Below are 72,089 nucleotides of genomic sequence, written 5' to 3'. Positions count from 1 at the left end.
GGACTTAACATCTGTGGTCATCAGTCCCCTAGAACATAGAACTAGTTAAAACTAACTAACCTAAGGACAACACAATCCATGCCCAAGGCAGGATTCGAACCTGCGACCGAAGCGCCTAGAACCGCACCGGCCGGCACTCTGGCTGGTCGTTGTGAGCGTCACTAAGTACTGAGTGAGAGTCAAAACTGGAGATATCTAAAATTTAATCCAAAACATTGGCGGGCAATCCAAGGGTAACGAGAACCACATTCCATCTATACTAGCTTACCCACAAATTCCGTTTGCAAAAACCCTGTCACTGTCTTTATGAATTTGTACGACACGTAAGGTTTAATTATTTGATGCACGGCGCGACACTCATGCGTCTGCTCCAGTGAATCAAGTTCCTATGTATTCAGGAGTAGAGGACAGTGCACCACGTACAATTGCCCAAAAATGGTGTATCTAATGATTTGAAGATGACAGTTTAAGTTTGCCGAAACTAGTCGCCCATATTTGTAATTCATGCGATCTCGGCAAATAAAACTTCTTCAATCAGAAGATTACATTTTTGAAAATAAGAGATCGCGATGTTAAGTAACCACAAATACAAATGACCAACCAGTTCTTCGGGATTTCCGATATTTTCTTTGTGCAGATTATCTTGGCCTCGACGTACAATTTCAAATATTTATACGTGTTGCAGATAAACCCACAAAAGCCGTGGCCTTAATGTCAACATATTACAAGGATGACGCAACGAAATTAAATCTTCAAAGAGTGAAATATATTCCTAGCACCTGCACTCAGTGTTGACACGACAAGAAGTTAACGTGAAATGGGAAAGCCACCTGTTAGATAAAGCTTGGGCATCGAGTTCTTTTGACCTCATACGTGTCTGTTATCTGAGTGTAACGCTTCATCATTTATATTCCACGCGGAAGGACTGCGTGTGCAGTGTTGATGTTGCTGTGTTTGTTTGCACGCTTGGCGTACGTTTATTATCTCGAGATGAGAGCTATGTTATTCTCGTCTGTTATTATTACGCCGTGAGCGTGAGCGGACTTGTATATGCTATCGTACAGAAAATCGTAATTCCTGATTTGAGTAGGCAGTATTTTAGTTGGTTGGTAGCAGTTTTTCTAACAGTGAGCAGCAGGTGAAAAATGTGGTTAGTAGATCGCATATTTCCTTTAAGTACAAACAAATGAAGGCCCAATTAAATCGGAGGCTGCTCTTCTGGTTTACTGTTTCTGTTAAGTGGTTTTCTTTGGAAGCTGTTTCTATTTTGTGACTATTGCATTTTTCAGCCAAGAGGTCGAACATTGTGAACTGGTTGTATTCTTGCTGTTACCCCCCTCCCCACTTTTCTGCTACTGTAGCGGTCTTTACTACTAGTTGTTTTATCATTGTACTAGAGAAATTTTAATTCATTTATTGTGTTGTTCTAATGCCCATGCTTCAGGAACTACAACTGGGCCACTTATTAAATTCAGTTTGTCGAACTGCTACTGATAATTGTCAAGGAAGATATTTTAACTTAAATAATCTCTGATCAGCATTAACAACACGCTTTCGAGAAGCGGAGCACGGCATCATAAGCCCTTCAGGAAATTTAAAAATACTACGTAAAAGGGGAAAAGCCATATTATGATATATATCGAGGAAAAAATGCGCAGTTCACGATGACTAATCTACAAGATTTAAAGCACCATAGAGTTCTGGACAATTCTGATTGTTTATACGATTTAGTATTACTAATAAATTCAGTATTAAACTCGCTTGCAAACGGAACGACACAGAGCTCCTAGTCGTGAGTGCATGACGTCACATCCTCCAGAAGATAGTTTTCGTTCCACCGGCCTATCAGTCAGGCTTAGTTGCTTGTTCTGGCCGCTTCTATCCTTTCCAACACCGGGGTTGCCGTGCCACCTTATACAATTCCACGCAGTAACTTCCATTGTACCCAGACCAATTAAGTCAGTAGTAATTACTTTATAGCCAATCCAGCTTTTTTACAAAATTCTTTAGAGTTCTCTCATTATAAAATTTTTATTCTCCTTTTAAAATCAGGAAAATCTTAAAACAAAGATCTATAACTACATGATCCATTCATCAACAATTTTAACGAAATTAATGGATCATGATTTGTCAACCTTCGTTCGGCAATGTAGTGTAGGTAAAATTCGTTGAATAGAGTATATCTCGACTAGGAGCTATGAGTGCATCTGTGACCTTTTAGCATTGTGACTATATTTTAAAAACTTTATTAATTTTAATCCACAAAGTTGAGACACTGTATATTATACAGTTTAATTCTTGCAGAGAAGATAACAGCAACCAGACACTTTTTATAATGCCATTAACAAACAACACCGTTACCGGTTGCGACCGACAGGTTCATCATCAGACAGCTTGTTCACTTTAAGATACTTTTTATTTATTTATTTTTCCACTACACATTAGTTTTCACTTTTTCCTCCCGTATGATGAAATTTCCTTGGGGTAGTTGCGCAATACAACCAAAATGTGATGTGAGAAAATGTCTATTTGACTGTAATTGTGTCTCACAACGATTTTAAACGATGTAAACAAATTATCAAAGTGAAAATGTTTTGGTTACTTGCGTCGGAAATTGCGCGTCATTGAGTTCCAGTGCTGACTGCTTGTGTTCATGCAGCAGCGAAGACTGTATGAAGCACTTTCTTTACACACATATATACACATAATCTAAAACATCACACACACTCCAAGAAGTTTTCGCCACATAAAAGGATGTATACAAATATGGCGATATCACAAACCTTATCAATGACAAAGACATTCTCTCTGAGAAATATTTCCATACATACATTGATGTGACAGTAGAAATTTACAAACTACAAACTTTACATATCTTACAATTTGTCTTAAATGATAGCTGATTAATATTAAGATAGCAAATAAAGCAGCCAATTTGTTATAAAGTATTACTGCAATGATATTACGTAAATATTATGGTATGCACTGGCAGCAAAGCAAATGATGAGGGATAGATGTAAATAAATATGGATTACAACAGTGGAAATACTATTAGAATTTTATGATAGCGCGTTGAAGGTATTGTGTGACTCAGTAACCTTAATATTTTATGCACAATTTCACGTGAGATTGGTGTCGACATGTTCTTATTGTTAAAGGGTTAATGTTTTTCCTTTTTTTTTTTTTTTTAACTGGAAAGCAGGTGAATTAAGTTTTGAAGAAAGGTTACGTTGGCTAAGTTACATTGGCTAACTCTGTCTGTTTATTGAGGAGATTTTGTGGTGATTTGCTTTTATGTACATATATTTCAATGTCTCCAAGCAAATTCACAAAGCTGCATTTCTCAGCATGATACAATACCTGGATGTAGCCCTCAACGTGTATATTCCATGAATGTTAATAGTTGTGTGCAAATGTGAGTTTCGATGAGTTGTTCAAACGTACGGTATTCATATGCCGTTTGAACCAAGTCTCAAATTTCCTCCCAGTTTGTCCTATATAATAGGAGCAGCAGTTTTAGCAGCTGAGTTTGTATAAGCCTGATTTTCTTGTATGGGGTGTTATTGTTCTTGAAGTTTTGAGTTGCTATCTGCTACAGTTTGTTGTTTCCGAGGAAACTTATCTTAATGTTCGTGTCTTTAAGTAGACTGCTTGTCTTGTAGAATAAACTTCCTAAGAATTTGTTTCCTGATAATTTGTAAAACTGATGTTAGTTGAGTTAATAACTGTTTCATGAAACTGATGTGGACTATCATGTGAGTTTTTGAGAGAGAGGCTACCTTTTCTCATTTTCAGAGCATCAAGTTTTTTCTTCCGCCTAAACAGTATTTTCTGATGTTCTTTTTCAATTATGCCTTCAACTTATTGTAAGAAGTAGGAGAGCTGTAGGTTGGAGAGGCAGTTTCCAAGTTGCAAGCATAGACTGTACAGTAGCTTATTGAGAGGTTCTCTTTTTCTTTACTGCACTTTTATCTCTGTCTTGAGCCACATGATTTCACACTTGTTTGACTTATTTTGGTGGTATTTTTTTAATTTTAGAATTAATCTTCACTTTTCTGGAGTCTTGTTTTATCTTTGCTGATAGGCACCGCTTGTTATATTTGATATTGAGATTGATCTTTGTTAGGTGTCTTTTGTATCTTTTGGAAGCGTGAACGTTTCTCAGTACCTGGAGAGGTAAGCTTAATGATATTTTGTGAAAAACTGACATTTTGATCCCGTGGCTATGAACAAAATGCAGGTTGATACTTGCAGAGAAGGTAACAGCAACCACCCACCTTTCATAATGCTGTTTATTTATATAAATAGAGCCTTTACCGGTTTCTAACTGACAGGTTCATCATCAAACGTCTTGTTCATTTTAAGATACATTTTTTTCCTTTTTTGTTTCCATCACAACTTTCTCAAGAGAGTTATCGAAGTCTAAGTGTTAAAACTAACTGCTATGTTATATATTACGGTACCTGCTACCAAATCTGACGCAGTGGACAACGCTAATTGTAATTTCATTTTGTCTTGGAGACTACTGGAAATGAATAATAACTTTAAGATAGATCCTGTACAAGTCATATCGTCTTGTCCCCTGATACAATTGCTCATCGGCTCTTGTCTAACTAATGGTTGACGGTCACATAAGTAGGACAAAACCAGAAGGACAAATATACATGAAGACTAGTCACCTAACTCTTTACATCGCCGTGGAATAACATGAAAAAGTTGGCAACGGTAAAGTAACGAATTTAAATCAAATGTGGTCTGTGAAATAAATTAAACATTTCGACATCAAACCTAAATCATCTCTTCCGTAAGCATTCCGGTTTTGAAAACGCCCTTCCACAGCTACAAAACGCCAAATACGTGTCATCGAAAATATCTACGAATCACTTTAGACATTTTCTTTGATATCTCTTGGTCGGGGGAGTGTCCGCACCCAGTACTATCGCCATCGGGAAACGTCCATCGTCTTAGTACTAACGAAATAGTTCAGGTAAGGTTCATTAGTCTCACTTACACCCGCGATGTGAGGATAAACAGTCATTGGTTGTATAGAACCGTCTCTCTGTAGCAGTCAGAGGAGCCTCACGTCGACCAAGGCATTGCCACGTTGGTAATACCGGTTGTTCCCCCGATCACTGAAGTTCAGTGACGTTGGGCTCGACTGGTTCTTGTATGGGTGACCACTGACTTGCACCAGGCTGTGGTATCTTTTTTTAAGTTTCGCATGGGTTCCAAATTCGTACTGGTGAACTGGAAACATGCATCTCTTCCCGTCTTCCCACATAAAGCTGAATTAGCAGCCTGCAGTTTCGTAGGAAAGCGCGGCTCACAAAGAGAACTCGCCATAGGTCGCTCACTGACAAAGTCGAAATTTCACAGGGTGAGAGAAGGGTGAAAATAAAAGGTTGACTGTTTTGTCTTAGATGGCAACAGTCAACAATTTCCGAGAAAATTATAGTTACATTTTTTATGTAACTTCGTCAGTTTGCTCGTGCGGCGTTAAACCAAGCGTGGCGGTGGCGTAGTGCCTAAGAGCACTGTTCCGAGGGTTTGCGCTCCGTGTTCACGTCAAATAGTATGTAACATCGAAAAATACAATGGGATTATAAGTAAAAGAAATAAGCACATCAGATCTTATGAAAATAGATTTTATCATCATTAAGTTTGTATAAATTTACATAAATAACATGAGTTGAAAATGAAAAAAACATAAAATCTAGTATTTCATTATTCACTTGCATCTTTTTTACTTACTTCAAGAAAACCAGTTCATTCCGCGGGGTGATATATACTATAAAAGATTCAAAGCATAAAAATTCAGAGAGCAATTAACCACGTGTGAAGGTGTATACGCCATAGTCACATTTTTTAGTGTAATTGTCATTAGGAAAAGCAACCTCAAATATTGCTAAATACCTTGCGCTCTGTCGCTAATATCGCGGCAAATCGAGCATATCAAAGCGTATACTGGAAAACTGGCGCCTCCAATCGATTACGAAGCCAGGTGGGTATTCTCTGGATTGTGTCGCTTGTGCTTTTGAATTCGTCTGCTGCGCAATGAGAATAGGGCACATTTGTAGTGTGCAAATGCAATTCTTCGGCTGTCGACGAAAGTATACGTCCTAAGGATGACAGAAAGGCACACACTTTGGCGCATTACTTTCAATGAACACTTCGATATTTCGATTTTATCGACAACTAGGGCATCGTATTAAGAGGAGCAGTTTCATCTGTAACGAACAGAAAGTGCTCTATTTTTTACGTAAAATCGCAAAAATATGTCGAAAACTGATGATAGATATATTTGTTTTAATTGGCCAACAGTTATTTCTACAAGTTTCTCACCTCAATATGACAATGTTCTCTTAGTAAAGATGTGCTACAAGAATGTATTACAGTTAATTTTCAAATAATAAACAGTTTACTTTCTTCCATCTGCCTCATTTTCATTTGACTGTCTCTTATACTTGTAACGATGCAGGACCTTAAAAATAGATATTGTAAATTTCAAAAAAGTTGCAGTAGAATCAATAAACTGAGAGGTAATATCCTGAAACAGGAAGATGAGAAGCCCATCTGTTATGCGAGCAAAACAAATTGTTCGTATAATTGAAATACCTAGACGAGACTTAATTGCATAGGCTTCCGCGGCCAATTAGTAAACACGAAAGTTTTCTGGGAATGTTAGACCGTCATAGTAATAGTTTTTGCAGTATAACTTGGTACTATATCCGGCAAATGTCCATGTTAAACTTTACGAGACATTTAAAGGGATTATAGGACGTAACAACATCGTTAACTATTGGGCCTCTAAAGAACCCAAATCCTTGTGTGGCGAAGGTTTCGATGAGACTGGAGTTTGGCCGAGGTTTGTGCAATCGTGGACTCTTTAACTACTTGTTATTTAATTTTACTAACGGTAATGAATTGACTATTACCAGAGTGCAGGCGTAAGACAAAACGGACCGGGAGTTCACGTTCGATTTTCCAAATGAGTTAACACTTTATATATTAACATAAAATCAGGCAACTAAGCTTTCGGCCGACAACACTAAATAAACCTTCAGGGGAAACCAACGAACACCCATCAGAAAATCATAATCTAATATACATATATACATGCACTATAAATACTGGGTCCCAATGACATTAACTGAACAAAATTAGCATTCACCATAATCTACAAAAGGCTCTGGTCAACAAGATAGCACAGAAATATGTCACTACAACCAAGACTTTAAGCAAAAATGGACAACATACAACTCCACAGTGACAACAGACAACCGCGCATATCATCAAGTAATATAGAAAGACAGTGTGAATCATTAAAAGCTCATCACTTCCACAGTTAATTGACTTTTTACAATTTTAAGGTCCCACTAAGTATCACCATGTTCCTCCCAAGTTCCATACACTTGTGCAAGGTACAGTTTCTCAAATTACAGGCACAATAGTGACTCAGCAGTGTTTCATAAATTCAGTGTGGCACCACAGACCCAAATGTCAGCACAACAAAATGGCATAAATCAGTCTTACACATAGCCTTCCAACCGTCGTAATGGAAATCTTTTGTGCACAAATGCTTCCTGGCTCCTGGGTACCGTATCTCCTGGACGCACGGAGGCAAACACCGTCTGCTGCTCTCATCTCGCATCAAAGCAAGCCACACCCATTGTTGACGGTCTGCAACCCCAGTGCTTTGCTGTCTACAGCTGGCACTGTTGAGCTGTAATGTATTCATTTTCCGCCAGTGGATTCCAGCACTTCCGACTCCTCTGTCTACATTGAACTGTATAGACCATGGCAATTCCTTGGGTCAGCCATGACGCACTAAAAATTTCGACCAACCATGTCCCCTGTCGCCACACCGAAGCCTTGTCAGCCGCTGCCCACGGCCCGGCGCCGGCTCCTAGTTCAAATTGCCAGTCCAGTTCAGTTCTTCCAAGTCTGGCTGTCCTCTGCATAATGCCCATACCTGTTTGACTACATGCTGCTCCATGACGAACACGACCGCTCGTACTCCACACAGCCATCTCCCAGCCGGGAGCTAAACAAGCTCAGTTTACACGGTACTGGTGGCCCAGAGCTACATTCAAGTACTTGTCCTCCCCTTGTGCAAACATCGTCGGTGCCTGTACCGTGTGGGTGCCCAAAGTTATAGGAATGATGTCCAGAGAACGTAGTTAGTACTATTGAGGTCTAGATTTGCCGTTAGGCGCCATTACTGGTACGGCGACGAAGGACTGAAACATAATCATCTGTGAGAACTATAGTTGCCGACAGTCAACATGGGTCTAGACAAAATAAGCAGGCCGGCCGGTGTGGCCGTGCGGTTAAAGGCGCTTCAGTCTGGAACCGCGTGACCGCTACGGTCGCAGGTTCGAATCCTGCCTCGGGCATGGATGGGTGTGATGTCAGGTTAGTTAGGTTTAAGTAGTTCTAAGTTCTAGGGGACTGATGACCACAGATGTTAAGTCCCATAGTGCTCAGAGCCATTTGAACCATTTGAAAATGAGCAGTGCTCGTAAAGTTTTTTTTTTATTAAAACAAAAGCAATAGTGCGGCTGCTCTTCGTGAATATTGACGCATTAACGACATACTGAGAGGTCTTCTTCCACACCGGCGTTGAAGAACGTGATTTGGAAGTTAGAATTCATTGGTGGCTTCGAAAGTGAGCCTCTGGTATGTCGACGCCCAATTGCGCCACAAATTGTTGATGAAGTTACCTTTCCCATGGCAGAAAATCCTGTACGCAATGTGCGAACTTCAAGCAGTGTCACGACAGCTGAACATTCCGGGGTAGACCGTTCCAAAAGTACTGCGAACAATTGTGAAATGGTACACGCACCGGACGAGATGTGCATTACGTTGTAGCTAAGTGAATTGTGGTGCTCGTATAGTCGGTACCCCCGTAACCAGAGTTGTCGAAGTGTTTGGTTTTTCAAGAGGCAGCACACTGGACTCTCATTCGGAAGGACGACTGTTCAAACCCGCGTCCTGCCATCTTGATTTACGTTTTCCGCCTATTTCCCTAAATCGATACTGCCAAATGCTGGGATGGTTCCTTTGAAAGGTCACTCTCGATTTCCTTCCCCATCCTTTCCTAATCCGATGGGACCGTTGACCCCGCTATTTGGTTCCCCGCTCCAAACCAATCCAACCCAACCCTGGTATCCGCACAGACTTCCAGACTCCCGTGGATGCAGATGATCGTCACATTGAGCATCGTTTGTAACCTGAGACGTTAACATGGTACACCATTTACAAATGTTACCTTCTCATGTGGAAATTAAAATGCTTTTCTTTCAACATTTTATTCGTTATTTCTCTTCCGAATGTCCTTAAAAATGTTTCCACAAAGTTTCATTGTCTCATTTTCAAACGTTTTTCATGGAGGCTCTCTCAGGTAGCGAAAGTTCAATTACGGCCATCATGTACGTAACCATGAATGACAGCTGCGCAATGTGCTGTATACGCTGGAAGTGACAGTCGTATTCAGCGCAGTGTTCTGTGTAGTTGTGAGTGCATTGTGACGTAGCTAAGTGAATTCAAGCATGGGTAAATTGTTGGTGGTCGTATGGTGGGCATGCCCGCAACCAGAATAGTCTAAGTGTTTGGATTTTCAAGAGGCAGCGTTCCTGATTTATACAGCATCCAGGGACAGCGTGAAAAAAGTATCTGTGATTACTCGTGACAGACGACCATTGAAGAGGATTGTGACGAAAAATAAGACGATACTGTTGCAAAAGTCACTGCAGAATTGAATGTATCGTACGCAAACACTGGCAGCACTAAAACAACACAAAGGGAGCGCCATTAGCTCGAAATTTCAGAACGAGTTGGAATTAAAAAACCACTCATCAGTGATGTGAATGCCTGTAACAGTAAAACTGGTGCTGAAGCCAAAAACCTGGACAATGGAGTGATGGAAGAAATTAATTTGGTCGGACGAGTCTTGTTTCACGCTACTTCCAAACTTCTGACCGAGGTTACGTCCCAAGAGTGTAACATGGCGGGGGTTCAGTGATGATTTGGACAGTCATGTTACAATATTCCATGGGTCCCATAGCTACTTTTCAAGGTCGCGTTACTGTCAAGAGCCAAATGACCATTTTGGCAGATCAGGTTCATCCGATGACACAATATTTGTTTCGTAGAGGTGATGCTGTATCCCAAGACGACAGGGGCCCTGTTGACACAGCTCGCATCGTCCAAGACTGGTTTTGTGAGCACCAGGACGAACTGTCACTTCTCCCCTGGCTTCCACTGTCGCCGTATTTCAATACTGTTGAGCATTTGTGGCCTATTTTAGGGAGAAGAGTGTGCGATCATTATCCACCTCTGTCATCGTTACTTAAACTTGCCACTCTTTTACAGGAAGAATGGTACAAGATTCCTTCAAAATCATACAGAACCTGTATTTATCCGTTCCGAGATTAGTGGAAGCTATTTCGAATGCCAGCGGGTTTGCTGTACTGTATTAGGCATATCAATGTGTAGTGTTTTTGATATTTCCAGAATTTTGTCGGACCCCTGTAATTCTTGAAGAGATTTTTGATAGTGGCTCACCAATTAATGAAAGATAATAAAATAAGATTAATTATTCAGTATCTTCAGGAACAAGTTGGTCCACGCAGGGTAAGGACTAAAACCTAATTTACGAGGCGAACTACCTAATTTTTTCTGTTAAACATGAATGAGTCTTCATCGTATTATAATGGTGGATTTCGTACCATCTAAGAGATAATTTAGGTCCGACACTGTATGAAATTTTGGCCAACCAGTTGCTTCGTAAAATACACATGTCGTTAAAACTTATTCTATTCCACTGCGACAGGGCGCTACAATAACCAATTTCGAATTACTTCAGGCTGAAAACAGTCTTGACTGCGAAATTATTTAATATCAGCGATGCGTTTTAACCTCTTTGGCATCATCAGATTGTGGAAAAGTAGTAGGATATGTAACCCACCCGTCATAAAGCCATACAAAATGGAAAATGGACACAACAGTAGCTATATGTAATGCGTCTGTCATAAGTTGGTTATTGTTGCGCTCATTTTCTGTTTTGTATGGCTTTATGACGGATGGGTTACATATCAAACTACTTTTACACAATGTAATGATGCCCCAAAAGGGCGAAACGCGTCATTGATATTAAATAATTTCGAACCCAAGACTTTTTTTCTGAAACACACGTCGTTCCCTTGACATAGATGTCGGGTTGTGAATATCGCAGTTCACACAGATTCATGAACTTTAGCAGTTAATTTGGCCAGCCTGTGTGGCCGAGCGGTTCTAGGCGCTTCAGTCTAGAACCGCGCGACCGCTACGGTCGCAGGTTCGAATCCTGCCTAGGGCATGGATGTGGGTGATGTCCTTAGGTTAGTTAGGTTTAAGTGATTCTAAGTTCTAGGGGACTGATGACCTCAGATGTTAAGTCCCATAGTGCTCAGAGCCATTTGAACCATTTTTTAAGTTAATTTTGTGTGTTAGGTCGCCGCCCAAGCAGTATCGAGCAGGAAACACTGGCGTTTCCCATCTCTTAGCGGCAAATGAACAGGCTTCACTATGTGACAAATGAGAAGTGTCTTAATACAAAAAAATTGGTGAGTGTTATACAGGGTGATTCAAAAAGAATACCACAACTTCAGGAATTTAAAACTCTGCAACGACAAAAGGCAGAGCTAAGCACTATCTGTCGGCGAATTAAGGGAGCTATAAAGTTTCATTTAGTTGTACATTTGTTCGCTTGAGGCGCTGTTGACTAGGCGTCAGCGTCAGTTGATGCTAAGATGGCGACCGCTCAACAGAAAGCTTTTTGTGTTATTGAGTACGGCAGAAGTGAATCGACGACAGTTGTTCAGTGTGCATTTCGAACGAAGTATGGTGTTAATCCTCCTGATAGGTGGTGTATTAAACGTTGGTATAAACAGTTTACAGAGAATGGGTGTTTGTGCAAAGGGAAAAGTTCTGGACGGCCGAGAACGATTGATGAAAATGTAGCACGCATCCAGCAAGCATTTGTTCGCAGCCCATGAAAATCGACTCGCAGAGCTAGCAGAGAGCTGCAAATTCCACAATCAACTGTATGGAGAGTCCTACGAAAAAGGTTAGTTATGAAACCTGATCGTCTGAAATTGGTTCAAGCACTGTCTACAGCTGATAAGATTAAAAGAATCTATCTCTGTGATTTTATCCTTGCTCAAATGGAAACAGATGAATCTTTCGTTTCAAAGATTGTGTTTAGTGATGAAGCAACTTTCTACACTAACGGGAAAGTCAACCGTCACAATGTCTGTATATGGGGCACTGAGAATCCGCGGGAAACAACTCAGTATGAACGTGACTCGCCTAATGTGAACGTTTTCTGTGCCATTTCAGCCAATAAAGTTTTTGGTCCCTTTTTCTTCGAAGGTGCTACTGTAACTGGACTACAGTATCTGGAGATGTTAGGGAATTGGCTGTTCCCTCAGCTCGAACAAGAAGCACAACAATTCATATTTCAGCAGGATGGAGCGCCACCACATTGGCACTTATCTGTCCGTAACTACCTGAACGTCAACTACCCGAGGCGATGGATCAGCCGCGAGGCAGCCCGTGACAGAGCACTTCATCACTGGCCTCCAAGAAGCCCTGATCTTACCCCCTGCGATTTTTTCTTATGGGGGTATGTTAAGGATATGGTGTTTCGATGATTTGAAACGAGAAATAACAGCAGCTATCCAAACTGTTACGCCTGATATGCTACAGAGAGTGTGGAAAGAGTTGGAGTATCGGGTTGATATTGCTCGAGTGTCTGAAGGGGGCCATATTGAACATCTCTGAACTTGTTTTTGAGTGAAAAAAAACCTTTTTAAATACTCTTTGTAATGATGTATAACAGAAGGTTACATTATGTTTCTTTCATTAAATACACATTTTTAAAGTTGTGGTATTCTTTTTGAATCACCCTGTATAAGAACTTATCCACTAATTGTCTAAATATAAAAGATGGTTCGATGTCACGTAAACCAAATACACTGACATGTTTTCACTGTTTTGATCTATAGGTTTGCTCATATTTCATCTTCCCCTGAATGTCGAATCGTGTACGTGCGAAGTCTGACGGTAGCTAAGGGACTCGATTCAGGGAGAAACGGGGCTCAAAGCGCCTCCTGCGGAATCGGAGTTGTGTTTTCATTTTAATTTTATTTCATCAGGTTCTGTGAACACGTATGAATCAAAGCTACTTGGTCACGCAACGAATCAGTAAATAAGTGACGTTAATTGAACGAGGAAATTTAATAAATAATAAGACTACGATCGTATTGTATTGAAGTGAACTAGGGACCTAGAACCGATGGAGAGGCTTTGTCCCCGCCGTAGCCCTCAGTGGCACCCAACCCCACAAGACGCTACAGCAGTCCACTCACACCGAACCCAGGGTTATTGTACGGTTCGACCCCCATTGCCCCCTACCCCCCCCCCCCCCCCCCCCCCACCGTCTCACACCAGACCAGTGTAACCCCAATATTTGCGTGGTTGCGTTGTAGAGTAATTATGGTGTACGCGTACGTGGAGGAAGTGTTTGCGCAGTAATCGCCGACATAGTGTAACTGAGGCGGAATAGGGGGAACGAGCACACATTGGCCGAGGAAGATGGAAAACCGCCCTAAAAACCATCCACAGACATGCTGGCACGCCGGACCTCGACATTAATCCGCGGGGCGGATTCGTACCGGGCACAAGCACGCCTTCCCGCCCGGGAAAAGACTACGATAAAAAGTAAAACACTCAAAAAATTTACAATAGTGCAACAATTTTTCTGGGCTAATTTTTATTGAAAAAATGCGGAATTTGTTGCGGAACAACGTGGAATATTCCTGCTTCAATCCCTGTAGTTTCAGAAAGTACCAATAGGTGGAAGCGGTACAAGTGGTGTCTGTAACGGAGGTCCTTTCAAAGCAGAGAGTTATCAACGAGTTTCTTCTGGCGGCAAAGCAAGAGCATCGCAGATATTCATATGCGCTTGAGAATGCGTACGGAGACCTGGCAGAGAACAAAAGCACGGTAAGTCGTTGGGCGAGATGTCTGTCACAATCGCAACATAGTTGCGCAAGCCTGACCGATCTCCCGCGAGCCGGCAGGCTATACACAGTTGCGACTCTCGCAATGTTGGAACTTGTGAAGACTCATTTGAGAGAACTGGACGTCCCTGTTGGTAGTTCTGACACAGTTATCCACCAACTGGTGTACTCGTGTACTCGCAAGTATGAACCCGATGGGTTCCTCGCTGAGTAACAGAAAACCATAACGAGCATCGAAGGACCATTTGTGCGGAATTGCTTGCGCGTTACGAGGCTGATCGTGATAACATTTCTCGAACATCGTCACAGGTAATGAAACATGAGTTCACCACCTCGAACAGGAAACAAAACGGCAATCCATTGAGTGGCGCCACACCACCTCTCCTCCGATGAAAAAGTTCGAAATCGCACCCTCAGCTGGTAAAGTCATGGCGACAGTATTTTGGGACTCTGAAGGGGTTAATCTGTTTGATTACAGTCCCTCAAGGTGCAACGATCACCTCTGAAGTTTATCGTGCTATCCTCAGGAAATTGAAGAAACGACTTCAGCGCGTGCGTCGCCACAAAAATGCAAACGAATTTCTCCTTCTCCAAGACAATGCAAGGCCTCACACAAGACTTGTCCGCAGCTCGTGGTCTTGCGGTAGCGTTCTCGCTTCCCACGCACGGGGTCCCGGCTTCGATTCCCGGCGGGGTCAGGGATTTTCCTAGCCTCGAGACGACTGGGTGTTGTTGTGTCGTCTTCATCATCATCATCATCATCATCATCATCATCATCATCATCATCATCATCATCATCATCAAACAAGACTGCACACCCGAGAGGAACCCACATTACTTCACTGTACTGTTGTTTCTCATCTACCCTACAGCGTGGATGTCACACCTTCACTTCCATCTGCTTGGTCCAATGAAGCAGAAAGCTATACGTGGGTAATGGGGACGTTATTCATGCAGCGAGACGTTGGATCCAACCTCGACCAGTAGGGTGGTGCCACGCAGGCATACAGGCCTTCCCAGTAAGGTGGGGTAAGTCCGACGCATTGAATGGAGATTATTTTGAAGAATAGGGTTCAGTAAGTAGCCAAAAGAGGGAAGAATAACGTGGTGTATTGGAATCTTGAATAAAACCAATATGCTTTCAGAAAAAAAATTGTGTTGCATTACTTACTGATGGCCCCCCGTACATACAATAAAAAGTACGTTACAGTGCAAACCTCTGCGCGGAATAAAATAAAGGTGCCTCAGGACAGCCTTTCGCCTGGTATTGGACAACTGGAGTTTAGCATTTAAATTTTACATTTCCTTTGGAGGAGCGCTGAAAATGAAACCCGTTCCAGGATCAAATCAGTTTTCTATGTAGTGTTCAGTAAGGTAGGGCAGCAGTCTCTTTTCAGTGGGTCAATACTGTTAACTCTAAGTGCCGTTAGAGCATATATGTACAAAGATGGTAGAGTTAAAATTCCGAGCCGCTTGAACAACGGTCAGCATGAAGTTCGCGAACTGACACTGCAGATCCTTCTGACTGCCCTTTAGGACATAATAAAGTTCTTTGTAAACACGCAGAGTTGCCTCGAAGTGTGGCATCACAGACTATTGTAAAATACGCACGATTTCTCTTTTCAGTACCAGTAACAATGGAGATTATTCTTGTAATGTAGATAACCAGCATTTAGCCTCAGGGTCCTAAATCTGATACTTCAAAGAGAGCCATCTATTGGAGAGAAATTCAGCCTTATTCAAGACACTATTCGATAAAAAGAAAAAAATATTCAAAAAGTGGCAGGCATAAGAGGGATTTTCCATTCAGTTTTCCTTAGCACACGGAAAGTGAAGAATTCCTAGTGTTTCCAAAAGATTATTGTAGAGTCATCTATCTTCAGTCCTACAAAACTTAAAAATTTCGACTACACTGATTATTTAATCACCCTGTTGCAATAATATTTCGCGTTTGCGAAAGATTCGTATTGTAAACTCTATACTCTGGGTTTCGTTACAGTTAAGTGACGATATGATTTCTGTTAGCCACCAACTAATGAAATCTACTGCGCTACTTGATAAATAATGTACGTTACACGTGTCGTACGTAAAGAAAAAAAATGGAATGGCCCGTCGTGTTTAGTGGCAGACCATGATGCGTATTAAAAATGCAGTGGACACGAACAAAATATTGTCACCCCTATTACTTTACAGCATCCCAGTAAATTTGAATCTGTTTCTAGTCTGGCTGGGAGGGAGGGGGGTGACTCGGGAAGAAAATTTGGTGCTTTCTACTTTCTAGATTTCAAATCAACTACGAAGTTCGCGAACTGACACTGCAGATCCTTCTGACTGCCCTTTAGGACATAATAAAGTTCTTTGTAAACACGCAGAGTTGCCTCGAAGTGTGGCATCACAGACTATTGTAAAATACGCACGATTTCTCTTTTCAGTACCAGTAACAATGGAGATTATTCTTGTAATGTAGATAACCAGCATTTAGCCTCAGGGTCCTAAATCTGATACTTCAAAGAGAGCCATCTATTGGAGAGAAATTCAGCCTTATTCAAGACACTATTCGATAAAAAGAAAAAAATATTCAAAAAGTGGCAGGCATAAGAGGGATTTTCCATTCAGTTTTCCTTAGCACACGGAAAGTGAAGAATTCCTAGTGTTTCCAAAAGATTATTGTAGAGTCATCTATCTTCAGTCCTACAAAACTTAAAAATTTCGACTACACTGATTATTTAATCACCCTGTTGCAATAATATTTCGCGTTTGCGAAAGATTCGTATTGTAAACTCTATACTCTGGGTTTCGTTACAGTTAAGTGACGATATGATTTCTGTTAGCCACCAACTAATGAAATCTACTGCGCTACTTGATAAATAATGTACGTTACACGTGTCGTACGTAAAGAAAAAAAATGGAATGGCCCGTCGTGTTTAGTGGCAGACCATGATGCGTATTAAAAATGCAGTGGACACGAACAAAATATTGTCACCCCTATTACTTTACAGCATCCCAGTAAATTTGAATCTGTTTCTAGTCTGGCTGGGAGGGAGGGGGGTGACTCGGGAAGAAAATTTGGTGCTTTCTACTTTCTAGATTTCAAATCAACTACGATAAATGATAAAGTAAAGTGCAGAGTAAGAGCTTTCGAATTGCGGTGTTGCAGAAGAATGTCGAAAATTGCATGGGTAGGTCGTATAACTAATAGAAAGGTACCGAATCGAATTGAGGAGAAATAACATTTATGGCAAAGCTTGGCTAAGAGAAGGGTTAGATGAACAGGGAACATCCTGATGCTTCAAGGAATAGTTAATTTAGTACTGAAGGGTAGTGTGCGAGAATGGGGGGAGGGAGAGAGAATTGTACAGGGATCAAAGTCAGCAGCTTTTAATGGATATAGGTTGTAGTGGTTATGCAGAGGTGAAATGATGTGCACATACACTCGCTTGAGGAGCTGTATCAAACCAGTCTTTGAACGGACAATAACAGCAGCAGCAGCACCAACAGCAGCAGCAGCAGCAGCAACAACGAATTCAAAATGGTTCGAATGGCTCTGAGCACTATGGAACTTAACTTCTAAGGTCATCAGTCCCCTAGAACTCAGAACTACTTAAATCTAACTAACCTAAGGACATCACACACCTCCATGCCCGAGGCAGGATTCGAACCTGCGACCGTAGCGGTCGTGCGGTTCCAAACTGTAGCGCCTAGAACCGCTCGGCCACCCCGGCCGGCAACAACGAATTGAAATGAATCTTAGTTCAGTTTCTCCCCTAAGGCCATAGTGTCCCATCTTATGAGAAAGAGGAGACTAATGACCATGACGTTAGCGAGCTGTTAAACTAACTTTTGTCCTTTGAAGTACGGAATGGAAGTGAGAACGTTCAAATAACTTTTTTCTGAAAACTAACTAAAGTATATGATCTACGTAGAGTAATCGTGTACAAGCCCTCATATGTATAAAGTCACTGAAACGCACTAGCTAAAAATATAAAGAAAGCACAGACCAAAGCACAGTCTGTACACGAGATTATTGCTTTTAATTCCACTATACTTTCCCAGCTTCACCGAATTGGAGAACGCTTATTTAAACAGTCGGAATATTTCTCCTTTCAGTCGCTGCAGTACGTTCACTGTAGGTTGAGTTTATGAAATCCTGGGAAAGCACTGGGGGAAAGTCGAGCACAGATCTAAATACTGAGATCAAAGTTATAGTTGGAAGAGCTCTGGCACATGTCAGTTCAGATAAAATGGCTATCTTCCAATACACGAGGCAGGGGGAAACCGGGCGCTTAAAAGAGGATGTAAAAAAAGGGAAAGAGCCGTGTACGCTGAACAAATTTTATCCGCTACCTCTTTAGAGAAAGCACGACTGTAGCAAAGCACTGCCCTGGAAATTCAGGCGGAAACCTGGAAATTTTGAGTCAAAGCTGAAAGAATAAATACACGCTACCGACTCCGAGCGCGTATGTCACACACACACACACACACACACACACACACACACGCAAATACGAGAACTTACGGATGGAGTTGCTCACAGTCATAATTCGACACAAAGAACTGAAATGACACGAATCAATTGATTCTGATTTCATAGGCTTGATAAAACAGGTGACGTGGATAAACCTATTCATTCTCCATCTTCAACACTTTTCCGGTTACCCTTTCAATAATTCTTGTTGGATTACGTAGTTACTTGTTTCTAGTAGTAGAATCCATAACAACGAATATACTATTCATACCTTTAGGAAGCTGATAAATATGGTGTGTCCTAGGAGGAATTCGAAGCAAAAAACTTCATATGGGCATCTACTCTATTCCGAATGGTTTCCGAGAACAAAATTTATGTACATTTGTTTTTAGGCTAGTAGCGTGCAAGTACATGCCTTACCCACCTAACCTTTTCGACTTTTTATTCTAGCCCAACCTGCATCGTTGCTTTCAAGCTATTGGCTCGGGACGTCTTTCTGCCATTAAACTAGCCCGCTGAACGCGCTGTTGTCCGTGGTGTGTTGTGAGTGAAATGGTACAACGGACTGAGAGTGTATCAGGGGGAAGCATTGGTGTACCGTATCTGTTGGGGTGGTATGAATAACTGGCGATTATGTCAGAGATTAATATTGTGTTGCAATATATTCCATGGGTATTCGAGGTTCTGTGACTGAACTTTTTTTTTGTTTTCTTCTGTTCTTGGACTCTAAGAAAAAAAAAAGTATCGTCTGAGGTACATCTTGCTGTAACAGTTTATGGTCTATGTAAGATGTAAACGTAACTAAAACATAGTTGTTCATAACTTAAAGTTTGTGTACGTTATTTAATGATTCGTAAAGCTAAACCTTTAGTGTCCCGAGTAGACGTCACCTTAACGGAATATTGACCATTGTTAGGCTCCATACTAGAAAATAATTAGTAATTTTCTTTCAGCTCATCTTCGAAACGTGCCGCCGGTTAGGACACTAAACTTTCTTTCAGATTCCACGAGCTATGCGACCACTACAAATAATTTAATATATTTCACTTTCGGATTTTCTCAAGGTAGCGAGATAACGTCCCAGGCAGAAAGTCCTGGTCACAGGATTTTAGTTCTAGTATAAGATTTCATCTGCAAAAGATTACGCCTGTTATTTGGGTCAATTCTAGTGTCCGATACCACCCGTCGGCTTTGAGCAATGACGTAATGTCTGATGTTATTTTGTTTGTGCCGCAGATTGCTGTCGATGAACGTTAAATGATTTCTCTGCATTTCCCCGTTACGCACGTATATTAACAATTCGATGTAGATTGATTTGTTTTCATCTCGTGATTTGTTTTCGGCATCATTCATTAATGAAAGTCGTGATTAATAAGGTCTTGATTTCTCACGCTGTTCGTTATTGATGAGTTAGTTGTTTTTACTGCGAAAATTCAGCTTGAGAAATGAGTGACCGTAAATCAACTATAACATTTTTGCAATCATTGGGCGTCATCGCTGAATTTTGCAAGTGCAGTGTCTGTGGAAATAATATGGTTTTGACGAAGGTTGCGTTATCACAAACTTCCGACGAATACATATAGAGGTGCAAAAAAATAACATATGGAGAAACATAAGCAGGGGGCCGTGGTTCGAAAGAGGCTGAATTTAGAAGTAATTGTCATAATAACTTTATTTTTTTATTTTTGCTATGAATCTTCTTGCAAATCTGTCACGCACGAATCAGGGGGCAGGGGTTTCATGTGGTACTGTAGTCTACTGGTTCTCGTTTTCTAGAGAAGTCTGCGGGGAATGTATAAAGTATAGGGGATCATTGGGAGGGGGGGGGGGGGGCAGGGGTTATAGTTGAACTAGATGAGTCACATTTTGGAAAGAGAAAATACTAAAGGAGGCACGAGGTTGTTGGGCTTTGGGTTTTTGGAGTAGTAATTTCTAGAAGAGATTGTGTTGATGTTGCATTTAGGGTCGTACCAAATTGGATAAAGGAAGTCTTGACATCTTTAATAGAAGAACATGTGAAAGAAGGTCCCGTAGTCATGTCGGATGGGTTTGCTTCGTACAAGGGCTCGAGTGAACGGCGTTATCATTTGGTCGTGAATTACAATATTCAGTTTAAAAATTATAAGATGGGGGCGTGTACTAATACTATTGAGGGGTGTTGGGGGCTCTAAAATCTGTTGTCGGGCGGGTAAAGAGAAGGATTTCAGTGTTGCAAGGACATTTACATGAATACTGTTGAAGGAAGAGTATTCCTAAAGGTTATTGTTTATTTCTTGCATTTATGAAAGTAGTCAACAAAATTTACAAGCCTCGTTTTGTTAGTTAGGTATTGGTGGGTCTGATACTTTTTTCTTGTTTTACGTTGCGTTTCTTTATGTTACTGTATTGTGCGAGTGCAATTTTTTGTTTTTCTGGGGGGAGGTTTTTCTGCCGTTTTAATATTTTCTGATTACAATGGTGGGCCGAGGGGTATTGCTGTGTCTTTGCCGGAGGGTTTATGTGATTGACTCGTGGTTTCATTTCTTATTATTTTAAAATTTTGCGTCTGGTTGAGGACGAGTGATAGGGAAGAACTGATTTGGGTGGTTCCTCATTCGTGCCTGGTAGTTTGTGTTACTTATTTTTTTCATTAGTTATTGTGGATTTTCCTTCTTTCGTTACAGTTTGACCTAACTTTATTACCTCTTGTTATGTCCTTATTTCGTTCCTGTCAACCTCGATCTTTGATTCCTTTGGAAGCTCATATGCGGCAACTTTCTTTTTATGTAGCCACTTCATGTTTTCCTTTTCAATGTTTCTGCTACACTTCTCTTATTTTTAGTGTCACTCCTGGTGTATCGATTTCACTGAATTTGATTTGGAGCTACTGTATCTGGTGTGACTTTCGTGTAGTCTAGTTATCGGTTGCAAGGTTTGGTCATTTTTACGTTTTATTTCTTTTCGTGTGCAGTAATGTGTGTAAAGATTTTCATTTTTTGAAAGTCTAGTCGTATTCTGTAGTTCACTAACAAGATCATTTTTTAAGCACGTTTCTGATATGTTATAAGATTTTTGCGCAACAAACAGTAATATTGGAATCGGTAACTAGAAATGCCCTCCTACATAGGTTGCTTCCAGTTACCGATTCCAACTATTCGACGGTTCATTATTTATATCGTTTTTGCAGTACGTGTGGAAAATATAATATACTATATCCACTCGTAAATCTTCAACTCGTTTAAATGAAATTCGCTCGTAAATGATAGTCGCGCTTAATGTATTATTTTATAGCATGCTACATTCTTGTTTACGAGTATGATCCGTTCCATTCATGGATTGTCCATTGCAGTATCTTTGCCTTACGCATGACGTCATTGGTCAAAGCCGACGGGTGGTACCGGACACTAGAATTTATCCTGTTATCTTATATTGGTATTCCAGACGAAATCACGATCTGGAGTTACGGGTTTCATTACTTCACATTGAACTGACATACGAAATATTATCTGGTGCTATAAGCACGTGAGTTTTAACTATACTTTTGATATATGTAGAGCATTATCTGTGATGATTCAAGAGAGAGACATTTAATTATTTATAATCGCGTAACCACCATGAGTACTGAGCTAGTTTGCTGATTGCTGACCCACGACGGGCTAAATTAAATTACATTTCACAGTTCTTAGCATTATTGGAGTTATTTCTCTTTTGCGTTGACGTCACCTTATTAAAATCTATGAAAGCCTATAGGAATTAAATTACATTACATCGGTTAACTGTGTTTGCACAATCTGAGCCTAAAATGCCAGAAATCTACATTAACGAACAATATTCAGATATGGCACATCTCTGCGGCATCTGCGATGGCAGTGCTCCTGCAGCCGGCGAAGAATACTGCCGGTGCCTCCCGACACGTCGAAATCCTGTTCACAGAGTTTTCTGCACACTGCGTAAAATGGGTAGTCTTCCAATGTCCATTTACCTTCTGAACGCGTAGTTGGGCAACCTGTGCAGTAACAGAACACATAATTGAAGTGGTGCAGCGTAGTTCCACTACCAGCGCACGGCGTTTTTCTGTGCGTGTCATTGTCTCACGAACACATGTTTGACAAATATTACATGTATAAAACTTGTACCCATATACAGCGTCTCCACAATCACACTGGTTAAATGATAGTCGTCATTTACGACCATTAATGCTATTCACTGATGAAGCTACCGGATGGAATCAAATAATCACCGATGACTCCAGAAAACTTCTCGCGCTCCAGTCTTTTAGAAGTGCGAATAGCGGGACAGAATTATTTGCAATTTTGTTTAATTCGCCTGTTGAACACATTGAGGAGGTTCCTTTGGCCGAGAGGACTTCAAAGTACTTCCAGCATCACGTAAACCCTCCACACTTTTAACAGATGTGTGAGGGAACGCGTCGTCTGCACTAATCCTGATCGATGGATCGATCGTGCTAGTACAATTAACTGGCCACCAAAATCGCCAGACTTTGCGCCATTAGATTTTTGTTTATGGGGTCTGACGTGCACAAGCGAAAGGTGAATATGTGAGATGAACTGCTTGGTTGCATTATGGACTGCCCTTAATAGGGGGCGAGGAGAGGCGCTCCGACAAGCAACTCAATATGTTCTCTCAAGAGTGCACAGAAAGCAATGAAGTTGACGGATGGATATTCGAATATTTATTGTGAACTGTACAACAGACGTGAAGTGACTTGCACGGAAATGTTTAGTCGCGAATATGTTAAAAAAACACATCTTTTTCATTTGATGCATAATAAGCGCATATTGAAATATTACTAACTGTTGTGCATATACACATGTGTAAACTTGACAATGTATTGCGTAACACAGAAAATAAATAAGTAAATTAGAAAATCAGAAAATACGTGGGACGTTCAACAAGAAATGCAACACTTTTTTTATGAAAGCAGGTGTTTTATCCAGAAATCCAGTAGACCGTATTATATTCCGCTCTTTTGATTACAGTACTCTATTTCTCAACATAATCCCCGTTCAGTACTACTCCCTTGCGCCTCCTTACTGAGGGGACCTGTATGCCCGCATGGTACCACTCTACTAATTGCCGTCGGAGCCAACGTCGCGCTGAGTCAATAACTTCCCCATCATCCATGCACTGCTTCCCGCCGAATGCATCCTTTACTGAGCCAAACATCTGAATGTCGGCAGGTACGAGTTTAGGCTAGGGTGGACGCGGAAGAACAGTCCAGTGAAGCTTTGTAAGCTCCTCTCGGGTGCGCATACTAGTGTGAGGCCTTGCGTTGTCCAGTTGAGCAGCGAGGTGTTTGACTGCGATCGTCGATCACCTCCAATGTGAGTGTCCACACGTTCCAACACTGCAGAAGTGGCAGCTGTGTGCGGCCGGCCGGCACGTTGGAGATCGGACAGGTCTGTGCGACCCTGTTGCGATGATGACAGACGCCCCGCCCACCGAATCAACGTGCTTTTGTTCACTGCCAGGCGAACACATTCTGCAAGGGTCTATAAAAATCTACGCTCCTCCAGTTTACCGCCGAAAGAAACTCAATGAGAATTCTATGCTTGGAACGTACCTCTGTTACAGACGCCATTTTGAAGGCTACATATGGCGCCGCAACCTATCATGAAACTATAGGGTTTGAAACGGGCATATTCTAGAACGTCCCACAACATTTTTTTTTTCAACCGCAACTGGCCGAGAAAAAAAGTGTTGCATTGTTGCATTACTTTCTGAACGCACCACGTAAATAACAATGTACATTACATGTGTTCTATCTTGCAAACCATTCGGAATAGGGCATATGTCATTTGCTTGAAATGACCGTTCCTGTAAGATACATGAATATTTACTATCCATCCTGGGACACTCTGTATACTGCTGACCTTTAAAACTGCACCACCATGAAAGCGCCTTGCAATAAGTGTCAAACTGGCATGTAGGATAGTATGCGCTTGGATACGCAATTGTCTGTATGTAGGTAGATGAGAGTAATCACATCCACATGTTCTTTGTAGAGAAAGAATACGCAACAGGTTTCTCATGCAGAAATCCCATTTGAATGTTAGTTACTTGTGATAAATCGTGCAAATCCTCTTATTAGAAAGAGAAGAGTCTACCCTCATGTGTCGGAATTCTATGGGGACAATATTGTAGCCAATAGTAATTATGGTTTGTCGTTCCGCGGTATTGCTGCTCGTCTTAGTCGGGATCCCATGTTGTTGTGTCACTATCAAACATACAGATTCAGGAGGGCCTTACTCACCACCATTGAAGTCTGCCAATGGCCACACACAACTAGCGCCCGAGAGGACAAACATATTGTCCGATTGGGCCTGTAGGATCGTACAGCCAAGTCACGTATCCTGAATCAGGAAAGAAGCTAGTCAGCAAAGAGACAAGTCTCCACGTGGCCTGTGCGATGACGCTTGTAGCACCAAGGACAGTTATTACGGCAATTATTGTTGCGGCTTACCTTGACGCAGTAGCAGAGAGGGTGTGACAACAGTAGTGCACCTAATAAACACATTGGACACGCCAATGGTACCAGTCGACGATCCAGATGAGTTTGGGGTTTCCTAGACGAACGAACATTGCCATATTGCATTCGTCATCGGTTATCTAAAACGGTATACCAAAATACTTAAAGCACGTCATGAATGTCTACAATACTCCCAATAGGCGAAGAATTAACCAAGCTCCAAATCAATGATTAACCTTCCTTGACATTCAACGGACGCAATGAAATCGCGGTCCCATAGGCAAGTGTTAAAAATTGAATCAATAGTTAAGGTACGAAATAAAGGAGCAGCAAGGAAAACGATGAGGAGAGCAGTACAAGTGATATCTGCCACAGCTTCCACGCACAGTTAACTTGGTGCTGAAAGCAAAAGCAGAGGAAACTTTCGGCTGTAGACAAAGACTATAATACATGAAAGGATTCTAGAAGATATTAGGTGATATAGGTGTGCAGAACCGAAAAGATTAGCTCAACGCAGTAAAATATGAATGCACAAAACCTACCGAAAATGATGAATTTATGGGTTAATATCTCGCCATGAACCATGGACCTTGCCGTTGGTGGGGAGGCTTGCGTACCTCAGAGACACCAATAGCCGTACCGTAGATGCAGCCACAACGGAGGGGTATCTGTTGAGAGGCCAGACAAACGTGTGGTTCCTGAAGAGGGGCAGCAGCCTTTCCAATAGTTGCAGGGGCAACAGTCTGGATGATTGACTGATGTGGTCTTGTAACACTAACCAAAACGGCCTTGCTGTGCTGGTACTGCGAACGGCTGAGAGCAAAAGGAAACTACAGCTGTAATTTTTCCCGAGGGCATGCAACTTTACTGTATGGTTAAATGATGATGGCGTCCTCTTGGGTAAAATATTACGGAGGTAAAATGGTCCCCCATTCGGATCTCTGGGCGGGGACTGCTCAGGAGGACGTCGTTATCAGGGGAAAGAAAACTAGCGAACTACGGATCGGGCAGGTCGGTTAGAAAATTTAAAAAGGGAAATGGATTGGTTAAAGTTAGATATAGTGAGAATTAATGAAGTTCGGTGGCAGAAGGAACAAGATTTCTGGTCAGGTGAATACAGGGTTATAAATATCACATCAAATAGCGGTAATGCAGGAGTAGGTTTAATAATGATTAAAAAAAAATAGGAGTGCGCGTAAGCTACTACAAACAGCATAGCGCGCGCAATATTGTGGCCAAGATAGACACAAAGCCCACGCGTACCACAGTAGTACAAGTTTACATGCCAACTAGCTCCGCAGATGACGAAGAGATTGATGAAATATATGAGGAAAAATTAATTATTCAGGTAGTGAAGGGAGATGAAATTTTAATAGTCATGGGCGATAAATTCGATAGTAGGAAAAGGAAGAGAAGGAAACTTAGTAGGCGAATACGGAATGGGGGTAAGAAGTGAAAGAGCAAGCCGCCTGGTAGAATTTTGCACAGAGCATAACTTAATAATAGCTAACGCTTGGTTCAAGAATCTTGAAAGAAGGTTCTATACGTGGAAGAGGCCTGGAGATACTGGAAGGTTTCAGATAGATTACATAATGGTAAGACAGAGATTTAGGAACCAGGTTTTAAATTGTAAGACACTTTCAGGGGCTGACGTGGACTGACCAAAAACTATTGATTATGAACTGTAGATTAAAACTGAAGAAACTGCAAAAAAGGTGGGAATATAAGGAGATGGGACCTGAATAACCTTAAAGAACCAGAGGTTATAGAGAATTTCAGGGAGAGCATTAGTGAACGATTGACAGGAATGGGGGAAGAAATACAGTAGAAGAAGAATGGGTAGCTTTGAGGGACGAAGTACTGAAGGCAGCAGAGGATCAAGTAGGTAAAAAGACGAGGGCTAGTAGATATCCTTGAGTAACAGAAGATGTATTGAATTTAATTGATGAAAGAAGGAGCCGGACGGAGTGGCAGAGCGGTTCTAGGCGCTACAGTCTGGAACAGCGCGACCGCTACGGTCGCCGGTTCGAATCCTGCCTCGGGCATGGATGTGTGTGATGTCCTTAGGTTAGTTAGGTTTAAGTAGTTCTACGTTCTAGGGGACTGATGACCTCAGAAGTTAAGTCCCATAGTACTCAGAGCCATTTTTTTATGAAAGGAGGAAATATAAAAATGGAGTAAATGAAGCAGGCAAAAAGTAATACAAACGTCTCAAAAATGAGATCGACAGGAAGAGCAAAATGGCTAAGCAGAAATGGCTAGAGGACAAATGTAAGGATGTAGAGGCATATCTCACTAGGGATAAGACAGATACTGCCTACAGGAAAATTAAAGAGACTTTTGGTAAAATGAGAACCACTTGTATGAATATCAAGAGCTCCGATGGAAACCCAGTTCTAAGCAAAGAAGGGAAAACAAAAGTGGAAGGGGTACATAGAGGGTCTATACAAGGGCGATGTACTTGAGGACAAGGCCCCGGGAGTAGACATCTCATTAGAACTACTGATAGCCTTGGGAGAGCCAGGCCTGACAGAACTCTACCATCTGGTGAGCAACACGTATGAGACAGGCGAAACACCCTCAGACTTCAAGAAGAATATAATAATTCCAATCCCAAAGAAAGCAGGTGTTGACAGATGTGAAAATTACCGAACTATCAGTTTAATAAGTCACGGCTGCAAAATACTAACAAGAATTCTTTACAGACGAATGGAAAAACTGGTAGAAGCAGACCTCAGGGAAGATCAGTTTGGATTCCGTAGTGATGTTGGAACACGTGAGGCAATACTGACCCTACTAGTTATTTTAGAAGATAGATGAAGGAAAGGCAAACCTACGTTTCTAGCATTTGTAGACTTAGAGAAAGCTTTTGACAATGTTGACTGGAATACTCTCTTTCAAATTATAAAGGTGGCAGGGGTAAAATACAGAGCGAAAGGCTATTTACAATTCGTACAGAAACCAGATGGCAGTTATGAGAATCGAGGGGCATGAAAGGAAAACAGTGGTTGGGAAGGAAGTGAGACAGGGCTGTAGCGTGTCTCCGATGTTATTCAATCTGTATATTGAGCAAGCAGTAAAGGAAACAAAAAAATTCGGACTAGGAATTAAAATCCATGGAGAAGAAAAAAAAACTTTGAGGTCCACCGATGACATTGTAACTCTGTCAGAGGCAGCAAAGGACCTGGAAGAGCTCTTGAAAGGAATGGACAGTGTCTTGAAAGGAGGATATAAGATGAACATCAACAAAAGCAAAACGGGGGTAATGGGGCGTAGTCGAATTCAGTCGGGTGATGTGGAGGGAATTACATTAAGTAATGAGACAAGGTAGTAAATGAGTTTTTCTATTTGGGGAGCAAAATAACTGATGGTCGAAGTAGAGAGGATATAAAATGTAGACTGGCAATAGCAAGGAAAGCGTTTCTGAAGAAGAGAAACTTGTTAACATCGAGTATAAATTTAAATGTCAGGAAATCGTTCCTTAAAGAATTTGTATGGTGTGTAGCCATGTATGGAAGTGAAACATGGACGATAAATGGTTTAGACAAGAAGAGAATAGAAACTTTCTAAATGTGGTGCTACAGGAGAATGCTGAAGATTAGATGGGTAGATCACATAACTAATGAGGAAGTATGGAACAGAATTGGGGAGAAGAGGAGTTTGTGGCACAACTTGACTAGAAGAAGGGATCGGTTGGTAGGACATATTCTGAGGCATCGAGGGATCACCAGTTTAGTACTGGAGGTCAGCGCGGAGGGTAAACATCGTAGAGGAAGACCAAGAGATGAATACAATAATCAGATTCAGAAGGATGTAGGTTGCAGTAGGTACTGGGAGATGAAGAAGCTTGAGAATGATAGAGTAACATGGAGAGCTGCATCAAACCAGTCTCTGGACTGAAGACCACAACAACAACATCTCTCTTGCTTTCTATGGTAAGTTTGTAAGATGTGATTGGCAGTGACGTGGATAAAAGTGATGATCGAAACTTCATGGCAGACTGAAACTGATCACCAGACCGAGATTCGAACCCGGAATCAGTGCCTTCAGCAGGCAAACGCTATACCGACTTAGCTATGCAGGAACGACTCACAACCCGCACTCGCAAAGATTTACTTCCGTCAGTACCTTTTTCCTCGCGTGATAGAAGTCCGCAATATCTTTTCCGCCAGGAGTGCTGATTTCTCAAGGTATGCGGGAGAACGTCTGTTTAATTAGGAAAGTAGGAGGGAGGTACTACTAAAAGTAAACGAGTGAGGGCGGATCGTGAGAGCCGCCTGATAGCTCCGACGGTAGAGCACTTGCCAGCGGAAAGCTAAGGTCCAGCATAGAATGTTAACATTCAGCACACACTTCAATTCAGAGTGAAATTTCATTCTTGAACGCTAATGATTATTTGTGCTCTATATTGTGTTTGGTTATCTATGGTTACGCGAGGTGGCAGTATAGTTATGGACCGGATAAGCTACATAGAGAAGAGGGGTTCAATTCCCCACATAACCTTACGAGTTTAGAGTTCCTGACTTTTAGTGATTTACATGTGACAAAAGCTAGGAGGACTAATTTTAAAAGTTATGTCCGCGTGCAGGCTGAACCTTCTACTAAAATGCCATCGAGCATCGAGCTGTGGTGCAAATTTTCCAACTTTTCTACCGTTACAAATGTCGCCTGCAACGAGGCGATAGTACGCATAATGCCTCCAGTAGTGTTACATGCCGCCGGCCGTTGTGGCCGAGTGGTTCTAGGCGCTTCAGTCCGGAACCGTGCTGCTGCTACGGTCGCAGTTTCGAATCCTACCTCGGGCATGGATGTGTGTGATGTCCTTAGGTTAGTTAGTTGTAAGTAGTTCTAAGTTCTAGGGGACTGATACCCACACATGTTAAGTCCAATAGTGTTTAGAGCCATTTGAACCATTTGTTAAAGCCGGCCGCGGTGGTCTCGCGGTTCTAGGCGCGCAGTCCGGAACCGTGCGACTGCTACGGTCGCAGGTTCGAATCCTGCCTCGGGCATGGCTGTGTGTGATGTCCTTAGGTTAGTTAGGTTTAAGTAGTTCTAAGTTCTAGGGGACTAATGACCACAGCAGTTGAGTCCCATAGTGCTCAGAGCCATTTGAACCATTTGAACAATTTGTTAAATGCCCTCATTGCGCATTAACAGAAGAAGAAAATTTCCTGACGAAGTATGTCATTATTATGGACTTTTGTTGTTAGATCAGTATGTTGCTTAATATATTTCTTTATTTATAACGACGTTTCGGGTACTGCCATCGTCAGATCAAAACTTAGAATTTGTAAACCAAAGATGAGTATTAGTTAGAATGAAACGTGGGCCTAAGCAGGGCCTCAACTGACCGATCAGGCATAAATTTTATTGCAGCTGACATTGACCTTAGTTTCGTAAATTCCAAGTTTTGATCTGACGACGGCAGCAGCTGAAGCTCCGCTCTAAATAAGGAAATACAAGGTGTCCATAGAGTTCTGCTGTCATTCCAAACATCGTAATTTGGAAACTATTAGAGCTAGAGAATACTGGTTTGTTGTAGAACATTTAGCACCTCTCAAACCTTTGTATTTCCCTTTCTCCTTTGTTGCAGATTTGGTTTGTAGTGTATCAAAATGGGGACGGACCACTAGAAGGCACAATTTGCCATCTGGTATGCAGAATACAAAACCATAACGGTTCTGTGAAAGCATCGATGCTAACACAGGACACAACCACCGGCAAAAACGGGCAGTGTCAGAGACCTTCCTCGAAATGGGCGTCTCCCTGTGTCTCAAGCACGTGTAGACGGAATGCAACCTGCATTTCAACGCCGTCTGCAGAAGTTAATTCTTCGTGCATCGTGCGAATTGCAGGAAGAAATATCAATTGTCCGTAATGTGTTTCATAAGCGGTTACACCTTTTTGTGCTCAAAGAGCAAATGGTCCAAGCACTGCCGCCAAACGATATTCGTGTAACGTATTCATTCACATATTCCATGTTGGCCTTCATAGACGCTAATAGAGACTACCTGAAAAATTGTCCGTTTTCTGATGAGGCAACGTTCCACATTTCTGAACGTGTGAACCACCACAACATTAGGATTTGGGGATCCGGTAACTCACACATCCGTCATCAAACTGTTTTACATTCTCGGTATCCTCAATTGTTGAAAAGCACGACGTTAGGAAGAATTCCGCTAACAACTGGTAAAATTGTTGTTTGTTGAAACACAACCGGTTTCGAGCCTAAAGCTCTACCATCAGGTGCAACCGACGTTATAAAAAGCAATTTATAGGGTCACCGCTTTGTGGTTATTACAGTTAGTGAAGGAATGTCTAAAATACAGTCATAACGTTAAAAGCTCATAGTCATACCCGTCACTCCTAGTCAAAATTTACTATTCAGTTAATAGTGTCAATATTATGGCGAACGAAAGGTAATGAAGAGTTACTCAGTTCATTTAGGACACACTGCCGATAGGTGAAACTTGTAGTTACAGGGCCTCGTTTTAGAATTTGCCTGTTTCTAAAAAGAAAAATATTTTATAGTGAGAGGGCGTTAAAGTATTTTTAAAAGGGTCGGATTGAATACAAAATTGTCGCTGCCAACATAATTAGTCACGGCACTATGCAAAGTACTGTGTGGAATGTATCAGGTGGCAATGTCTTACCAGTGTGATGGCAGGGTGACCCGGTGTCGGCCGAAGTAAAAGCGCCCCTCACGAACGACTCAGGGTCAAGCTGGATGGCGGAACGGAAGCTATCCATGTCGACAGTTTACCACTGAGGTTGCACCTGACGATGAGGCTTTGGGCCGCGGAACCCCTTGTTTTTCAATGAACAACAATTTTAACCGCTGTCACCGGAATTCTTCCTAACATCCATGACAATCTCAAGCATAATGTTTGGTGTGACGAGATGCGGGAAAGACTGATACACTCATTTTTCTTCGCAGAGAAAATCATAACGGGAACTGTTTACGTGGACTTGCTCGAACAGTTCTTTTACCACAGATCGAAGAGCTGCAGCCGTCCCTCATCCTCCAGTTAGGAGTTTGAACGTGATGATATGTTTCCTGACACATATTAAATGTATTCGAAATTGCGAATACTGGTAACCATCATTTGTAGAATGGAATGACGACAGTGAAAATTTGTGCCGGCCCGGGACTCTAACACGGATTTCCCGCTTATCGGGAGCGCTCGTCTTACCATTTTTTTTTTATCTCATTTTGCTCTGTAGTGTTTGTTCAAGTCGTTTGGAGTGGACGTCCGATAATACCCGTTCAGGCTCTTCGTTGATCCGTTCACTCAGATTATTATTATTATTATTATTATTATTATTATTATTATTATTTCTTTCTTGTCTCAGACGTTATGTTTGGTTAAAAATGGAAGGTGACGCGGACCTTGATCAAGCGTGACTTCCTTTTAACTGCACGGTATATGTTACATTGCATTTAGGAACTTTCGGGTAGTTGAACAAGTGTCAATAATTACAGATTTCTGTAGTTGTATATATAAGTTTGGATGTAGCTGTATTGCATTGATGTACTGGTGGATATTGTGTGGTATGACTCCTGTAGTTGATAGTATAATTGGTATGATGTCAACTTTATCCTGATGCCACATGTCCTTGACTTCCTCAGCCAGTTGGATGTATTTTTCAATTTTTTCTCCTGTTTTCTTTTGTATATTTGTTGTATCGGGTATGGATATTTCGATTAGTTGTGTTAATTTCTTCTTTTTATTGGTGAGTATGATGTCAGGTTTGTTATGTGGTGTTGTGTTATCTGTTATAATGGTTCTGTTCCAGTGTAATTTGTATTCATCGTCCTCCAGTACATTTTGTGGTGCATACTTGTATGTGGGAACGTGTTGTTTTATAAGTTTATGTTGTAAGGCAAGCTGTTGATGTATTATTTTTGCTACATTGTCATGTCTTCTGGGGTATTCTGTATTTGCTAGTATTGTACATCCACTTGTGATGTGATCTACTGTTTCTATTTGTTGTTTGCAAAGTCTGCATTTATCTGTTGTGGTATTGGGATCTTTAATAATATGCTTGCTGTAATATCTGGTGTTTATTGTTTGATCCTGTATTGCAATCATGAATCCTTCCGTCTCCGTGTATATATTGCCTTTTCTTAGCCATGTGTTGGATGCGTCTTGATCGATGTGTGGCTGTGTTAGATGATACAGGTGCTTGCCATGTAGTGTTTTCTTTTTCCAATTTACTTTCTTCGTATCTGTTGATGTTATGTGACCTAAAGGGTTGTAGAAGTGGTTATGAAATTGCAGTGGTGTAGCCGATGTATTTATATGAGTGATTGCTTTATGTATTTTGCTAGTTTCTGCTCGTTCTATAAAGAATTTTCTTAAATTGTCTACCTGTCCATAATGTAGGTTTTTTATGTCGATAAATCCCCTTCCTCCTTCCTTTCTGCTTAATGTGAATCTTTCAGTTGCTTAATGTATGTGATGTATTCTATATTTGTGGCATTGTGATCGTGTAAGTGTATTGAGTGCCTCTAGGTCTGTGTTACTCCATTTCACTACTCCAAATGAGTAGGTCAATATTGGTATAGCATAAGTATTTATAGCTTTTGTCTTGTTTCTTGCTGTCAATTCTGTTTTCAATATTTTTGTTAGTCTTTGTCTATATTTTTCTTTTAGTTCTTCTTTAATATTTGTATTATCTATTCCTATTTTTTGTCTGTATCCTAGATATTTATAGGCATCTGTTTTTTCTATCGCTTCTATGCAGTCCCTGTGGTTATCCAATATGTAATCTTGTTTAGTGTGTTTTCCCTTGATTATGCTATTTTTCTTACATTTGTCTGTTCCAAAAGCCATATTTATATCATTGCTGAATACTTCTGTTATCTTTAGTAATTGGTTGAGTTGTTGATTTGTTGCTGCCAGTAGTTTATAGATCATCCATGTATAGCAGATGTGTGATTTTGTGTGGGTATGTTCCAGTAATATTGTATCCATAATTTGTATTATTTAGCATGTTGGATAGTGGGTTCAGAGCAAGGCAGAACCAGAAAGGACTTAATGAGTCTCCTTGGTATATTCCACGCTTAATCTGTATTGGCTGTGATGTGATATTATTTGAATTTGTTTGGATATTAAGTGTGGTTTTCCAATTTTTCATTACTATGTTTAGGAACTGTATCAATTTAGGATCTACTTTGTATATTTCCAATATTTGTAGTAACCATGAGTGGGGTACACTATCAAAAGCTTTTTGGTAATCATTGTATGCATAGTGTAGCGACCTTTGTTTAGTTTTAGCTTGATATGTCACCTCTGCATCTATTATCAGTTGCTCTTTACATCCTCGTGCTCCTCTGCAACAGCCTTTTTGTTCTTCATTTATAATTTTGTTCTGTGTTGTATGTGTCATTAATTTCTGTGTAATTGCTGAAGTTAATATTTTGTATATTGTTGGTAGCCATGTTATGGGGCGATATTTAGCTGGGTTTGCTGTATTTGCTTGATCTTTAGGTTTCAGATAAGTTATTCCATGTGTAAGGGTATCAGGGAATGTGTATGGGTCTGCAATGTAACTGTTAAATAATTTAGTTAGATATGCATGTGTTGAGGTGAATTTCTTTAGCCAGAAATTTGCTATTTTATCTTTTCGAGGGGCTTTCCAATTGTGAGTAGAATTAATTGCAAAATTATCACTTCAGGCATTTGTGGTATCATCTTGTACGTATCTGTTTCTGCTGGTATCCACCATGCATGCCTGTTATGTTGTACCGGGTTTGACCATATGTTGCTCCAGAAGTGTTGCATATCTGTTATGTTTGGTGGATTGTCTGTTTTAATGTGTGTGTTATCTATTGTCTGGTAAAATTTCTTTTGGTTTGTGTTGAATGTTTGGTTTTGTTTCCTTCTATTTTCACTTTTTTTGTATCTTCTAAGTCGTTTGGCCAATGCTTGTAATTTCTGCTTCTTTTCATCTAATTGCTCTATCGCTTCTTGTTGTGAGATTTTACCTAACCTTTTTCGTTTCTTTTCTGACATTTCATTTCTTATAAATTGTGTTAGCTGTCCAATGTCTTTTCTCAATTTTTCTATTCTGAGCTGTAGCCTGTGTTGCCATGCTGGTTTTGTGGGTTTCTTCTGTGTGTTGGTTGGTTCTGATCTCTGCCTAGTGTGTATATTTAGTGTAGTGAGTGCTCCTATGTAAACCAGTAAATGTAACTCTTCCATAGTTGTGTTTTCATTTATTTTGTTGTGTATGATTGTGTTGATAGTTTTTATTGTTGTTTCGACTTGTGGGTTATTCGGCGGTCTATGCAAGAATGGTCTAATGTCTGTGTGTCTTTGTATTCTATATATGTCAGCTGCAATTTTTCTTCTATATCTAACATGTGTGTCACTTCGTGTTCTATTTGTGCTTGTTCTGGTGGCTGTCTTAAGATTTAGTTTTTCTCTGACTGTTTAATTGATGCGTGTTGTTCTTTGTTTGTTTGTTCTGGGATGTGAGTCCATTATTGTATTTTCTTCTTCTTCTGATTGCACATTATTTTGTTCCAGTATTTGTTGTACTTGTTGTTTGATGTTTTCTAATTCTGACTGGGGTATCCTGTTATTTTTGATTATTACACGGATCTGATCAGCTAGTCGTTGTCTGTTAAAAATTTTAATTCTGGGAATCTGGTAATAAATGTTGTGTATACTTGAGATCTGTATCCAGTTGTGTTGGTTCCTAGGTTTGTTGCTTGGTAATAACAGAACATGAGGTGTCGATTAACTTCATCTGACCATCTCATCCTCTGTCTTTGTTTTCCTTCTAGGGTGGTTGCAGGAAGCATATCCTGCAAAACACCTCTATTTGGATTTGAATCATTTTCCAGTTGGCTAGCAGTGTCGTTACCATTGTGGGCGGGCATAGGGTTCAAGCTTCGTCCCCGACCATGACGGCGCTTGTCCGAGGATTCTTTAGTTCTGTCCTGAACCAACTAATCACGCTAAAAGGGGGGTTAGCCCTATTAGTTGTTTGTTCTTTTCGTCGCCTTTTACGACTGGCAGAACTTACCTATTCTTTTCCCGGGCCTCCATGGGAATTATTATTATTATTATTATTATTATTATTATTATTATTATTATTACTACTACAGAGGGCAGCTAACCCTCTGACCGAACACGCCTAGCTACCGTGCCGGCTATCCGTTCACGAGTCACGGCCAGAATCAAACTTCCATCTGTCGTCAACCATGCGTCTACAAACTGTACTCGTACATCCGTTATGTATATTCCCGTACAGGTGAGACGATTTACTTGAAATATATATGAAGATAGTAACTGTTCTCGAAAGAACAGATACCATTGATGACTGTGCAGATTCTCTAGAATAAATGATAATTAATTGAAACCCTCAGCTGCCTATCAGTTCCAACCTCTGTCGTTTGCAAGTGAGACAGACGAGAACCTACGTCATAGTGACACCCCTTAGGAGCTGTTTGTGCACAGGGAGGCGTAGCAGTGCTAAATGTAGCGGACCTAAGATCGGACATAAAGCGAAACATTTATGAAAACTATTTAATTCTGTAACAATTCAGGGAATGTAGCTAAAGTAATTGTAATTTGCCATCTTTCTTAAATTTTCATAGTGATCCCAATAAAACTTAGTAACGATCATACCTGTAATAGTTTAGGATTTACTGTTAAAGTGCAATTAACATATTTTGTAACAAAGATCTGAATGCTAAAATTTGAACGCTTTGGTCGATCTTAACGATCGACGTTTCATATAAAAGTTCATCATTGAAATGACAAATGTAAATATCAACTCTAACTATATTTGTTTAAAAGATATAGTAAATTAAAATTATCAGTATTTTCAGTTAAGCATCAGACCATCATTTCGTCCACACGAAACACATTGAACGATGGCCGCATGACACCTTATTGAATAATTAGGTGACAGAATATTTGTTGTAAAGTTTAGTGCATAATAGTTAATTTTGTTCTTTATTTATTTATCAGAAAGCACATTGGTGCAAGGCTACTGGCCGTGACATTCAAAGTTAAGAAGGAAATTGTACTGGTTTTATGTAAAAGAATTTAGCGTTCATAATGTAACGGATATTATTGTTGCTTTGTTTAGAAGTGAAAGTGGTCAAGCTTTGATTATTTAAATATGTTAAAATTTAAAATAATGTAGAATAAGCTGTATCCACTCAGACGGACGACTTCAGGGAAGGGAACTGCCCTAGTAAGTTGAGCGACTATGTTCGGCACGTGGGAGACGCGGCCGGAGACGGGCAGATGGACAGTTCTGGTGGAGACGCGAAAGCGGACTGTCGGTTTTTCGGTAGCTAGGAAGTGAAACAACATAGAAAATTTCGCGCTGTGTAGTATCTCTGAGCGGTGAGCAGCTCCGCGCCTAATGTGAATTCTAACTTTTCGAGTAGATAACGAGGTGGAGTATTGGTCTTTTATTTTGGGTTGAGATTGTGAAGGATCGAATTTTCTTTTTTTTTGTGATTTTAGGGCGCAAAACTTCTATGGTCATTAGCGCCCAGGGATCGAATTGTGTCAAATGGATATGCGCTCGAGTATAACAGTAACTCAAAATAAGACCACGTTCGCTGTCAGTTTACTTTCTGAATAAACATTATTCTGACCAAATCGCAACTGTGTGGCCTACTTCATTTATAGGTCGTTAATTTAGCTCCTGATATTATTATTACTGTTATCATATGTTATATTAACTAAGTATGTTTCATACAATTTCGCAAACTTGCCATCAGCCAGACAATTCAACCAAAGGGTCACAAACGTCTAATTTAGGGCGTGTAATGCGACAGTGTTAGGAAGGCGTTTCTGAAAGTATTTGTATAGAGTGTAGCCATGTATGGAAGTGAAACATGGACGATAAATAGTTTGGAGAAGAAGAGAATAGAAGCTTTCGAAATGTGGTGCTACAGAATAATGCTGAAGATTAGATGGGTAGATCACATAACTAATAAGGAGGTATTGAATAGAACTGGGGAGAAGAGAAGTTTGTGGCATAACTTGACTAGAAGAAGGGATCGGTTGGTAGGACATGTTCTGAGGCATCAAGGGATCACCAATTTAGTGTTGGAGGGCAGCGTGGAGGGTAAAAATCGTAGAGGGAGACCAAGAGATGAATACACTAAGCAGATTCAGAAGGATGTAGGTTGCAGTGGGTACTGGGAGATGAAGAAGCTTGCACAGGATAGAGTAGCATGGAGAGCTGCATCAAACCAGTCTTAGGACTAAAAAAATGGCTCTGAGCGTTATGGGAGTTAACTTCTGAGGTCATCAGTCGCCTAGAACTTAGAACTACTTAAACCTAACTAACCTAAGGACATCACACACATCCATGCCCGAGGTCGGATTCGAACCTGCGACCGTAGCAGTCACGCGGTTCCAGACTGTAGCGCCTAGAACCGCTCGGTCACCCCGGCCGGCCTCAGGACTGAAGACCACAACAACAACAACAACAACAACAACAACGTGACACGTGCGGGTCAATCCCTAGACGAGTTTGAGCCAAGACATTTCGACGAAGAGGAACCGCATGTGAGCCCGAACATCTTTGGGATGTTAGCTCGCGCTGTCTAATCAGCCTTCGCTCCAGTCGCATAAGAGTAGCGCTAGTAGCTCCATTATGGTGATGCAAATCACTCTGTAACGATCGTGAGCGTTAGTCAAGAACGGCTTTTAAGGAGACAAAGATGCCATTATCAACATCTCACTGCGTTTGAACAGGGTCCTATGAAAAGGGCTATGAGGATCCGGATCATCATCCTGTGATATTGCTGTACATGACTGCTGGCAGCGGTGGTCACGAGAATGTACGGTCGCAAGAAGACTGGGCTCCGGACGGCCTCATGGCACTGCCGAGAGGGAAGACCATCGTGTTCGACTTAAGGCTCTGGCGCTTCGTACCACATCTGCAGCAGCAATCTGAGCAGCAGTTGGCACTATAGTGACACAACTAACTGTTAAAAATCAGTGGCTTCAAGGACATACCGAACCAAACGCCCTGTAGGGTGCATTCGGCTGATCCCAAACCACCGTCATTTGCGACTTTAGTGGCGTCAAACTAGAGCCTGTTGAAGGGCAGAGTGGAGGTCCGCTCTGTTTGCTGACGAAATATGGTTGTGCCTCGGTGCCAGTGGTGGCCGTGTATTGGTTAGAAGGAGGCCATTTGAGGTCCTGCAACCAACCTGTCTGCGTGCTGGACCTACTCCTGGGATTATGATCCGGGGTGCGATTTTGTATGGCATAAGCTGCACTCTTCGTGCTTATCCCACTCATCCGGATTGCAAATTTTTACGTCAATCTGGTGATTCGACCTGTTATGTTGCAATGCATGAATAGCGTCCCAGGGGGTATTTCCCAACAGGATAACGCTTGCCCACATACTGCTGTTCTATGTTGCCTTGGCCTGCTCGATAACCGGATCTGTCTCCAATCGAGCACATGTGGGACATCGGACGACAACTCCAGCGTGTTCCATGATCAGCGTTAACTGTCCCTGAAATGGCCGACCAAGTGCAACAGGCATGGAACTCTATCACACAAATTGACATCCGGCTTCTGTACAACAGAATACATGCACATTTGTATGCTCGTATTCAACCTTCTGGCAGTTACATTGGTTATTAATGTACCAGCATTTCATATTTGCAAAGGCTTATATCGTGCTTTACAGGAAAATTAAAGAGACCTTTGGAGAGAAGAGAACCACTTGTATGAATATCAAGAGCTCAGATGGCAACCCAGTTCTAAGCAAAGAAGGGAAGGCAGAAAGGTGGAAGGAGTATATAGAGGGTTTATACAAGAGCAATGTACTTGAGGACAATATTATGGAAATGGAAGAGGATGTAGATGAAGACGAAATGGGAGATAAGATACTGCGTGAAGAGTTTGACAGAGCACTGAAATACCTGAGTCGAAACAATGCCCCGGGAGTAGACAACATTCCATTAGAACTACTGATGGCCTTGGGAGAGCCAGTCATGACAAAACTCTACCATCTGGTGAGCAAGATGTATGAGACAGGCGAAATACCCTCAGACTTCAAGAAGAATATAATAATTCCAATCCCAAAGAAAGCAGGTGTTGACAGATGTGAAAATTACCGAACTATCAGTTTAATAAGTCACAGCTGCAAAATACTAACGCGAATTCTTTACAGACGAGTGGAAAAACTGGTAGAAGCGGACCTCGGGGAAGATCAGTTTGGATTCCGTAGAAATTTTGGAACACGTGAGGCAATACTAACCTTACGACTTATCTTAGAAGAAAGATTAAGAAAAGGCAAACCTACGTTTCTAGCATTTGTAGACTTAGAGAAAGCTTTTGACAATGTTGACTGGAATACTCTCTTTCAAATTCTGAAGGTGGCAGGGGTAAAATACAGGGAGCGAAAGGCTATTTACAATTTGTACAGAAACCAGATGGCAGTTATAAGAGTCGAGGGGCATGAAAGGGAAGCAGTGGTTGGGAAAGGAGTGAGACACGGTTGTAGCCTCTCCCCGATGTTATTCAATCTGTATATAGAGCAGGCAGTAAAGGAAACAAAAGAAAAATTCGGAGTAGGTATTAAAATTCATGGAGAAGAAGTAAAAACTTTGAGGTTCGCCGATGACATTGTAACATTGTAATTCTGACAGAGACAGCAAAGGACTTGGAAGAGCTGTTGAACGGAATGGACAGTGTCTTGAAAGGAGGATGTAAGATGAACATCAACAAAAGCAAAACGAGGATAATGGAATGTAGTCAAATTAAATCGGGTGATGCTGAGGGAATTACATTAGGAAATGAGACACTTAAAGTAGTAAAGGAGTTTTGCTATTTAGGGAGTAAAATAACTGATCATGGTCGAAGTAGAGAGGATATAAAATGTAGACTGGCAATGGCAAGGAAAGCGTTTCTGAAGAAGAGAAATTTGTTAACATCGAGTATAGATTTAAGTGTCAGGAAGTCGTTTCTGAAAGTATTTGTATGGATTGTAGCCATGTATGGAAGTGAAACATGGACGATAAATAGTTTAGACAAGAAGAGAATAGAAGCTTTCGAAATGTTGTGCTACAGAAGAATGCTGAAGATTAGATGGGTAGATCAGGAACTAATGAGGAGGTATTGAATAGGATTGGGGAGAAGAAGTGTTTGTGGCACAACTTGAGTAGAAGTAGGGATCGGTTGGTAGGACATGTTTTGAGGCATCAAGGGATCACAAATTTAGCATTGGAGGGCAGCGTGGAGGGTAAAAATCGTAGAGGGAGACCAAGAGATGAATACACTAAGCAGATTCAGAAGGATGTAGGTTGCAGTGGGTACTGGGAGATGAAGAAGCTTGCACAGGATAGAGTAGCATGGAGAGCTGCATCAAACCAGTCTCAGGACTGAAGACCACAACAACAACAACAACAACAACAACATATCGTGCTTACATTAACCCGCGTTCTTGCACCGTTAATCACCTTACCTAGACAAATGTATTCCTGAAGTTTCATTACTCTACATTAATTACTTTGGTGTTGCAATTTTTTTTCCGTCTGATTGTAAAGAGACCTAGGTAGCTTTATTCTGAAAATGAAGAAAAAAAACACTCACTGCAGCTGCGGACGTTGCAGATGAGTGGGTCCGATTCAGCTGAGTGTGTGGGGCACTGCCTGATCCGAAACTACACTGGCTAAATATTGTTGATGACTCGTTTCCCAACTAGCCACACTGAAGCCTGGTGCTCTCTTTAGTACGTCAGAAAGTGGAACGGGCGGGAACTGGCTTTGGTGGGAACCGAGTACTTATCTCGACAATACTGGTATGATCTCTTGAAGAACAATAGGTAGAAATTCTAACCAAACTTCTTAAAAGATGTTTTACTGTAATGTTGTTGAGGCTCGCACGAATATGATGCATTCATATTCTCAATTTTGATTGCAACGTTTTACTTGTGTCTTTTACATCATTCACATCAGAAGCTGATTCGTAACTATCCCTAATAACAACATGTATCGGAATATTATTCACTTATTTTATCCTCTGCTTTTCTAACATTCCTTTGCTTATGATGGGTAGTACGCTTCAAAACCGCAAATGATTACAGGTCACATTATGGTCCATAACTTAAAATATCGAATTTCACGGTTTTTTGCTTCCTTCTCCACTCGTCTGTAGCAACAACATCCACAGCAGATTTCCAGTAAATGACAGTAACAAACGAATCCAATGTCAATGCCACATAGAACGCACCGAGTCTTTAGCGTTTTGCTCACGTCCTCAGTCGTCATAACGTCAACCTCAGCAATCTTACGGCCACAAACAATGTAAAGGCACCTCTTCTTTTGTTTAAAAAAGCAAATCCGAATATTACTCGTTCTACAGCTAGTGTTAAAGTTTCTCGTGGCACAACCACTGCTAAACGCAAAATCTGTCCACTCTGTTGTGGTAGATGTTACAATATTATTCTCAAGCTATGTTACAATATTATTCTCGAGCTTTACCGAGACTTTTTCTCTACATTATATTTGAAATACATAAATTGTTCTGAACTGTTTAGCAAGGTGTGCTCCTAGGAATCCGGTGTCTGGACATCAGAAGACCAACCACAGGAGGACATCACCATGGTACACCACCAAAATGCCGACTATGCTGCGTAGCAAAACACGGCAAAACACTCGATAAATACACCAGGGGAAAAATGCTCCTATCGGAGCACAAGGAATCTGATCCCGTTTAAAAGACTGACTGAAAAGTGGGGTACCAGCTGCCTCATTCTACCTTCCACAGTATCTTTAAAGAAAATTCCCAATACTTATGGCCCGTACTCTATTTAACACATAACTCACCTCTAACACCCACAATCTTCCCTATCTGCAACTCTCACACACCCACTAGTTCATCGCTGTAAGACGCTCATATCCATCCGCTCCCACTTGCCCATTCTCACTTCTTGGCATTATCTCTTTTTGTCTCCTGTCTCACAGCTAAAGTCTCCTTCGTTCTGTCCTACCACTACTGTCTCCTCTCATTATCATTGTCTCCCTCTTCCTATCTCTTTCTGCTACTACTGTATTCATTCCTTTCCACTTTCCGCTGTCTCTTCGGACTGTCGCTATCTCTCTTTCCTCGTCGTAACTGTCACAGACTGTCTATCATTGTCGCTGACTCTCACCCACTTCCATTTTCTCCTTCCTTTTATTCCTTTCCCAGTGGCATTGTCTCCTTCACTCTTGCACTGTTCTGTTACTGCCAACTACGTTCTGCTGCCACTGTGTTCCTCTCTCAGACACACACGGTCATTGTCTCCTCTGCTTCTACACCACAACCACTGACTACTAGCAAGTACTTATAACTTTTCTGTATATTGCACATTGCCAGTGACTCCTCCTCTCTCAGCATAAAAAAGCGCGAATATGTTCGCAGGCCAAAATTTTTGGGAAAATTTTTGATGGTGCTGAGGAAGATGGAATAAGGCAGCTGGTACCCCACTTTTCAGTCAGTCTCTCCAACAGAAGCATATTCGCCTTTTTTTATGTTCCGATAGGAGAATTCTTCCGCTGATTTCCTTCTTTTTCCAGTTGCAAAATAATGGTTCAAATGGCTCTGAGCACTATGGGACTCAACTTCTGAGGTCATAAGTCCCCTAGAACTTAGAACCACTTAAACCTAACTAACCTAAGGACATCACACACATCCATGCCCGAGGCAGGATTCGAACCTGCGACCGCAGCGGTCGCGCGGTTCCAGACTGAAGCGCCTAGAACCGCTCGGCCACTACCGCCGGCTCCTGTTGCAGAAAGGCATGTCAATCATATGAAAACAGTTTTATGGGTCAGTAAAATTTTGATAGTTTACTTATGTGAAATTGAAAAAACGCAAAACTAATTTTACCTCATGCCCGATTTTACGAGAACAAATATTTTGCATGTGCTTATGTACCACAACATGGCATTCCAAGAATCTTTCTGATGTTAACGGATACAATTTAAAGCATGTTTCTCTGTGCTACGTCGCTTCATAAATTACGTTTTCGCCTCACACTGGATTTTATGTGCGTATTTTACCTGTGCAAGTAGGGCAACTTTCAACCTCTGTATCTCGGAAATGGATAAATATATCAAGAAAATTTTCGGGGTTGTTCGAGATCGGGACCTTAAGCAGTCGGCACACGGACCGTGTATCCGAACGTTGAGCGTCGAGCGTGCCGAGTTTCTGACGTCATAGCGTGGAATAGCACGTTCGGGAGTCTTTCCAAACGTGCAGAGCAATATCATGTCATATATTCTGAGCGTGCGTCTGAGCACAACGCCACCTACGTCACACGCACGCCGTCTCCCTTCAGTGGTAGAGGTGCCATATTGGCATTCATTTCACGCCTATATGTATATATGCCGTTTCTGAGCTCCAGCAAATTGACAATCACTGGAAAACCCGTTGTTAACTGTGTGATTCGGTCCAATAAAATAATGAGAAACATCATATTCGTGGCAAAAGATAATTGCAACTTGCGTATTATGAGAGTAGGCTATTTGAAGGCAGCGACACACTGAAGATCCATCAAAACGCATTGTCCTTGGTACAATTAGTTACATACCTACGATTAAGGTTTCCAGCAAGGCGTAACATAATATGAATAGAGGTAAGGGTTGTGTCGTTGGTTTAGCGTAATGAGTTGCGTCAATGTCTTGTTGAAATGTTCGTCGGGGCAATGGTTCGCGTCTTGACACTACCAAATCTTTTTTTTCTTATAATTCCCGTTTCTATTAGGTTCTGATACTTTATGATTAGTTTAATATAGGTATATACTATAATATTTGATGTTATGTAAACATAAGTTAACCTTTTTTGAGGGGTGACTTTGTTCGATTGGCTTAATCTACAGGACAGCTTGCGCTATTTGTATAAAGATATTTTGCTCCTTTTTCTTTTACACTTCGTAGTTCGCATTTTGCAAAGATTCTGCTACTGGGTAGGAACAGTGATCAAGTAACACTGACCTTGGGGTGTTTCTAAAGTGTGGGAATGATGAAATAATGTTTATCTTAGGCGGAGAAGTATTCCAAATTGGTACCACACTGTTTGTAATGGACATGGTACTTTCCTTTCCGTGGACGATGGAGGAAATGTACGCTTTAATAGAGCTAACATGGGAATTTTACGCGCTCCCGTTGAGTAAACAGTGTGATTTACGAACTAGAAACATCCCTCAACTGCCGCTGTAGTGCGTTGCGATCGCGTATACCACGTTGGGGCCCACGTACCGTACGCACAAGTCGCATCGTTCCTGAGCGTTCAGCAGCACGTTGAACTTGGCACACTCGACGTTAACGTTCGACAGCACGGTCTGTGTGCCGACGCCTTTAGGAATATATCGTAAAAATTTTAGCTATTTGCTGAGCGTAGCTGCCCTGGAATCCACGGCTCGGTTTTGGTAGCCAAGACCCACGTTTCTGGTGTCTTTCTCGATAACGCCTTAAATTTTTGAGATTGGAAAGACGGTGCTTCTAGATAAATGGTAGAGAATATACCGTTAAAATGTGATCAATTTTCTGCGGTTTGTTATTTACATATGCGCTGCCGAAGGCGAATAAGTAGTGAAAAACACTTTTTTCGGGTATTCTCAGGAACCGTCCTTTAACAAAATGGTGCTTCCAGAACCCCTGAAGGCACATTGTAGACTACAACTAACGCAAAAAGAACCGACCGGTTTGAGCCATTTGCCTAAGCTGGGGAAACTTATAATATTCCAGTTCTGATCCTGTGCTATAGAATAGCTAAAGGAAGATCATCCTTCTGTTGGGTATACAAATGGTCCCTAGTCCAAGGGCTATCCAAAACACTTGACCCTACCTTTCTGTCACCAAGGGAGCCGGAAGTATGAGCTACGAAAGAATCCAATTTTCATGCGCGTCGTTTTGGTACATGGTGTTAGCACATGTTGCCGCATGCTTTTACCGATTGGTATCTAAAAGGAGAGGTAAGCTTCTGATTGTGTTGACTGTATTTATTTTAGGTTTTTTCCTATATGTGAGTTAAAAACTTCCACCTTTCACTTGCAGTTTCTTTTATCCTGGGCCATTTTCTCCTTATAAATAATAACTCTGAAGAAATTTTTAGATTATAAGAACGTCTATGAACAGCTCGTGCTTCATTGAGCTACTTTCCGTAGAAGGAGGAGGCTGGGAATGGGGTTCGGGGTGGAAGTGACTTATATGCTACAGTCTGCACTATCACTCTCCGCGCAAAGGAAAACAAGTAAATAAATGTAGAGATTGTTTAGGAATACTGGAGCTCAAATGAATTAGAGAAAGCACCCTGTCGATCGATACAATTTTTCAGTAATGACGCAAACGCTGAGTGGATTACGTGTACAAACACAAATCTCGGAAGTACATCGGTACGCGATGTCGATAGCAATTAGCTAAAAGTCACGCACAAGGCTTTCACGGGACGGTAAATACGCGTTATTGTGGATGAAGCGTTGCCATTATAAACGTTTCAGTGCCAGCATAGCTGCTAATTTCGCTCAGTCCTTTCGAGCTTTCATTGTCACGTTTGAATACCTTCCAATATAACGCACCCTTCATTGTGAAGCAATTTGTCCCTCGCTTCCTCGTACCCTCTTATTCTCTCTCTCTCTCTCTCTCTCTCTCTCTCTCTCTCTCTCTCTCTCTCCCTCTCCCCACCCCCCCCCCCCCCCCATCTCTCTTTCTATCTACCTCTCCGTCACTCGCTTGTCAAACAGTACGCGCCGACAGCAGGTTTGTTCCTCGCTCTTTGCCTTTTGTCGCTCCTTCACTAGTACGCATTATCAAACTGCAATTACTGGTAGCATAACACGAATAAAATAGTCGTACCTGACATGCACTTTCATGTCGCACAAATGAAGGAGTATTTACCTGTGAACTAGTTTCATAAAGGCAGTGAAGCATAGAAGAGATGGCGGTACGTGTAGAATGTGCAATGTAATTGGACTGAAGAGTTTCCAGCAAACAGGACAAGGCATGTCATTCTTAACGGGTAAAAACCTTCAGACGCAACAGTAACGTCAGGCGTGCCGCAAGGGAGTGTTACAGGACCACTACGTTTCATAATATGACCTAGTGGGTAACGTCAGAAGTTCCATAAAGTTTTTCGCTAATGATGCTGTTGTATACAGAGACATCGCAAGGCTAGAAAAGTGTAGCAGAATGCAGGAAGACCTACAGAGTATCGAAGTTTGATGCACGGATTGGTAGTTGATCCTACAAAATAAACAAATGTAACGTATCTACCGGATTGTCATCCTTCCTGTTGCTTTCTACGGCACCGAGTGTTGGCCAACCACAAAAGAGGCAGTACAACGATTGGGGGTCATGGAGATTAAGACGCTTAGATGGACAAGTGGCATCATTCGACTGGTTCATGTTTCGAATAACACTATTATGAAACGTTTCGGTATTGCACCGATCCAAATGGTTTGGACATCAGCTGAGCGCAGAGGACGATACCATTGCAAAGGCTACGAACACAGTAGAAGTCAGAGGAAAGAGACTCAAAGGGCAACCTAGACAGCAAAGAGCCGACGCTCTGCACAACGACCTGAAGGACGTCATTCTTCATCCAGACAGGGTCCACGACAGAACGAAATGGAGACAGCGAATGCATTCAGCCGTCTCTGTCACCAGGCAGGACAAACGCATAAGAAGAAGTAGAAGAATGTATTCACATAAATAGGCTGAAGATCTAATATAGTATGATTATACGATTGCTGAACGGTCATTGTAAACAGCCACAGCCATTAAATATCTACGGATGTGTGTACGGAGCAATTTAAAATGGAACGACTGCATAAAACTTATCGCAGGTAAAGCAGATGCCAGACACAGATTCGTTGGAAGACTCCTCCGGGACTGCAGTCCACTCACAAAGGAGGTAGGCTGCAAAACCTCTTACAACCAATAGTTGAATGTTGCTCGTCAGTGTTCAGTGCGTGCCAGACAGCATTGACAGAGGAAACAAAACCCAAAGGAATGCAGAGCGTTTCGTTACAAGTTAATTCAGTAAGGGCGAAAGCTTCATGGAGGGAATCTGCCTGCTCCTGTCTCAGGTGCTGCAAGAGAGATGTTCTGCATCATTCGGTGGTCTACTGCTAAAATTCCGAGAGCCTGCCGTCTTAGAAGAGTCAACTAGTACGTTGCTTCCTCCAAAGTATATCTCGCGAGAGAAACAATGAACGTAGAATTAGAGTGATTATGGTTCACAAGAAGGATTACTAACAATCGTTCCTCCCGCGGACTGGAACGGGAAATAGTGCCCTCCGCCACACACCATCAGGTAGCTTGCGGAATATAGATGTAGATTTAGAAGTGGCTGTTGACGTGCTGTACCTGGTATAGAGCATTAAATTTAGCAAATGTAAACATCAGAATTTGAACAGATGGTCGAAAGGGGGCCTAACGGTGTTTCGATCTTTGCCATCGAAACAACCTTAACATTTACAAGAAGTGATTTAGAGCAACCAAGTAGCACATAAAAGACAGTGGATGAAACATACATTGAAATACGCCTATTTAGATTGCGCTAGCCGAGTTTCACTGTGCCACACTGAACTTGTTTGGAGCTCCGGGCGTCGTGAATATCACTGCAAACAGTTATTTTACAGTTTTAAAACTAACATTACTACTCTTGTTGTTGGAAGCAACCTCCAGAGCGTAAAAAACACATGGCTGACTTCAGAAGGTCTCTCCGACGACTTTCAAGTCAAGAACAGCAGTAAAGCTACGTTATAGGTGAACCATAATAGCAAAGTAAGTGCGGGATACTACGTTTTCTTTCCTAGCTACATCTCAGCTGCTTTGTGACCTGTTGATACTCGTATTGCGGCAGAAACAATAAATTCAGACATTATGCACGGAACATTTTTCAACTTTAACAACCCAAAGGGAAATATGAGTGAAATCTATTACGAGGCGTCATTGTCGTACTTAAATCGAGGAGGAACTGCAGCCATTGTAAATGTGTTCATCGAAATGCTTCACATACTGGGATGTAAGCTAAACCTTGAGCTGAGCAATTTTTATAACAAAGATGACTGGTAATCGGTGAGCAAGCGTCTAAATAGTTGAACAAAACAGTCCAAAATGTTGACTGCATTCGATACTAGTCAAGTCGCCATTCCACCAAAGATAGTTTTCGCGATATGGCCTACTTAAGACATGCTGGAGCAGCACTTGTAAGACGCTGTATGGGAGTGATTAATAATCATAGTTTCGGCAGCTAAACCAGGTTGGAAGCGTACAAATGCGTAGTAATGCCCACACCTTTGCATGTATGAAAGCCATAGACACAGATGCCACACTGAAATTCTTAACACACGGATGGAAGTACTTGGCTGTACGAACATGCAAACATTAGTTTTCTGGAGCGTTCTTGTGCTCAGTAGGAAACCAAAAAAGGCTGATCACCCCAAATAACTTTTTGTTCAGAAGCAAAATAAAAAATGTACCAAGCAAGTGTTGTGTGCCTACAAGGTGACCATAATCAACACGATTGTCTTTCTTGTACCTCCGTTCCTTACCGAGATATGAACAGCGATACGTATTTAATAAGGAGCACCTGTATTTTATATTCGGTAATCCACTTCCTTTCTGCACGACCCGTATCACAATGCACTATTCCTGTAAACACGAAGTTACTTAAAACGTAACACAAAACTGACTTTAACTCTCCCTTTTCTGGAGTAACGTAACTCGTATACTTGCTGGAGCACACAAGCAATATTCACCAATCCGTCAGTCAAAAGCGTTCTGTTGATTTGTACGAGTACAACGTACTGACCTTAAGGCGGAAATGCTACTCATCTATGGAGAATGTAAGGTAGCAGTACAATAATTGCATTAATGTCTTTGCGACAAAGTCTTCTTATTTACAATACCAGTACATATAGTACAGCACTGTTGCACTTCAAACGATTAGTAAGCGAGAATAGTAACTTGTGTGAGAATTCTAAGATGATTGCGTTATCTTGGGTTGAAACTTGTTTCCTGACGTGTCACAAAAGACGACAAAACATTCGTTTGGAGCGTGGATTCTTGATAAGCTATCGCTCTGTGAAGAGTTCTGCTTGAGTGGCGTTACGCCTACCTTCAGCCACAATAAAAGAAGAGTAGTGACAATGCAGTTTTCAGTTAAGCATTTCTCTCTTCTCTTCTGGATGTGCGTTGTAACCACACAAGCCTACAACTGAAGGCAGTAAACCGAGAGACTGCTATGCATTCTTTCTTGTGTTCTATTTGTTTACAGTCAATTCTAGCAAGTAGGCGAGCTACGTTAATCCGTGTAATTGCTGGAGACCTGAAGTGGAGTGAGTAGGAATAAAATATTGAGGGTTGCATACAACAGAAATCAAGACGCCACTTTCACTTCAGTGCTTTACTGCATTTCTTAGTTTCCGTTGCTCGTATTTCCGCGGCGAGTATGACAAGGGAAATTCCACATCACACCCCTCCCCCACCCCCACCCCTTAGATATAGTGGTAAGAACGCCCAGTGGGTAGCCTGTCAAAAACTGAACACAGATCAAGCCTGAAAACAGGATGAACGTGTACTGCACTGAGAAAAAAGAAGCAAAATACAAAGAGTGAACGGTCCAAGATGAAGATGTACTACAATGAGCTGCTTGGAATGGTCCACAGCGTTGCGGTTATGTGATCATGGCGGTGGTCTGCAAAGCGGGCGATCCGTGTTCAAATCTCCATCGTCTTTCTTTTTTCTTACAAATTATGAACTCTCTGCCCGGTCGCTGACGTGTCTGTCGTTTATATTGAAATTTATGTCTGTGTCATGGTGTAACGTCCGCTTGAAACAGCGAGGTGTAAGGAATGAATCTACAAACATCAAAAAAAGTTTTGCATCATCTCGGTTCCCAGAACTCTGGAAGACAGACCTTGACTGTGGATATTGTATCACAGACACAGTTCCTTTGATTGTTCAAAGATGTCACTAAGCCCGCCCAAAGATGTAAACAACCATCCATGAGCAGCAAAAAATGTTCAAATGTGTGTCTTATGGGACTTAACTACTGAGGTCATCAGTCCCTAAGCTTACACACTACTTAACCTAAATTATCCTAAGGACAAACACACACACACCCATGCCCGAGGGAGGTCTCGAACCTCCACCGGGACCAGCCTCACAGTCCATGACTGCAGCGCCTCAGACCGCTCGGCTAATCCTGCGCGGCATGAGCAGCACCTATTAGACGGAGGGGGTCCGAACGCCGATCAGTTCCAGCCATTCCACCAGGAAGGAGGCACACAGCTCGTGTTGTCTGTAGTTCAACCATGCCTAGACGGTCAATACCGCGGTTCGATCGCGTTCGCATTGTTACTTTGTGCCAGGAAGGCATCTCGGAATGAACCAAAGCGATATTGTTCGGACATTTAGGAGATACAGAGAGACAGGAACGTCGATGACTTGTCTCGCTCAGGTCGTCCGAGGGCTACTACTGCAGTGGACGACCGCTACCTATGGATTGTGACTCGGAGGAACCCTGACAGCAACGCCTCCAGGTTGAATAATGCTTTCGTGCAGCCACAGGACGTCTTCTTACGACTCAAACTGTGCACAGTAGGCTGCATGATGCGCAACTTCACTCCCGACGTCCATGGCGAGGTCCATCTTTGCAAGCACACGGTACAGATGGGCTCAAGAACATACCGAATGGACCGCTCAGCATTGGCATCACGTTCTCTTCACCGATGAGTGTCGCACATGCCTCCAACCAGAAAATCGTCGGAGAAGTGTTTGGAGGCAACCCGGTCAGGCTGAACGCCTTAGACACACTGTCCAGCGAGTGCAGCAAAGTGAAGGTTCCCTGATGTTTTCGAGTGGCAATATGTGGGGCCCACGTACGCCGCTGGTTGTCATGGAAGGCGCCGTCACGGGTGTACGATACGTGAATGCCATCCTCCGACCGATAGTGCAACTACATCGGCAGCATATTGGCGAGGCATTCGTCTTCATGGACAACAATTCGCGCCCCCATCGTGCACATCTTGTGAATGACTTCCTTCAGGATAACGACATCGCTCGACTAGAGAGGCCGGCTTGTTCTCCAGACATGAACACTATCGCAAATGCCTGTGATAGATTGAAAAGAACTGTTTATGGACGACATCACCCACCAACCATTCTGAGGGATCTACGCCGAATCGTCGTTGAGGAGTGGGACAATCTCAACCATTAGTGCCTTGATGAACTTGTAGATAGTATGCCACGACGAATACAGGCATGCATCATTGCAAGAGGACGTGCTACTGGGTACTAGAGGTAACAGCGTGTACAGGAATCTGGACCCACCACCTGTGAAGGCCTCGCCGTATGGTGGCACAACATGCAATATGTAGTTTTCATGAGCAATAAAAAGGGCGGAAATGATGTTTATGTTGATCTCTATTCCAATTTTCTGTACAAGTTCCGGAACTCTCGGAACCGAGGTAATGCAAAACTTTTATTGACGTGTGTGTAATGAAAGTTTATTCTGAGATTTTGCATGTTTTCACCGGTACTGGACAATGGGATCCCGTGATTACAAGACCATTAGCCTCCAGACCTACGTACTTCCTATTTGTTCTATACGAAAAGTATATCGTATGATTCCTGAGTTCCTTTTGGAAGTTTTGACTCTTGAATTCCTTTTTTGTAACATAGTTCACACTCATTCATTTGGTGTTTTCATTCCTGTGAACGATCTATGCGGCATCTGACCTGCTCTCACTATTCGTCATATTTACCTGCGAACAGAACTATATTCTTACCATATGACTCTCATTCTTTAACCAATGTATAGTAAGACAATTGCCAAGACTACAGAAAGAATACAGACACGTCAATGGCCGCACGGACAGTTCATGATTTTGTGGGAAAAAGAACTGGGCACTAGGGATATTTGAACACGGTGACAACACAACCATGACGCCGTGGCCACTTCCAACTCGCTCAGCGTAGAACATTGAGATTGGACTGTTCGTTGTTTCGATTTTCTTTCTTTTTTTTCACAGTTCAGTACACTTTCTTCATGTTTTCGTACCTGATTTGCGTTCAGTTTTGACGGGCTATCTACTGGGCCACACTGCCACCAAACCTGAGGGAGGTGCGGTGGGGAGTTTTCCTCGTGAGGACGCAGCGCTGCGGTCGCTTCATACTCCTCGACTCGTTCTCTCCTACTGCAGCGTACAGCAGCGTAAACGTTTGTGACGTGAAATGACGATTTTCGGCATCAGATGGCCACTGATGAAGCCGTATTTTGTGAGCTTGTGGAGGGCGTAAGTCGAAAATGCAATGAGCTCTGTTAGAGGAAGGTGACGTCTGGAAAAATTTGAGTGCTGTAGCCCACACTTCAGACGAGAAACATATGAAGTCCGTCCAGTGCAAGCAAAGTGATTGTATTCTTGTTTATCCCTCTCCAGCTTGAGAAAACTGATAAATCATCAGTTACTGTATTGGTACATGATGCCCAACTGTTAAGTATGTAGCAATAGTGTCACCAGTTCTCGATTATGCGCGCCCTACTTTCTACGCCAATATAGTCCATTTGTACACGACAACAGACTGAAGTGGCGAGTTTCCAGTTAAAGGGTCAACGGCGGAGACTCGCGAGGCAAGACTTTGTTTGAGCACGTGGAAAAAAATGGTTCAAATGGCTCTGAGCACTATGGTACTTAACTTCTGAGGTCATCAGTCCCCTAGAACTTAGAACTACTTAAACCTAACTAACCTAAGGACATCACACACATCCATGCCCGAGGCAGGATTCGAACCTGCGACCGTAGCGGTCGCACGGTTCCAGACTATAGCGCCTAGAACCGCTCGGCGAGCATGTGGAGGCGACAACTTCGGAGATGATGTCGTAGGACCCGCTGGTGAATTTAGAGCGAGTATACGGATCTCATTGATGATCTCTGATATCTACACTGTGTGCTAGTACAAGACAGTCAAAGTCAGTTTTGTTCTTCGTTTTTAGTAACGTCATGTTTAAGTGAATGACACTCTGTGATACGTTTTTGAACAGTTACTGAGGAGAAGAACTGGATTACCAGGTAAAACATACAGGGCGCTGTTATTTGTGTAACTGTAACGAATCAAGTCTTCTTCCGCGCGAGAAGTTCGTTTGGGTGGTCAGTATAAATTGAACATCCTCTATACTCTTGAGTATGGTAACATACGAGGGCAGTTCAATAAGTAATGCAACACATTTTTTTTCTGAAACAGGGGTTGTTTTATTCAGCATTGAAATACACCAGGTTATTCCCCAATCTTTTAGCTACACAACACTATTTTTCAACGTAATCTCCATTCAATGCTACGGCCTTACGCCACCTTGAAATGAGGGCCTGTATGCCTGCACAGTACCATTCCACTGGTCGATGTCGGAGCCAACGTCGTACTGCATCAATAACTTCTTCGTCATCCGCGTAGTGCCTCCCACGGATTGCGTCCTTCATTGGGCCAAACATATGGAAATCCGACGGTGCGAGATCGGGGCTGTAGGGTGCATGAGGAAGAACAGTCCACTGAAGTTTTGTGAGCTCCTCTCGGGTACGAAGACTTGTGTGAGGTCTTGCGTTGTCATGAAGAAGGAGAAGTTCGTTCAGATTTTTGTGCCTACGAACACGCTGAAGTCGTTTCTTCAATTTCTGAAGAGTAGCACAATACACTTCAGAGCTGATCGTTTGACCATGGGGAAGGACATCGAACAGAATAACCCCTTCAGCGTCCCAGAAGACTGTAACCATGACTTTACCGGCTGAGGGTATGGCTTTAAACTTTTTCTTGGTAGGGGAGTGGGTGTGGCGCCTCTCCATTGATTGCCGTTTTGTTTCAGGTTCGAAGTGATGAACCCATGTTTCATCGCCTGTAACAATCTTTGACAAGAAATTGTCACCCTCAGCCACACGACGAGCAAGCAATTCCGCACAGATGGTTCTCCTTTGCTCTTTATGGTGTTCGGTTAGACAACGAGGGACCCAGCGGCAACAAACCTTTGAATATCCCAACTGGTGAACAATTGTGACAGCTCTACCAACAGAGATGTCAAGTTGAGCACTGAGTTGTTTGATGGTGATCCGTCGATCATCTCGAACGAGTGCGTTCGCACGCTCCGCCATTGCAGGAGTCACAGCTGTGCACGGCCGGCCCGCACGCGGGAGATCAGACAGTCTTGCTTGACCTTGCGGCGATGATGACACACGCTTTGCCCAACGACTCACCGTGCTTTTGTCCACTGCCAGATCACCGTAGACATTCTGCAAGCGCCTATGAATATCTGAGATGCCCTGGTTTTCCGCCAAAAGAAACTCGATCACTGCCCGTTGTTTGCAACGCAAATCCGTTACGGACGCCATTTTAACAGCTCCGTACAGCGCTGCCACCTGTCTGAAGTCAATGAATCTATGCGAGACGAAGCGGGAATGTTTGAAAATATTCCACAAAAAATTTCCGGTTTTTTCAACCAAAATTGGCCGAGAAAATAAATGTGTTGCATTACTTATTGAACTGCCCTCGTACTAAGCAAATAAAAAGAACTGCCCACAAAAAACGCTGTTTTTTGCTGCCAGATCTAGAACATTTTGCCATGTCTTTGTTGTGGAACACATGAATCCTGTAGGGGTTTGAGCCTCTTGGCTACTTTCCAAAACGACACAGCACCAGAAGCTATATATTTGGTGATGGTGTTCCGAATAGGTTGATCTTTTTTCGTGGAAGATTTCCCTCTTTTCTCATATTAGATTTCTTTTAGTGTTATTATCCTGTATAAGGTAAATCTTCAGAAACAAAATTACATAATAATTTTTAAACAGTTTGTACAGCAGATAATCATAAAACTAGAATGTAAAAGCATTTATTACGATGTATGCAATCATAAGTGCACTCGGAAAGTAAAGACACACGGCAACGCTGCAGACGTAAGCACTCGCTATGCTGAACGACTTGTTCCAGCACTCACTGTGAAACGCGAGTGCACAGCTGGGCGTGTGCAGCGCTTTGGTAAGCTGCAAATCTCCGATAACAAGCTGCACCGTATTAGCGACTAGTACCCAGACCATGCAACGAACACCAGCAGTAATTAAGAGGGATATATGTTCATATGGGTCCTCTTTCGTGGGGGCACGTAATAAAACCTTACGGATTACAACGAGATCAGTACCAGTTAATATTTTGCTGTTCCTGGTGGGAAATAAACTTAAACACAGGCGAGGGCTTATAAAACAAAAAATTATAGTGACATAGCTAACGGGAAACAACGTACGAAATTAAAAATTACCGAGAAAATTCGTAATATGCGGGGTTAGTCTTTTTTTAAATATAATAACACTCGGAGGAATCCTCGCCGAGTAAATTTCTTGCATTCGGAAATACAGAATTTTAACGCTTGTGAGGAAAACGGCCGGTCGGGGTGGAAATCCGCCTTTCTCTCTCCCTCCACAAACGGAAATGCGAGGGCTTATTGAAAAGTAATGCCTCCGAATTTTTTATGTGAAAACTCTGAAAGCTCTCTACATAAAAGAAACGTTATTAACATTCTACTTTATGCTTCATGAGACGCCCCGGCTAAATCAGCAGGACAGGAAGAAAGCATAACGGGGCCAAAATAAGAGGCTGTCAGTTGCACTCGAACATACAACTTTATTATTTGATCAAACATTACAAGAGCCAAAAAAATTTGTTTAACACACAACTTTAATCTTTGGAACTTAATTACGGGCTGAAAGCCACTTTAATTTAAAAGCGGCTGAAGGCCAATAACTTAAAACGCAAGCATAATCAGAAATTTAAAAGGCAAGCCTTATCTTAAAACAGTTATTTAGTTAGGCTGAAGTAAACAAGTTAAATTCAGATCGGCTGAAGGCCTAACACTTAAAACTCCATAACATTAATTTTTTTAGATACCAAAAGCTTTACGTGAAACAGTTCTTTAATTTAGGCTGAAGGCCTTAGAAACAACTCAAAATTGGCTGAAGGCCCAAGACTTAAAACTCAACATTAATTTTTTTTTAAATGCCAAAGGCCTTACGTGAAACAGTTCTTTGAATTAGGTTGAAGGCCCCAAGAGCAAAACAATGCTAATTTTAAAAAAATCGGCTAGAAGCCATACAAGTACAAACTAGAACAAATTTAAAAAAGGGGCCAGTACACGGAAGGGCGCTCAGATGTTCTAGGGTCGGCGTGGAATTGAAACACTAAAGCTCGCTTAAGTGAGACAGGCGGTCGGGCCAACCATTGACAATCCTACGAGAATCCAACCGACAGTCAACGGACCAAGCGATAGGATAACTTAACTCTCGTGTCCGGGATCGGTGAGCCACGGACCTCGTAGCAATGGGAGCAGCCCCTCACACTCCGACCCGACCGCGCGTGGACGCCGCCAGGGCCTTGCCAGACACGCGCCACGGAGACTGCTCCACGCCAACCGACCAACTGAACAAACTCGGAAACGGCGAAAGGAGCAAATATACGTCGACCGATGAGAGGACCAACCAAACGACAAACCAACGGTCGCCCCGCTCCAATCTCCCTCCATCGGACAGTGCATGTGTGTCGCCAGCGGTCGGCGAGCACTGGCTGTCGGCGCCTCAGCGGCGCTCCGTCCTCCGACTTCACTGCTGATGCTGCGTCCCAACTGCACTGCTGATCCGTCTCCAACTGACTTCATTGCCGGTCCGAACTGCACTGCTAGCGCTTTCCAACTCCTTGGACGATACACGACGACCAGGAAGTACTAGCAGTCCAGCAAAGATAATACGGCAGGGCCTATATCGATAAGCGCTGCTGCTGCCGCTCACGGGCAGGTAAGGCAGCAACTCAGTGACACCAGTAATATAAAATTAACATAACGAGGCGGCAGTACGATAAAAACAGGGTGTTAAATAAGAGATGGCAGGAACACGAGCCACGCACGGCTCATATACATATTCCTTTCTCAAGGAAGTCAACGTGGCGACGAAACATTTCTCTCAACGAGAGATCGGTTTGTTGATGCAGTCACTGTACAATGTCTGACCTAGGCTTGCAACGCTTCTTCATTGTCAAAGTGAAGGCCTCGAAGGCGTTCATTCAATTTTGAAAATGGATGAAACCCGGATTGCACCATGTCGGTACTATGTGGAGGACGATCGATGGCAGCGCACCTAAGGCGTCGGAATGTTGCAGACGTCGCAGCACTCGTGTGTGGTCTGGCGTTGTCATGCTGAAGGAGGGGTGCTTCCACATTTGGACGAACTCTTCGAATGCGAAACTCGATTCTGACACGCTGTTACTCACTCACCGACATCGTTACATTACACACCGCAATGTCACTAGCGATAATTCGGAGCCCTCTTGAAAGACAGAGCTTAAAATACGCAGTCATGAAGAATAAAGACGTAGAATGCTAATAACGTTTATTTTTAAAAAAATATTTAGCGGTTTTCACAGAAAAAATTCGGAGGCATTACTTTTCAACACAGCTTCGCGCAAGGCTCTGTTCTCCTCCGTCCGAAAACATCTCATCGAGCGAGGTAGCGCAGTGGTTAGCGCAGCGGACTCATATTCTGGAGGACGACCGTTCAAATCCTATGAAACGCCCTGCTTAAGCCCGCAGGACAGAACACGTAGTTGGAATTGTGGAAAGGGGCCAAAGGGAGTCAGTTACACTCAAACACACAACTTTACTTAGTTGCCCAAACAATACAGCAAAAATTTTTGAACTTCGTTATTGGCTGAATAGGCCACACTATCTTTTGCCTTAAGGGCACAACCACTTAAATTCAAAAATGGCTGAAAGCCATTAACTTAAAATTCAGACTCAAAACAGAATATTTAAAAGGAAGAGGGCCTCACGTAAGTAAGTTCTATAACTTGGCTAAAGGCCCAACAAATCTAACACTTGAAAAGCAAACAAGTTTAATTTAAAGACGGCTGAAGGCCCATGATTTAAGACTGCAGGTAAAATTAATTCAAAAAAAAAAAAAAAAAAAAACCACACAAGGCAGAAGGCTTTATCTTCAATTAGGCTGAAGGCCCCACACAGTCTGATACTTGAAAGACAAGAACTTGAATTTAAAAACGGCTGAAGGCCGTCTACTTAAAACAACTAAAATAATTTTTAGTAGGCAGAAGGGTCAAAGCTTTATCTTTAACAAATATTTTACATAGGTTGAAGGCCCAAGCAATCTAAGATTTAACAAGTAAGGAATTTAAATTTTAAAGTGGAAGGCCCATTATTGAAAAACATAAATACAATAAATTTCAAAAGGCAGAAGACCCAAAGCTTTATCCAAAAGAAATATTTTAAATGAGGCTGAAGGCCCAAACAATGTAAGACTTGACAAGTAGGGAACTTTCAATTTTAATGTGGCTGAAGTCCCAGTATTTAAAACCCAACTAAAAGCGTAAAAATTCAAAGTATCGGCTATAATCCATTAAAATACACAATCAAACACCAATAAGAGAAGGCAGTACAGCCAGAGGCGCTCAGAAGTTTCCTAGGATCGGTCTGCACTAGAAATATTAGGGGAGACAGGTAGTCGGCCCAACTACATCCGATCTGCAGGCAACCCAACCAAGAGACAGTCAACGGACCCACCGACAAGACGACTTGCTTTCCACCCAACCAGTGCACAAGGAACTCCAAAGCCAAAACAAAAGGTGTAGCCGCCCACAACCAAGTATGCACAAGCTGTCAAAACTACACACACTTGGACAGCGACAACACGGTGAGGATAGGACACTGCCTGAATTTTACGTCAGCGGCCAGAGCTGGTAACCGGAACGCTAACGGCCACAAGGCAGAAAATTCAACTGGTGCCCTTGGACTTCAAATAACCAAAATACATTTAAACTCCACCGGATGGTGGCCAAACTTTCGCCAACTCGAACACTCGCTTTTGCTCACGGGAATACACCCAACAGCCAACCATGAAAACCAACTGCACAATGTGAACAGTCTGGCTTCGGTAATTAAAACACCACTCATCCTTGATGTCCTGCGTTGGTGAGCCACGAACCTCGTAGCAATCGGAACGGCTCCCACACACTCCGACACTATGTAGAGACCGCCAGCGTGCCCGGCCCACTGCGTCACGCAGACACTTCCTGGTTGATCCACAACAACCGAGCGACTGCCGCTCACCGGCTAACAGGAAACTATAAGCACCAGACCAAAGATAGTACAAGGTGCGAATATCGATAAACACTCTGCTGCCACACGTAGAAAAAGGAAGAGCCATGGCATAACCGCAATAACCGCGGGAAACCAAATGCAGGGTAACAGTCACGGTTTAAACCAACGCATAACCCGGGGCCAGCAGGGCTCATCCTAGTTTAAGTTTTCCGTAATTTCGAAACATCGCTTCTGAAAAGTGCAGGGATGGTTCATTTGAGAAGGAGGCGGCCGATTTACTTCCCCATCCTTGAAACTTTTTAAGCTTGTGCTACGTCTATAATGATTTCGATGTCGTCGGGACGTTAAACCCTGATTCTCCTTCCTTGTTGTTCCTTTTTCTTAAAAAAATTCGTCATGTGTAGTTTCTAGCAGTGGTCATAACTAATTCACTATGAACTTTTTATACATCTCGCTTTCAGTAACGTTCCAGACATTCTGTACGTGCCGTTAAGGCATATCAAGTATTTATATTGCGCTACCATCACATGAAGAGTATTCCTCGCCTCCTTCTGTTCATCAGTCTTCTGATTGGTTTGATGCGGCCCGTGACGATTTCGTCTCCTGTGCCAACATGTTCAGCTCAAAGTAGCACCTACACTGCAGCGTCCACGATTATTTGTTCGACGCATACCAGTATCTGTCTGCCCCTCTCCTAGTCTCTGCTGCTCCCTCTAGGACCATGGGAGTGTAGTCTCTGATGTCTTAACCCAAGTCCTATCAACCTCTCCCTTCTTCTAAGAGTTTACCACTTACTTTCCTCGCCGATTCTGAGGGGAATCGCTTCAGTTCGTATGACATTTGTCCACCTGATTTTCTACATTCTTCTGCAATACGGCCAAACGCTTCGATTCTCTTGTTTTTTGGCTTTCCCATAGCTGCACCTCCGTAGGTGCGCTTCTAACGCACATTGTCATATATTTCTTCCTCAGATCAAATAGTATGCTTGTTACAACACTGCCTGACAGGAAAGTGAAACTCCCAGAAGACATTGTCAGATGTCAGTGTACCTTCGTACACACACACGCTGTCGGAGCTGCAGTCCTCTGTGACGAGTGTGGGATAGAGCTGTTAGTGTTTAGTGCTATTGCCAAGCCTTGTAGTGTATATAAGAGCGCAAACAACGTCAAACGCCGAGTGGTCACTGTGTAGAACACGGACATGCCGCATACTCATGTGACGCTGCATTATGAGCACTTGACATTGTTCAGATGGTTCAAATGGCTCTGAGCACTACGGGACTTAATAACTGAGTTCATCAGTCCCCTAGAACTTAGAACTACTTAAACCTAACTAACCTAAAGACATCACACACATCAATGCCCGACACAGGCAGGTCGCGCGGTTCCAGACTGAAGCGCCTATAACCGCTTGGCCACAACGACCGGCCATAGTTCAGAAGTGATCTCATATTGGTCTCCATTTGGCCGGCCAGTAGAATCCGGACCTGTGGGGCATTCGGATGTCGCAGTGCCTCGATGTTGGACTGTATGGGAACGTGAGAACTGACATATTCGTCTAAATGTTCCCGTCGAAAATGTCTGGCCACCACAAGTGAGGATCGTCTTAATGTGAACCAAGTACATTGTTAACCATCCACCAGAACCAATAATAGATTTTCTGGCCGATTATGTGTCACGCTGCACCATTGGTCTCTGATTAACAGCAGTCGCTCTATGGAATAACCGACCAATGCGTAGACAGCCATTAACACCACAGCACAAACGGATGGATTCCGAGTGCTACCGTGGCTATGAAACATGGACTGCTGGTACATGGTGTCTACTGTGTTCATCGATGAATCGTGGCTCAGCACTGCCCCACACTAACGTCTACGGAAAGTATGGGGGGCGACTTGAGGAGGGGTGTCATCCTTCCAATGTTTTGGAGAGGCACAGTGGCGTCACTCATGTCTTCACGGTGTGGGGTGCCAGTGGGTACGACTTTAGGTCACAGCTGGTGGTGACTGAGTCAACTCTGACAGCATAACGCTGTGTGACGGACATCTTGCGTTCTCGTGTGTTACCCCTCATAGGACAGTACGGCGGTGCCAGTTCTCAACAGGGCAGTGCTGGTCCACACATAGCACGTGTCTGTGAACTGTCTCCATAACATCAAGAAAACGAAAAGCCACTCGTTGTGATGCGGTTATAAGGATTACGAAATCAAACTGACAACTTACTAGACAATATGGGCCCACCTGTCAGTATGACAGGGACTGAGGGGAGTGCCAAGGGGGAGGTGACCGTGAGAGGGATTGAATAACCAACGAAAAGATAATATTTTACGAGTTGAGGCGTCGAATGTCAGAAGTGTGAACGTGACAGAGAAGCTAGAAAATCTGAAAACAGAAATTCAAAGGCTCAATCTAAATAAAGTGAGGGGTCATTGAAGCGAAATGAAAAGAAGACAAGGACTCTGTTCGGATGAGTATAGGTTAGTACCAAGAGCAGCAGAAACGGCAGTAGGATTCGTTATGAATAGGAAGGGAGGGTAGAGAGTGCGTTACCACGAACGGTTCAGTGGAAGGATGGTTCTTATCAGAATCGACAGCAAACCAACACCGACAATGGTAGTTCAGGTATGGATGACGTCGTCGCAAGCCGACAAAGAAAGTAAATGAGGATATTGAATGGGAAATTCTGTACGTAAAGGGAGATGAAGATCCAGTAATCCTCGGTGACTGGAATTCAATTGTAGGGGAAGGAGTGTAAGAAAGGATTACGGGAAAAATGGACTTGGTACTAGGTAGGAGAGAGGAGGAAGATTAATTGAGTTCTGCAATAAATTTCAGTTCGTAATAGCTAGCAGTCTGTTTAAGAATCACAAGAGGAGGAGGTATGTTTGGAAAAAGCCGAGGGATACGGGAAGTTTTCAGTTAGACTACATCATGGTCAGACAGAGATTCCCAAATCAGATATTGCATTGTAAGGCGTACCCAGAAATAGGCTCAGATCACAATTTAGTAATGCTGAAGAATAGGCTGAAGTTTAAGAGACTAGTCAGGAACAATCAATACGCAAAGAAATGGGTTACAGAAGCACTAATGAATGAAGAAATTGACTTCAGACTCTCTAAAGTTATAAATACAGCAATAAGGAATAACTCAATAGGCAGTTCGGTTAAAGAGAAACGGACATCTTTGGAAAGAGCAACCACAGAAGTTGAAAATAAAAACATATGTACAGAAGGTAGATATGAAGAAACCATGGGCAACAGATGAAATACTTCAATTGATTGATGAAAGAACGACGTATAAAAATGTTCACGGAAATTCAGCAAAACAAAAACACAAGTCGCTTAGGAATGAAATAAATAGGAATTGCAGGGAAGCTAAGAAGAAATGGCTACATGAAAAATGTTAAGAAACCGAAAGAGAAATGACTGTCGAAAAGATCGTCACTGCATATAGAAAAGTCAAAAACAACATTCGGTGAAATTAAAAGCAAGGGAACTCCACTGGTAAATACAGAGAAGATAGTGGATAGGTGGAAAGAGTACATTGAAGACTCTGTGAGGGGGAAGACTTGTTTGATGTGACAGAACTAGAAACAGGAGTCGACGTAGAAGAGATGGGGGATACAATATTAGAATCAGATTGTAAAAGAGGTTTGGAAGTCTAAAGATCAAGTACGGCAGAAGGAACAGATAACATTCCATCATAATTTGGAAAATCTTTGGAGAAAGTGGCAACAAAACGACTATTGACGTTGGTGTTTAGAATGTATGAGTCTGGTGATACACCATCTGATTTCCGGAAGAAATATCACCCACACAATTCCAAAGACTGTAAGAGCTAACAAGCGCGAGACCTATCGCACAATCTGCTTAACAGCTCATGCATCCAAGATGCTGACAAGAACTATATACAGAAGAATGAAAAAGAAAACTGAGGATATGTTAGATGACGATCAATTTAGCTTTATGAAAGATAAAGGTATCAGAACATCAGTTTTGACGTTTCGGTTGGTAATGGAAGCGAGACTAAAGAAAAATCAAGACACGTTTCTTATGATCTGTCGGCCTGGAAAAAGCGTTTGCCAATGTAAAATGATGCAGGATGTACGAAATTCTGAGAAAAATAGAGAAAAGGTATAGAGAGAGACGAGTAATATGCAACATGTACAGGAGCCAAGGGGTAATAGTAAGAGTGGAAGACCAAGAACTAAGTGCTCGGATTAAAAACAGTGTAAGACAGGGATGTAGTTTTTCGCCCCTACTAGTCAATCTGTACTGCGAAGAAGCAATGTCAAAAATAAAAGAAAGGTTCAAGAGCGGAATTAAAAAATTCGGAATGAGAGGATAAGTGTGAAAAAATTCGCTAATGACTTTGCTAGCCTTAGTGAAAGTGAAGAAGAATTACATGATCCTTTAAATGAAATGAACAGTCTAATGACTACAGAATATGGACCGAGAGTAAATCGAAGAAAGACGAAAATAAAGAAAAGTAACAGAAAAGAGAGCATCTAGAAACTTAGCATCAGGATTGATGGTCACGAAGTGGATGAAATTATGGAATTATGGAATTCTACTACCTAGGCAGCTACATAACCCATAATGGACGGAGCGAGGAGGACATAAAAAGCAGACTACCACTGGCAAAAACGGCATTCCTGACCAAGAGAAGTCTACTAATATCAAACATAGGCCTTAAGTTGGGGAAGAACTTTCTGATAATCTGTGTCTGGAGTACAGCATTGTACGATAGTGAAACATGGACTGTGGGGAAACCGAAACAGAAAAGAATCGAGGCACTTGGGATTATGATGCTACAGCAGAATGTTGAAAATTAGGTAGACTTACAAGGTAAGGGCTGAGGAAGTTCTGCGCAGAATCGGAGCGTAAAGGAACATGTGGGAAACACTGATAAGGAGAAGGGACAGGATGATAGGATATGTGTTAAGACGTGAGGGAGTAACTGACGGGGAAGAACATATGGAAAACACTGACAAGAAGAAGAGACAGGAAGATAGCACATCTGTTAACTGTAAAGGGTAAAAACTGCAGAGGACGACACAGATTGGAATACATCCAGCAGATAATTGAGGATATAAGTTGCAGATGCTACTCTGAGATGAAGAGGTTAGCTCAGGGGAGGAATTTTGGCGGGCCACATCAAATCAGTCAGAAGACTGATGACCCCCCCCCCCCCAAAAAAAGGGTTTTGACCTCGCACATTGTCGCACACTTCACACATCTTCTGTCAGGGACAGATCTGGGAATCTTGCTGGTCCTGTAGGTACCTCAACATCACGCAGTTAATTCACAGAGACAAGTGTTACGCGTGGACGAATATTGTCCTGTTGAAAAATGGCATGACTATACTGTCACATGAGGGATAACACACGAGGGCGCAGAATGTCCGTTACATGCCGTTGTGCCGTCAGAACTCCCTGAGTCTCTAAAAGCTGTGTCCTGAAGTCATACCCAATGGAAACTCACACCATGACGACATGATTAACACTTTGGAGCCTCTCTGAAAATTTGTAAGAATGGAAACCCTCTTTAGGTCGGCTCCATACTCGCCGGCGACGGTCATGCGGCGTAGTGTTGAGGATCTAAGGAAGACGAAGAATAAAACCAACTGATCTGAAAAAATCTGAAGTAAAACAATTTGCATTTAAGTGGTCAGAAGAAAAGCTCTTTAACTACGATCAGAGCGTGAGCTTAGAAATATTTCCGCATCTAACGTCCTGACGACGTGTGTCGAGGCGCGATTTGTATCCGGACTCTTGGCTTTCACAGGCCCAGTTCCAAACTGCCGCCGGACACTTAGTACCAGTTTGCCTCGATATGTGCAATGCAACGAGGCGAGTCAGCATTATAGAACGAGTGTGTAGTGCAGTGCTATAATGTATGAATAATGAAATAGTCCTCTAATGAAGTGAGGTGCTTAGTAGCTGTATGTAATTACGGACACAATTCCGTAATGTTTCATCCAGTTTGCACTACACCAATTTCCCGGTGAGTTTAATAATGTATGGACCCAAATTGAGGTCATCTCATAGCCATCCGCAAAGAGACATTTGGCGATTATGAATTAAAGAAGGAAAGACGTACTTGTGTCGGAGACGACTAAAAGAAGACCAATACACATTTTTCAGCTTGCGTAACTCACAGAGCTACGGAGCTCGTTTAATAAGTAATGCTTCATATTTCTTTTCTCGGAACTAAATTATTCTTCATTATCATTATCATCTCCCTTTCAAAGTTTAGGCTGTTGCCTGACCCTAACTCACAAAAAATAATCATTGCCATCTTTTTCGAGGTCTTCCAATATCTCTTTTCCTATTCGGCTTGTAGTTTAGGATCTTCTGCGGTATTCTGTAACCTGGCATTCTCATGAGGTGTTGTCTCCAATCTTCACGACTTTTTTGAATTTTGTCATTCATGCTGAAAATATTTAATTCTGTTCTAACATCTTCGTTTCTATTCATAACTCTTCTTGTGCAACCCTTCGTCTTTCTTAGGAACCTCTTCTCTGCTGTTTGATTTTTTTTTTTTTTTTTTTTTCCTGACCCAGGTTACGTTTCCATTGGATAATACAGGAACCGCCATTACTTTATAGAATTTAATGACTGTTCTTTTTTTTGTACTTTATGGCCTAATGTTCTGCTACCGGTAGCACAAACAGCTCGGAATTTGTGTACTTTGTGCCGGCAGGAGTGGCCGAGCGGTTCTAGGCGCTACAGTCTGGAGTCGCGCGACCACTACGATCGCAGGTTCGAATCCTGCCTCGGGAATGGATGTGTGTGATGTCTTTAGGTTAGTTAGGTTTAAGTAGTTCTAAGTTCTAGGGGACTGATGACCTCAGCAGTTAAGTCCCATAGTGCTCAGAGCCATTTGAACCATTTTGTGTACTTTGTTTTCAATATCGGAGTCAGAATCAAAAATTATAGCACAGCCTAAATAAGAGATCTGCGACAATTGTTCTAAAACTGAGTTATCCAAAACAGTTTTTTAATCTGACTGGATATTTTCCTTGGCGTGCCGTTATTTTTGTTTCGTTACTAGAACTTTAAAGGTTGTACTTCCTCTAAATGTCATTCAGCTGGTATACTGATATTCATTCTTTTGAATAATAACAATGTCATCAGCAGACAAAAGTACATTCAGGAATTCCTCATTCGCTATCTTAATTCCTTTGCTTACTTTACATTTTCATTTGCGAAGAATGAAGTCGGTGTAAACCTTAAGATGGGTAGGTGATAGTCCACACCCCTATCTAACACCTTGGTTAATAATTATTTCTTCTAATCGGCTCCTACCTGTGTTTATTACTATGCGTGAAGTTTTATAAAGACTTCTCATTGCCTATATTAGGCGATAGGGATATCCACTGCCAGACATTATCTTCCACAGGCTATTACGACTCACATGATCAAAAGCCTTCTCGATATCGATAAAGGCCATATGGCTTTCTGTTCTAAATTCTCTGTGTTTTTCTGTAACTTATTGATTCGTAAGACTTAGAATTTAGTGGCAATATCAATCAACACTCTTTTACGTGTACTGTTTTTTACATAGTCTTTCCCACATTCTATGTCCTTATGCCAGTATTGTATAAGAGCGTGTATTCTCTGCCGGTAAAAGTTCTTTCCTGTGCTCTTAACCATATTTTAGCTGCTTTTACGCTATTGTCATCTTCAGTGTGTGCTGAATCCTTAAGTGACCCAAACTCATCGGAGCCCGAGAGCTCCAGGCTAGGCTACAGGGTGGATTAGACAATGGTATCCAACACATTTTGACGATGTGTGTGGTCGTACATTGTCGTCTTGGAGCAAGATTTCTTTTGTCTTCTTGCCGGACTCAACTCGTTGGAAACGATTCTTGTGTTTATTCAGACACGTCACATTATGCCTCTGAATTAATGGCTATGACGGAATATTCCGAACGTGAGCGATGGTGTAGCTCAGTTTCTGCACTTCCTGACCCTTGAACTCTCTTCACCCATCGCCTAATCATCGGCCAAGAGTAACTGCATCAACTGCTTCACTGCAATACACAACACACTAACGTTTATGGATGTTAACCATCCCCTATTCTTCTGTAACCAAGAATCCAATTGTAGCACGTTGCTTGTAACGAGTGTCTTGCATAGACGCCGGTTTGGTGATTCACCACAGCTCTGCCAGCTGTCGCAATTGTTAGAAACTTCGCTCACGTGCAGAATAAAAATTAAATTAAAAGCACCTAAAATGACGTTTTCCTATATTTATATTAACAGCTGTAAAATGGTTGGGTCATTATTTACTAAACGACCATCGTATCACTTACTTCAGGTACTTCTGCCAACATGGAACACATTACTAATTCATGATAGCATGTGAGGCTGCTAAGAACTTCTTATGATACCATGTCTAATGATCCAATGACCTGTTGGATTACGAAACAGCAAACTGGGATACAATGTGTACTAGTTGTATAAAATTTTTGAAAAAGTTCACTCCAATACAAACCATTGCCCGTCACTCGTCTTGATGTAAAGTTTTCTTACACGTTATTCAATGATTAATTTTTTTCTCTTCTCTAAGGAAGTAATGGGTAATAACATGCTTCTGTGCGAGTTGTTACTATTCTGACGTAACTAAAATGTTTCTGTTATGACATTCGTTAATTAAAACTGGTTCAGTATTTTTCTGATTAGTGTTTCACGAGATAGGAGTCTTTCCCCAAATACCTGACACTTCAGAGTTTGCAAAAATACTGTTAAATACAAAAAATTAATAAGGTCGTCATTCGTGCTGCCGTGCCTCGGGTTCTGCGTTAGTACCAGTTATAATTAACTTGACTGTGTTCCGAGTGATGAATTGTGGGTTGTACACATTGCAGAACACTGAAACATCCTAAGTGTGTTCACTAATCGGTGCGCTCGTGGAGTATGCTGAAAACAGTTCCACTTTATACCACCAGATGAAAAGATTGCGCTGTAAGTAATAAAGTGCAAATCTAAGTAAATGTTGAAAATGATGACCAAGAGATAGCATTAAATAATTCATTACAAAGACGTGAATAATTTTGTCTCACCTCTGAAACCTACAATTACGGATAAAGGGATGAAAGACAAAAGGTTACAGCCCATGTACCATCATGTTTCATTTCCTGTTACTACCTTTTTGACAAGAATACCTATGAAACAGGTTGGCATTTGACAATCACAATTTCAGGTTAAGTAAGATATCATATCTCCATAATAGGGCAATAAAACGGGTAACCCTTGATCAATAAGAGTTGCAGCTAACTCATATTACGAAACAGTTCTTAATTTCATTAAAAGGGAACAGGCAGGCCTTCAATGACATCAGCTTCAGTTAAGCAAAATTACCAAATGCACTATAGGAAGACCTTCAATAAAAACAGCGTCTGCTCAGTGAAGTTAATTAATAGTTAAGACCTCAATCTCAAAAACAACAAAATTCACGAATCGAAGCTGAAGCTTGCCGGTTCCAAAGGGGACCCAAAATTAAGCACAGCGAAACTGGCTTCAACTCTCTCATTGGTGTGCCACGTCCCAGAGCTTTCTGGCCAGGCTACGCACGAAGACAGCACCCGAAGTCAGCCACGGATTCAAATCGGACCACAAATGTGCCCAGCAATCACTCGCCGGACTCCGTGCCCAAGACGCTTGCGCAAGAGCTCGTCTTAGTAGCTGGGCGGACCTCTCACACCGTCCTCTTCCATCTATTTACACTCCCCAAGTCCCCACGCCACCAGAAGCCCCGTACCCATCAACAGCCTCGAGCAAAGGTCTAAGTGGCCTCAAAACAGAGGGACATCAACACAAACTGTTCGAGCCAGCAGAACCAGGAATTTGAAAGGCAACGCCATGGCTCAACCTCTGAAAGATTTCTGGTGTGTGTTACATAAAGGAACAGGTTCGTCATCCTCGAACTTCAAAAAATTTTTGTACGTGAAAGACTTCACACAGGAAGGAAACATGAAGGATATCAAAAATGAAGAAACGAGGTACTTCACCCAGAAATCATGCCACCATTACCAGCCCAAAAAATTTTGGAATGTGCTGACCAGGCAATTTTCAGCATTGATGTCGGCAGCCATCCTTTCAGGTTTCACCAGGCATTAATTGAGCGCATAATGAAGGAATATACACTAAAGCGCTAAGATATTAAGGCATCACTATCAATTGTGTTGTGCGTGCACTGTAGTTGTTTCTGTCTTTCAATTTTCTACTTCAATTCACTCGGTTTGGACCCCTACATCATATTCTTTGTCTTGATCCAAGAAGTTAGCTACTGCCTGTATTATAAAGTTTTATGAAGCACTTTCTGGGTCACAAGCCCTTGTAAGATCTTTCACATCCTGCAGCAAATACAAATATCATTCAACACTTCTGCACATCACGTAAACCACCGAAACATGAGGAGATTAAATTTGTAGAACGGAATGTCCATGAATTATCTTTACAATTTGAGACTTCAATAATTTTAAACCTGTACTAGATACTAACAAATGGTTTTCAATATGTGATAAGATAACTCATAATGTTTGTTTACCTTCCAGGTGACGACGTTTGGCTCAAAACTGAATTTGAAAACCTGACAATATGTGGATGCCGCAGGAGAAATCTCAGTGTGTGGCCTGATTCATACAGACGGCACTATCACCTGTTCTCACACCACTGCACTCCATCCTGTCGGGTTTCGTTGCACTGAAGCAAGGCTGAAGAGCTGCAGGACTCGAAGGCACGCATTCCCAATGCATTCGAACGTGTCACCATGGAGATCTGGAATCGCAGATGGAGAAAAATGGGATTCCGACCAGATGTTATCCGTGTCACTAAGGATGCACGCATTGTTGTGAATGAATGAGGTAAGAATTTCTAAAGTTTTAAACTTTTCTGCTTTCTCAAGCTTATGCAGTTTCCATTTTTGCACAATATTTCGATTAATGGACCAGTCGTCAAATTCTGTGAATGATAATATGAAACACGGTTGCTGCCTGTTCTGTAACAAATAGTGCTGGAATTTAGATCGAGAATTCGCCTCTGACCATTGTTCGCTGCACATAACGAGAGATAATTCACCAGTCGAAATGTTGTGAATAAAGAAAGATGGGCACCTGGAACTGAATTTTCTCATTTTAGATAGTATATTTCAATTCCTAAAGATGTTACTGCTTTACGATATTCTAGTACGACCGTGAAAATTAATGCTTTATTTCACTCACAGCTGCCGCACAGTAGAGTTAATGGCAGCATTTAGAGATGCTGATTCACTCTGCCCGTACGCCGGGGGCTACCCACACTGCGGTAGGATAATGCTGAAATGAAACACCTCTTCCGCCACAACCATTTTCCGTGGCTCCTTCTATATTCCGGATGCGCAACTACTTCACCGGTCGAAAAGCTAAGTGTCACATCGATCAGTCGTCAAGAAGGTTTCGTTACCACGCAAACACTAGGCCTGGGACACTTGCCGGAGTATTGATCGGTTGTATAACGTCTGTTTCATCGTGGGAACCACCGCACGCCACATTGCCTCAGATATGAAAGCCGATAGATGATTTATGTTTTGCCCTAAATGTTCCTTTCTCCGACCTTCCACACTGATCGTATACAGTCGCTTACTAACTATTGTTGAACAAGCATACTTGCATACATGAAACACAAGAAATTTCTGCATCTTATGCAGCAGAAGGAGACATCATTTTCACTTTCATTTTCGATTTATAGGATGAGAATGTTGAAGATTTGGCACCTAGTTCTAATTCCTTGGTGTATTCAACTTCGGTCTTAAGTACAGTCTTCTTCCAGTCGCATTTGCTTCCATTTCATATAAATCATCGCCAATGCTTTCAAATATATTTACACTGAACTAAAAAACTTACAGGTCACCGAGTGGTCATTTACATTAAAGAATAACCAAGCAATTCTTGCTTTCTTTTGCTGTCTTTTTCTCTCCTTC

This window comes from Schistocerca americana, chromosome 4 (genome assembly GCF_021461395.2).
Source record: "Schistocerca americana isolate TAMUIC-IGC-003095 chromosome 4, iqSchAmer2.1, whole genome shotgun sequence".
Classification (NCBI taxonomy): domain Eukaryota; kingdom Metazoa; phylum Arthropoda; class Insecta; order Orthoptera; family Acrididae; genus Schistocerca; species Schistocerca americana.
The sequence above is the reverse complement of the archived record's forward strand: the minus strand, read 5'-3'. Positions refer to the sequence as shown.